Source organism: Hipposideros armiger, unplaced genomic scaffold (assembly GCF_001890085.2).
Source record: "Hipposideros armiger isolate ML-2016 unplaced genomic scaffold, ASM189008v1 scaffold_813, whole genome shotgun sequence".
NCBI lineage: Eukaryota > Metazoa > Chordata > Mammalia > Chiroptera > Hipposideridae > Hipposideros > Hipposideros armiger.
In genome coordinates, this window is record NW_017732163.1 from 85,691 (window position 1) to 157,528 (window position 71,838).

Genomic DNA, 71,838 nt, shown 5'->3' on the forward strand with positions numbered 1-71,838 from the left:
AGCTGGAGTCCAAGCTATATATACATTAATGTCTAATAATTAATGAAGGGACACATTTTCTTGGTAGGACACAATGTGCTCAATATTCCAGAGAATGCCTATTTACAAAACATGAAAAGGTGTGAAGACCAGTTGTCTGTTTTGCCAATATATCCCTGGTTCCTAGTTTCAATAAAATTTCCCCTAATATTCAGGGTATTAATTGTTTTACACCTGCATTTTCTCACACACTGAGTATACTTCATATTACCTAGCACAAAGTAGGTCTATAAAGGATTATTTTCAAGCTGAATAAAAAATAAATGTAACTATAAAGCAATGAAAAGAGTTTCACTTTTATTACTTTGTCACCTCACTCTATGGCAGTGGTCCTCAGTGGGAGTGGGGGACAATTTAAACCTCCGGGGACATTTGGCAATATCTGGAGGCAATTTTGGTGACACAACTAGGGGTGGGTAGTGCTACTGGCATCTAGGGGTGGAGGCCAAGGATGCTGCTTATCATTCTACAACCACAGGACAGCCCCCTACAGCAAAGAGTGATCCAGCCCCAAATGTCAGTAGTACAGAGGTTGAGAAATCCAGCTCTGTGGATACCTAAACACACGCGTGCGCATACACACACACACACACACACACACACACACACACACACAGAACACTATTAATAAACATCATCTGTTTCACAATGAGTTACATTGTATCATAGTTAGAAAAACTGTACAAACATGGCTTCCAAGTTGAATTGCCTCCCTCCCTGTGGTGGAAATTCTGGAGCTCCCACTGCTTCTAACCCTAATGACTTTTAATAAAGGAGCTTAGATTCTTTTTTTCTAATAGCACTGGGGAGGTGCTGGTTGGTTTGAAGTAAGGGAATGGTAAGATCTTATTTGTGTGAGGGACTGATGGTGGGGGGCACCGTGAGTGGGCAGGAATGGGAGCAGGATACCATCAAGAGACCAGTGGAGGAATCTAGGGGAAAGATGAGGGAGGAGAGACCAGGAGTCAATAAAGGACATGAGGAGAACTGGTCTGAAGAAGGAGGTGCCTTTGGGGCATAATCAACAGGACTTGTGGCTTGTTGCATAAGGGGACCATGGGTAAGACAGGGTTGCGTTGATGTCCATGCTTCTGCCTCACATCTGTGATAGGTGTTTCCCTTCCCCAAGAGAAGTGCAGATAGGACTTTGATTCCCAGAGACATTGGAAGTTAACGAGCAGCCAAGGTTTTACTCCCTGAGCACAAGAAATCAATTCCTTAACAGAGGAGGAAGACCAGCTAGCCAGGACAGGTGTGGAAGCAGCTCAAGCCATTTCTACTCCTCTCCTTCTCTTAAGCTCCCCTCCTTAGGAAGGACTGGGGCCCCCAGGAGGCAGATTTGGGGAGAACATTGGAAATGGGCAAGAACAAATCTCTCCTGTGAGACAGGGCTGCCACTCCATTCTCTGGTCACAGAGGAGCCAGGTTCCTGCTGCCACCCTCCTTGGGCTTGAATTACCTGGGGACCCCCCCGGCATGTATTGTTCATCATGGATTGTTTGGTATTCATTGTGATTTCTAAAAACATTGTGTTAAAATATTATTTATCTTGATTGCTGAGTTCTTTGGTGTCCCCTTAAGCTTTGGGAGACTCGCCTCACACCAGCCTAGACCCTGATACTGTGAGAAGTACAGAGCACTGGTTTTTACTTTTCAACTTGGAGGACAGACACATAGGGAGAAATGACCTCAACTCTCTAGGGCTAATTAACATCCTCAGGCAAAGGCTAGAGAGTGATATATCCGAAGGTTCACTCTCTGCACCCTACCTCTGCTCAAGGAACATAAGATTCCCCAGGTAGATATTGTCCCTGGTGGTAGAGGCAGGCAAGCAATGACTGGGAAATACAAAACATAGAGGATTTACATGATACGAATTTGGCTTATATGGAGAACCCATGCCTTGTGTCCAAAAACCAGAGATAATAAGGACTTTGTATCTCCCATTGGAGGAAAGAAAGATGTTCACAGGAATACACAGAGAGCTTAAAAATGCAGAAACGATCTGTAACCACATATGTAGTTGTGAATTTACTTTGTCAAAACACAATGAGACTAATACTTTGTTATGGACTGAATTATATTCCTTCCAAAACTCATATGTTGAAGTCCTAATCCCCAGGACCTCAGAATGTGACTGTATTTGAAGATGGGGCCCTTAAAGAGATAGTTATGGCAACATGAGGTCATTAGGTTGGGTCCTAATCCAATGACTGACTCCTATAAGAGGAAATTTGGACACATACAGGTACAGAGGGATGACCATGTGAGGACACAGGGAGAAGACAGCTGTATAGAAGCCAAGGAGAGAGACATCAGAAGAAACCAACCCTGCTGAAACCTCAGTCTCAGATTTATAGTCCCCAGAATTGTGAGACAATACATTTCTGTTGTTTAAGGTGCCCAGTTGTTGTTACTTAGGTATGGCAGCCCTACCAGGCTAATACAACTCAACATCTGTGACAGAAGGACAGTGCTGGATTTATTTATTCTTTTTTTTTTTAATTTTTTTTTTTAAAGATTTTTATTGGGGAATTGCGGGGATGGGAACAGTGCTGGGGATTTGGGGGAAGGGGAACAGACAAGTTGCTGTCATTTTCGTTCTTCAATCTAGTTGTGGAGGATGTTGCTTCACTGGCCCAAGTTGGCACCGTCATTGCGCTCTTCCCGGGTGAGGCAGATCAGTCGCCGGCTTCTGGACGGCCGCTCACTGCGGCTGCTGGCCGCTCACGCTGGCTGCTGGCTACACACGGTAGCCCATGGCAACCCACTTCAGCAGTGGCTGCAGCCTACGCCGTCGCCAGCGACTCATGGCAACCCAGCTCCAGGTTGAGCTGTTGTTCAGCATCTTAGCTGTGGAGGGCAGTGTCACTGGCCCTCATATGTGGGATCCGAACCGGGGCCCTCTGGCGTCCCAAGCTAGCTCTTAACCATCGCGCCACTCGGCCGGCCCTGGATTTATTTATTCTTTACTGTAATAATGGACAGCTGTGCTAGTCAGGAAGTCTCTCTGTGCAGATGGACTGATTTTATTTGGGGTTTGGAGTTCAGAGGTTGGAGGGCCTTCAGAGACAAAAACAGGTTGGCATTAACTGTAGAACTGTGGTTTCTCGAGTGAGACCCTGATTGATTGATTGGTGCTCAGAGGTGTGTATCAGTGAGTCCATCCTTGATGGGTTCTTTCACTGGCTGACTTTCCAAAGCAAAGCACTGACACTGATTATTTGACTTGCAAAGGTATGTTCACTGTCATTGATCAGTTGAATGGGTTTAAAGCGGATTCTGATAGTTGCAGACCACTCTGTCTTTTCCTAAGCTTGTGGGAACTTTCTTATTCTCTACTCGTTTCACAATCGAGGCCCCACAAGGCTTTCAGCTCCATGAAAATTAGAACATGGTCTTAACTTCTCATCTAAATGCACCCCAGGAACTTGAAATGACTGGCATAGAGTTGGCACTCAATAAATGTTGGCAATTATTATTATTCCTTGCTCAGTCTTATTAGTCCCTGAGAGTAGTTAGTCATCTAGGCTCCTTGAAGGGGAATGGCTGGGTCAAAGGATGTGCATATCTTCAGCTTTGGTACCTAAAAGTAGAATAGGAGAAGCTGGAATGAGAAGGTGGAGATAGAAAACCAGGAGAAGAGAGGGCCAAAGAAGGCACTAGAAAAAAGTGTTTTTAAGAAGGAGGAAGAAGCCAACTGTATTAATGGCTATGGTGAAGCCACGTAACCTGAGGTTAGAGAAGTGACCATTGGATCTGATAACATCGTGGATTTTGAGCAGAGCAATTTCAGGGGCCTGGGGTGGATAGAAGCCTGTTTAGAAGGAACTGGTGAAAGGATACGTCCTAAAATATAGTGTATTAATAGAAAATCTAAGGTATAGCAAAGCCAACAGATCAGAAGATGACTGTCATCAATAAGAAGTTTTGTTACTCACACTTCCTAAGAAGAGGGGGCACACCATGCCCTGGGGCACTGCACAAGGCAGCACCAGTGTCCATCTGGAGGCAAAGGGAGTGAGGGGGGACTGTGGACAGGAGTCTTTATTGTGCTTTCTATGAGAAGGAACAGGTGAGGCAGAGTAGCCAGGCTTACGGTTGGCTAGTTTGAATAATTTCAGTGGATCCTGGGGTATAGGGGATGTCTCTAGGCCTCTGGTACCCGACTCTGGGTGATTAAAGCAGAGTGTGAGAGGCTGCTAAGGGAGTGGTTAGGGGGTGTGTGGACTCTGGATTAATTGGTTTGTGTTTGAAGAGCATGCCCCCAGGAAGAGGATTCCTCCCCAGGAGGAGGGGTGCAATGAGGGAGACAGGAGGTCAAGGCAAGGTGATGCAGGCCTATTATTGGGTTGTCCAGAAAAGTTGTGTCCAGCATATACATGTCGGGCAGATGTTAAGCATCAAGTTTATGGAAGCTAGGAACATGGTTAATACAAAATGGAAAGTGAGAAACAAGGTGTGGGAGCATTGAGTATAGGTATGTCTTTAGAGAGAATGTGGGCTCCACGAAAAACAAAAAGTCATGATGACTGAAGTATGCAGAACTGGGACGTGAATATGAAGATAAAGATGAAGCGAGGGGCAATGTTCTGGAGACACACATTTTAAAGCAGAAAAAGATGTCCCTGTTAATAAATAGTCTGTCTCAGAGATCAATCCCTGGATCCTGGTTTTCATGTTTTTCTCCCACATTCAGGAGCTGATAATGTTCTTCCTTCACATTCTAATAGAACAGTTCAGTGTTCTGAATCCCTTTCACAGTGACCAGCACAGAGAAAGGGCCTCATTATTGCCCACTGAACTAAATTCCAAAATATATCCTGAGTGTAACCATAGAGAATGAGAATATTTTCAGTTATTGTCATCTCACTGCGATCATATCAAGGTATACACAACACACACACACACACACACACACACACACACACACACACACACACACACACACCCCTAAGTACATATTGATGAACATTGTCAATTTTTTGGAATAGTAATATGATGTAGTGGTTCAGAAGGTGATGCAAACGTAGATTTCAGACACATTCAGGCATGCCTCATGGTCGCCCATTTTTTAAGCCAATCACCACTCCCTGGACCTTTCAAAACATAACTTGGAATCTCTGCTCTGTGTATGTAAGCTTTGGTGAGGACCTGGGTCTTCAGCTAAAGAACCACAGGAATCTTTTTTGAGAATTTTTAGGTAGAGGAGTGACACAGATTTTCATTTTTAAAAAGACCATGGAGAATGGATTTGAGAGGGTAAATATGCGAAGGGGATAGGAAGTGATTGCAGGGGTCCAAGCTGAGGTAGTGGTGGCCTTCGCTGTCTTGGAAACAATGAGATCAGATCTGAGGAAAGAGCTATTTCAGGAGGCAGAATCGGTAGGGCTGGTGATTGACGGGATATGTCAGGTGTGGAGAGGAGACCAACAAGGACAACACTCAAGTTTCTGCCCTGGGCCCTTGAGAAGAATCACAGTTAAAAATATGTGGATGGCAAGTCCCCTGCAAGACCAGGATCATGTTTCCATGTCCATGACTGGGCAGAGGAGTTCATGAAAGAAGTAGAGCCAAGTGCGCTCACCTTCCGGGAGAAAAGAGGTGAACTGAAAGCGGGATTGATGGGAACCAGTGCAAAACGAAAACTGTTCAAATAACAGCCAAAAAAAAAAAAGTGCATTGAAGGTACTAAAATATAATGTTTCTTCCTTCCCTCCATGGTCTCTCTCATGACCTGTCCTAGTAATTTTCCTTTGCTAATTAATGTCGTGCTCCCTAGGGTCCAGGGATAGTTGTGGGGTGAATGCAGACCCTCCCAGGCACTTGGGAGTCCTCTTCATGCTTCACTAGTAGCTAGGTTCCTCCTCCCATCAGAGCCAGAGCACAGTATCAGGACCTGGGCAGGTAAGGAAGTGAACCAGGTATTTCCCCTTTCCATCCCAACACTGGAGGGTGAGCAATTTCCAAAGGTCTGAACCCGGGGTGGATAACTCCTACACCCCTCAAATTGCCCACTGAATGCACCTTGCCTCCACCTCCACATTGCCTCCTAGACTGCGTGTCTAATTGCTCTCTGCCTCACTCTCATAAGGACACTTGTCACTGGATTTAGGGTCCAGTTATGTAACCCAGGATGACATCATGCCAAGATCCTTAACTTAATTCTACCAGCAAAAACCCCTTTTCCAAATAAGGTAACATTCACAGTTTCCAGGACTTAAGACACTGTCTCCTAGCTACATGCCTAGCATATTATATACGGTCCACTTAGTTCTTATGTAAATTAATATGCAGATCAGGTTGCCCCTCTTCCTCCAGCCCTATAAATGGAGGCTGTCATAGAAGCTCAGAGGACCTGTACTGTCACTGGTTCTTGACATCTGTGCTGTCCTGGTTGTGTGTGAAGTCCTTAACGGCTGAGATCATGTCTTTGTATCTTCTCTTCTGTAGAATCTTACACAGAGAAGATGACTGCTATAGACTGAATATTTGTATTCCCTCACACCCCAAAATTCATATGCTGAAATCCTAAGCCCCAAGGTGATGGTATTATGAGGTGGGGCCTTTGGGAGGTGGTTAGGTCATGAGGGATGGGACTCTCATAAATGGGATTAGTGCCCTCATAAAAGAGGCCCCAGAGAGCTCCCTGCCCCTTTGCAGGGCAAACTTCTAATTATTGAATATCTGCTTTTCTTATTCTGTGAATGATCTCCTCTCCTCTGAAATCCCAGGGCACCTTGCCTCATTCCTTAGCTCAGGATGCCATATATACCTTTTTGTTTCTGAACCTTTCATGTATGTGGGGTCTCTGACTCTCTCATTTATGTGGGGTTCCCATCTGTGCGTATACAATTAAATTTGGTTATTTTCTCTTGTTAATCTGTCTCAGGTTGATTTAATTATTAGACCAGCTGGAAGAACCTAGAAGGGTAGAGGAAATCTTCTTCCTCCCTCACAAGGCCATGAATGTTTTGATAGCAATTATACCTTCAGGATCTAGCACTGTCTGACACATAGAAAGCCACCTCCTTTCCAATCATTATTGGTTGAATGATAGACTAAATGGATTAGTAAACGAGAAGGATGCATAGTGTTAGTATTATTGGTGCTTGCAGCTTCTGAACTGAAAACCTATGAGTCTGCAGAGATTCACATAGCCAACTTTTTGTTCTTCTGTAGAGACCCCATTCAAGGACATATTTTAACACATATAAAAGTCTTGCATAAATCACTGATGGAGGAGGCTTTAGGGCTTTATGCAGTCCTCCCCATCCCCCAGCCAGTCTAAGTTGATATCAATGTTTCTGGGTTGTTCCTCTTCAAGTGCTCTTAGCTCTTATTAGCTATAGAAGACAGGTTCAGTCTGTTACCATGGAAACTGCAGTTGGAGTGGAGAAGGGGAGGGAAGCTGAGGAATGGGCAAAGACTGGAATTTTCCAGTTCTGGAGGCATACTGTGTGTGGAATCAAAAGACCAGACCAGCACACAATCAGTTCTCAATAAATATTTTTGGGGTGACAATGAAAATGTGGGAACTTGAAAAAGTGACCTATCTCTGTGCCTCTTTCCCCATTTGTAAAATAAAAATAATAATTATCCTATTGCATAGACTTCAATTAAGGTAAATACAATTCTTAGCACAGGGCCAGGTACTTTATACATAAAAATTTCTCAAGCATGGTCTTCAGACCTGCTTCATAATTGTTTGGAGGTAATTATTTATAAATTCCAGATACCATTGTCCTCCTCCAGTTTTCTTTCTAAAAGAAATTAAATAATCTTTCCTCCTCACCTTAACATGCTACCTTCTCACTAGGGTGCTAGATAAAATATATGAAAACTAGTATGCTCAAATGGGACATACTAATGCTTAAAAATTATTTGTTGTTTATCTGAAATTCAAATTTAACTGAGTTATCTATATTTTTACTTGCTAAACCTGGCAACCCTACTCCTCACACTGGACTACTTGTGACAAGTGAAAAGTTGGTTTTATCAGCTAATCTAGCAGATGATTCACTTTAACAGTAATCCTAACTCTGAACAGTAATTCAGCATCCCCTTTTAAAGACTTCAGTCATCTGAGAAATATTCATCCACCATCCATTCAGTGGGTACTTGCACTGACAAGTGCTTGCCTTCGCAGCGCTTGCTTGTCATAGAATCATATCTTTTCCCCAGAACATAATGAAATCTATTCAAAATATGATCTAATAGAATTCTAAAAGTGACACTTTTTTTTTTAAAGATTTTTAATGGGGAATTGGGGGGATGGGAACAGCGCTGGGGAATTGAGGAAGGGGAACAGACAAGTTGCTGTCGTTTTGGTCTTCAGTCTAGTTGTGGAGGACGTTGCTTCACTGTCCCAAGTTGGCACCATCATTGCACTCTTCCCAGGCGAGGCAGATCAGTCGCTGGCTTCTGGACGGCCGCTCATTGCGGCTGCTGGCCTCTCACGCTGGCTGCTGGCTACATACGGTAGCCCATGGCAACCNGTTTTGGTCTTCAGTCTAGTTGTGGAGGACGTTGCTTCACTGTCCCAAGTTGGCACCATCATTGCGCTCTTCCCAGGCGAGGCAGATCAGTCGCTGGCTTCTGGACGGCTGCTCATTGCGGCTGCTGGCCTCTCACGCTGGCTGCTGGCTACATACGGTAGCCCATGGCAACCTACTGAAAGTGACACTTATTTTTAAAGAATTAACTCTTCCGATGTTTACAACTTTACTCCACACTAAAAAAAAAAAAGCTCATTGTCTACATCATAATATACGAGTAACATTCTGGAATACAAATGTTACCAAGCTCTAGCATAGACAGCTGGGGTCTATAGCTAACAGATGTCCTACGTTTGCTCATTGCTTAACGTCCGCTTCAGGTTCTGGTAGTGAGCTCCCTGAGGGCAGTGCTTGTCTTATTTCACTGATTGTTTCCCAGGCGCCCTTGCGCAGGGTCGCCGTGGGGTGGGCGGGTCTAAGTGCTCGCTGACCCTGGAATGCCAGTTCTGGGCCCCACCGCGGTACTTCTCTGTGAGTGGGCACGACTTGGAGATGGGAGACTCTAGCACCGTAGTAAATGGAGGCGATGGTTCTACTAACTATTCTCTACAGAGGGACGCGGTGACTAGTCCACAGCTGTGGGCGAATACCTGGAACTCCAACTTCCGGGCTTGGGCCTAAACTGGAAGGCCGGGCCGGGGCGCATGCCCAGATGGTCGGGGGGGGGGGCGCCATCTTGGGAGATCGTGGGAGGCAGCCACCCGCATTCTCCGCAAGCCTTTGGGCCTGCGAGGTTGGTGTCATGTCGCAGGGCCTTCTTGGGATGTGGGCTTCCTTCCTCTTTCAGGGACTCTTCTGATGACCTCCAGACCGCAGTCCCAGCGTCCCCGTCAGGCCGCAGGCCTTGCGCTGGGCCCAGCCCCTCGGAAGAGAGGTGTTCGTTGATGACCTCGGGTTCCCTTACGCCTCTGTGTTGGCGGGACGCTGCTCGGCCAGGCCCTCCAAAGACCTCCAGTCTTGCCGCCAGGGTCTTTTTAAAAGTGAGAAGAAACAGAAACTTCCAGGAGCAGCTGCTAAAGTCTGTACCCTCACTTGTGTACTTTCCACACTAGTATTTCCCCTGAAGTTGGGATTTCTATCGATTAGCATTGACTTTATGGGAGAAAGCCTGTGCGCACGTGTAGCACCATATCTAAGAAATGGCCAGTGGTTATTGGAATATCTGGCTTCCTTTGAGATGTAAATTTACATACGTTAAAACTTACCCATTGTCAATGTACAACTCGGTTTTTTTTTAGCACATTTGTGCAACCCTCACTGCAATCCCGTTTTGGAACGTTTGCCTCACGCTTCCAAAATTCCTTTAAGCCCATTTGCAGTTGGTGGTGGCTCCAAGCAACCACTAATCTGCCTCATGTCTCTTTAGAGTTCCTTTTTCTGGATAATTTCATGAAAATGGAATCGTAAGATATGTGATATTTTGTGGCTGGATTCCTATGCATATTGCAGCGATTTTATCAGGAGTTGGGACCCGCCTCTTTTGAAGGAAGATAGTTTGGGTTCAGAACTGCTCTGCTGGGAGTTTAGATGGATTGTGAAGATTGTTGACTATGTTCAGGCAACTGGAGGAATGCTGTTGCCTCCTTATCCATCTTAAGTTTGGCTCTGTTTTGCCAATTTCTGTTTTCCTTGGGTCGAGCATGTTTAAGATTTTCAGGTTTATTACTGAAGAATCATAGGGAGTCTGCTAAGGATGGTTTGTTTACTGACTGGCTTGGCTTTGGACCCACGTCCTCTCACTTGCTATTTGTGAGACTTTAGACAGCCCTTCAACCTCTCTATGACTCAGTTTGCAGGGGATAATTGTTACTAGGTAGGTGAGTTACTGCATGGAAAGCCTTAGAATAGTGCCTGGCACGTGGTCTAGCTAAAAGATTGTTAGCTGTCATTGTTTTGCAGGGATTCTTTTTTGGCAGAGAGAGGGTAATGGATCAAGAGATGGGTGCTGTTGCAACCCACTGGGCTAAGGGGTGTCCCAGTGTCCCTGTGGGACTGGTAAAATTTGTTGAGAGCCTGTTTTTTATGACTCAGATCAATTTGTGGCACATAATTATTTGCTTCCTGGGAGTTGGTAGGAAGTTTATACCCACTCCTCCGCCCCCCAAGATTATTTTGATAGTTTATATTTTCTCAGGAAATTACGCATTTCCTTAATATTTGCAGATTCATTAGATTAAAATTAAATGGTGTGTTGAGAGTGTAGTCTCTGAAGGCAGAAACAAAGGTTAGAGGCCTGAGCTCTTACCAACTTTGGTGCTTTGGGCAATGTGCTTAACCTCCTGACACCCAAATTTCATTCACAGAATTGGGAAACAGTGAGACCCTACTTTCCCTAGTTGTCAGGAGGATTAAATGGAAATCTTTTACTTAGCACAGTACCTGGCAGCATAGGGAGAGTTCCATAACTGTCAGCTGTTGTTCTCATTATACAGAGTCCTTGCCAATTAAAACAGCTTAGGGATTGTAAACCTCTGTGAACCAGTTGACTAAAGGAACTGGGAAGCCCTCCACTGTTTTCTAGGCCTTGGAACACATTATGGAACAGAGAAATTATTTGTTCCTTGAAAGTTGGAAGGGAGTTTCCATTTCTATTCCAGCCACCCTTTAAAGCCATGCTTTTTCTTCCTTTTGGGGTGTACTTTTTATACCCCCCTCCATTTCACAAGTAGTTTTAAATTTAATACTAAATAACGGGTCAGTAAACCTTTTCTATAAAAGGCCAAATAGTAAATATTTCAGACTTTGTGGGCTATACGGCGTCTGTCGAAATGACTAAACTCAGCTGTTGCAGAGTGAAAACAGCCATAGATAGTATGTGAACATGGGTGTGGCTCTGTGCAATGAAACTTTATTTATGGACATTGAAATCTGGATTTCATACAATTTTTGTGTGTCATGAAAATATTATTCTTTTGACTTCTTTTTCAACCATTTAGCCACTTTTAATTCAGTCGTTTTGTATGTGGACTGTATAAAGACAGCAGGCTGGATTTGGCCTGCTGCTGTAGTTTGCTGACCTCTACCATAGAATTTCATGACATAGTGACCTAGTGGTGTGATCTGGAGTCATAAAGACTGTGTTGTGATCCGTATTAATGGGATGTATCTGGGCAAGTTACCCAGCACTCTGAGCCTCAGATCCTTCGTCTTGCAAACAGGCATTATACTAACATACCTACCGGTTATAACTCATAACCTAACTCAGCCTGTTAGGTTGCAATAATACTTGTGAAAGGTCTTGCACACTGTTGGGAGGCTAGTGGAGTACGTATTAGCTATCTCACATTCCTTTTTGAGAGTTAGTGCTAGAGGGTGTAACTAGATGAACTGGATTTAAATCCTGGCCACTTCTTAGCCATGTGACTTTGGGCTGGTCACACAACCTCTCTATGACTCCCTTTCCTTGTCCCTAAAATAGGGATTATAATAGTACCTACTTCAGACAGTTGTCTTAAAGATTAAATAAGCTAACACTTTATAAAGTGCTTAGAAAAATTCCTGGCACATATAGATTTTTAAGATTAGCTGTTATTATTTCACAGTAAGATCTATTTGGGGTTGAAAACCCTTGTGCCGTGTTGTTAAAATGAAAGACTTTTGTCTCTTTGCTGAAGTGGTACAATTTATAAGGCATAGGGATTATTTATTCCTTGGAAGTGTGAAGAAAATTGCCTGTGAATTGCAGAGGCTTAGAGCACTTTTTGAAGAAAGCACTCCCTTGACATTTGCCAAGTTTTTATTATCTGCCTTCTTTTCAAGAATGATCCATTTCATTATGGCTTTCAAATTTAATAGCTTAGAAATGTACCCTGTGGTGGTTGAGAGCTCAGGCGTCTGACAGGTTTGGGTTTGATTCCTGACGTAACCACCTACTAGCGTGTAACCTGAGACAAGATACTAACCTCTCAAGGCTCGCTTCTAATCTATAAAACTTGGATAATAATAGTATCTACCTCATAGAGTTATTATGAGGATTAAACATAATGCACATAAAGTGCTTGGTGCCAGGCCTGGCTGGTTGTAAAAGTTTAATAAATGATAGCTATTTTATTATCCTCCAAGGTACTCTTAAAGTAAGACTCATTTGAAATTGAATCTTTAGGTTTTGACATGGGCAGCCTACCCTCTTATTCTAGGTTTGGAATGCTTAATAGTCACATAGGAATTATTCATAGTAGACTGTCTTCATGAGCCCGTTGTCAGTTTCTATTTTCTCAAAAGGGGGGATCATTTCTTAAAGGTTTTCACTATATTTGCATAGGATTGTGTTGGGATGTATTATACATTGTAAGCAGTGTAGACAAAAACCTAGCTTTGAATCTTGGATTTCTCAACCAATTAGATTATCACCTTCAGTACATGACATCCTCTCTGAGCTGCAGATTCCTCATCTATAAAACAAGTAGTATGTTAGGGGCTGGCCGAGTGGCTCAGTTGGTTAAGAGCTCAAACTCTGAGCAACAGGGTCGCCGGTTCATTTCTAACATGGGGGCAGTGAGCTGTGCCCGAGCTGAGCTGCTGCTGAGCTGCCAACAGATGGCTCAGCTGGTGAGAACACGTGCTCCTAACAACAAGGTTGCCTGTTCGACTCCCTCATGGGATGGTGGGCTATGCCCACCCACAACTAAGATTGAACACAGCACCTTCAGCTGAGCAGCCACGAGCTGCCGACAGGCGGCCCGGATGGGGACTGGACTTGGAGCTGAGCTAGCTGCGCCTCCACAACTAAGATTGAAGATTGAAGGACAACAACTTGGCCATTCCCCAGTTCCCCAACACTGTTCCCCTTCTCCAATTCCCCACTAAAATCTTAAACAAAACAAAAAAAGTATGTTATAGTTTCATTAAGATTATTGGGAAAACTCAGCCAGATATATATATATATGTATGTATATATATGTATATATATATATATACATATATATACATACATATATATGTATATATATATATATTTTTTTTTTAGCAACAATTTTTATCCAGATAAAATTCACGTACCATAGAATTCTCCCATTTGCAGTGTACAATTCAGTGGTGTTTAGTATATTTACAGAGTTGTGCAACCCTCAGCACTGTCAATTTTGAACATTTTCGTTACCCTAAAAACAAACCCTCATCTCCACTTCACTCTCCCCCCAGCCCAAGGCAACTATTAATCTACTTTCTGTCTCTACAAGTTTTGCCTATTCTGGACTTTTCATGTAAATGGAATCATACAATTTGTGGGCTTTTATGACCAGCTCCTTTTACTTAGTACCATGTTTTCAAAGTTCATCCATGCTGTAGCATGTATCAATACTTCATTCCCTTTCATTGCCAAATAATTATATGGATACAACACATTTTATTTATGCATTTATCAGCTGATAGACATTTGGGTTTCCACTTTTTGGCTATTATGATAATGCTGCTGTGAGCATTCATATACAAGTTTTGATGTGGACATGTTTCATTTCACCTAGAAATGGAATTGCTGGGTCCTGTGGTCATTCTTCAACCATTTATGGAACTGCCAGATTTTCCAGATTGTTTTTAAAGCACTTAACCCAGTGCCTGACACAGAGCTAGTCCCTCATTCATACAATATAGCTAATCTGGTAGTACATTTTGCTTGTAAGAAATATGTTCTCAAAAACCATTTTTCTAATTTAGTTAAATGAATTGGCAAGCCTTCTGTGTTTTGGGTTTTTTAAAAGATTTTATTGGGGAATTGGGGGAGGGTAACAGACAAGTTGCTGTCCTTTTGTTCTTCAGTCTAGTTGTGGAGGATGTCACTTCACTGGCCCATGTTAGTATTATCATTGCGCTCTTCCCCAGGTGAGGCAGATCAGTCGTCGGCGGCTCTTGGCAGCTCACGCCGGCTGCCAGCCGCTCACGCTGGCTGCTGGCCACTCATTGCAGCCTATTGCAGCTCCACTGCAGCCTACACTGTCGCCGGTGACTCACGGCAGCCCAGCTCCAGGTCAAGCCGTTGTTCACCATCTTAGCTGTAGAGGGCACAGCATCACTGGCCCTCATATGGGATCCGAACTGGGGCCCTGCTGCTCAGAGCTGGCGTCCCAAGCCAACTCGTAACCAATGCACCACTCGGCCGACCCCCTTCTGTCTTTTTTAATGCCCTGGAACAATTTGTGCAAACTAAGAATAATTTTTTCCTTGGGCATTTGAAGGACACTTCCAGTCAAATTGAGATTTGAAGTAATTTCTGCTTCCCTAGAAAATGATGCATTTCTTTAAGGTTTTCTAATTTGTTAGCCTAGAATTATACAGCATAGTGGTTGAAGTTATTTACTAGGTAGGCAAGTTTGAGTGAGATCCCATAAGCTTCAGTTTCTATATATGCAAAATAGGTGATGAGGACACCTATCTCAGAGATATTATAAGGAGGAGCTGCAAATACTAGTTTTTAATCTCATAGAGCTTGTGCAGTTGAAAATCCCTGTGCTACATTATTAAAACATACTGGAGAGTCTTAACACAGGAATTCTTGGTAAGAAGGTTCTTCCTAATGATTTTTTCCTGGTCCTTTGGTAGTCAGTTTTCATAATTTTTATTTTTCTTGAAAATGTTCCTTGTCATTAAAATTTTCTTGTGTGTTAGTCTAAAATCTTATTTAGTATTAACACATTTGCTTTAACTTTTAATAGGTAATACCATATTTTACTGTGTATAATGTGCACTTTTTTGCCCAAATTTGTGACGAAAAATAAGGATGTGCATTATACATGGGTAATACTAATTCCATATCTATATACATGTTTTTAATTCTTTTATTTATCCTTATGAGTTAAAAGTGTAACTCTAGAAATCAATAATGATATCTGTATGCAAAATAATACCTAGAATACGATAATTGGTTTTGTTGAATTTACGATGAACTTGAAATGACAAAGGGTTCTTGGCCTTCTATGATGCATAAATATTGTAAATTTATTACCAATACATAAAATTTCTTGCACCTTGTAACTGTTCTTGTGTTTTGTAATTATTTGTCACATAAAATTTCTTGTGCCATAATATGTTAAAAAATAAATGCTAAAATTCCTTTATAATACAAAAAAACAAGTACCTAAATGTAAAAAAATAAAAATTTGAAATAAAAAATAAAAGATTTTTTCCCTGAAAGTTTGGGTAAAAAATGTGGGTGTGTATTATAGATGGGAGCTCATTATACATGGCAAAATACAGTATATTTGTGTGGTTCAAAATTCAAAACAGAGAAAAGGGTATACAAGTGAACACTTTCCACATTTTATCTTGAAGCCACCAGTTTCCCTCCCTCTAGTGTCACTAGTTTTGTGAATAATCTTTCCAAAGTTATTCCATGTATATAGAAGCAAATATGTATATATGCATGTTTCTCTTTTTATTTAACAAATGAATATGCAGTGTTTAGTGTTCAACACTGTGGCTTTTCATTTAATAGGGTCTCTTGGAGATTATTTCATAAGATATTTTTTTATGGCAGTGGAATTTTCTATTATATGGAATTTGTAAAATCTCTAGCTCTTATCTCCACCTGTTTTTCTGCTTTTTGATTCATGATTTACTTTTATCTCAATGGTTGCCTTTTTCCTGTTCTCTTTAGATTTATCTTGTGGTGGGCCTTTTACAAAACCAACCCGATAAGAATGCATGTTCTCTCCTGCCCTGATGAGCTGCACTGTGGAAGCCAAATAACTTTACCTTTCTAGTCATGTCCTGAGCTGTTGATATGTGAGTATATGTGGAAATCATACCATTTTGGTAGGGGAGATTTTGGTGAGGTTTGAATGTTGGTCGCCCCAGGAGGAATTCTGTAAGCTAGAGGTTGTGATAGTCAGGGATCGCCAGTCCTTTGGTGGCCTCCAAGGCCCTGCAAGTTCTGATGTCTTTCTAGCCTTTGTCACATGCCAGTCTGCACCCTAGCTCCCCATTCTCCATACTTCTCTTGTACACCCTGTGAAGTAGCATGACCATGTCCTTGTCTAGTACCCAGTCCAGGTCACACTCATCTTTGTGCTACGGCTCTATGTATTGTCACATTTACTGCTACTTATTCATATCGTAAGTGTGATTATTTGGTTGATTGGTCTCATCCATGGACTCTGCTGCCCATAAAGGCAAAAATGCGTCTCTTTTCTTTATCAGTGTGTCCCTAGTATCTGGATGTAGTTGATACTCAGTACCTATTTATTGAATGGTTCTGCCAGTTCAGGATTAGAGCTTTGTGGCTGGTAAACCAATCTGAGGAAAAAGGATGTGAATAACCCTGCATTTTCTACATAAGGTATTATGGTTAGCATGTGAAACTTGACTTCTTACTGTTCCTGCCTCCCATAGAGAAGCGCCCTCTTGGACAGGCACATGCGAGCAGAACACAGGAGCCTTCCTGCCATAGGAACACTCGTAGTTCTGAACCTCAGCACTGGCTGCCAGATATCTGACACACTGTCCTTTTATAGCATCTGATTTGTGACAGGGTTGTCCTTTGCTTATCTTTAGTCTTATATGTAATCAATTGCTTTTCGGAACTCTTTTTTTTTTTTTAAACTTTATTGGGGAACAATGTGTTTTTTCCAGGACCCATCAGCTCCAAGTCAAGTTGTTGTCCTTCAGTCTTAGTTGTGGAGGGCACAGCTCAGCTCCAAGTCCAGTCACTGTTTTCAGTCTAGTTGCGGGGGGCACAGCCCATCATCCCATGTGGGAATTTAACCGGAAACCCTTTTGCTCAGAGCATGCACCCTAACCAACTGAGCCACCTGGCTGCCCCCCAGGAATTCTTCTTTTAGGAGGCCAATGCCTTATCCATTAGGCAACTGGAGCTTCTCAGGAACTCTTCTTTTAATATTTGACTTTAGGAGCAGTTTTGGTGAAAGAGTTGGTTGCCTTTAATATGAATGTTTGGTTTTCTGTTGTCTTAAAATTCCTCAGGAACATTAACAAATAAGTTTACCCTTAAGGAAAATTGGTTAGATTTGCATTACTGAGGAATTGTATACAAATTTGCATACTAAGATATTTACCTACCATACATACACAAGAGCCCTAACTACTGAAGAACTGATTTCTTTATTTTGTAAAGTAGTGTTTATTTTAACCCAACTATTCATGCAACAAACCAGCTCTGTGCGGAAGACTACCAGAGTTAGAGCTCTAGCAGAGACCTTTCCAGAACCCCTCTCAACATCTCCACTTGCTTGAGTATAAGCATTTCAAATGTAACATATCCAAAAGAGAGATCTTGGTTCTGTGCTCTTCCCCTGTCCAGATCTGTGACTCTGAAGACTCACTACATAACACTTCCATCTATCCCGTCTAATTCTTCTTTCTTTTGCTACACATACACAAATTATCAGCAAGATTTGTCTATTTTGTCCCCAAAATATATCTTGTATTTGTTCACTTCTCCCTATCTCCACTGCCACCATGCCAGTTCAGAGCAGTGTCATCCTCTGCCTAGACAGCTGCCTCCTAACTGGTCTTCCTGCTTCCTGTCTTACCTATCTCTAGCCCCCCAGTTCTCCACACAACAACATGAATCCTCTTACCTTATTTAAAAGTCTTTAATGGCTCCTCATCACATTTAGGGTTAAATTCAAGATCATTACCTTGGCCTACAGTTCCTAAAGGGCTGACTCTCACATACCTGTCCAATCGCATTTTATGCCCCTCAACCCTATTCTTGCCATCCTCTGGCATCTTTGCTATTTTTTTTCCTTTATGGTCTTTGTACATTGTTATTTTATCTGTCTAGAATGTTTTTCTCCTTGTTCTTCCCAGGGCTGACTCTCACAATTTAGTTTTAGCTTCTCTTCCTCTGAGAAGCCTTCCCTGACTACTCTATGTGACCACCATACAAGCACAACCCTCTGTGTTTCAGCATCTTTTCTTCTTCAAAGTCCTCACCACAATTTTTAAAGGTATATTTTGTCAACTTACTCACTGTATCTATCTTTCCAGCTAGATCAAAGCTTGAAGACATATTTATCAAATAAATTGATTAGGGCAAGGGCCATTTCAATTTCATTCACAATGAACTATGCCTAGTATTGGGCCTTATCTGTAGTCAACACTCAAGTATTTGTTGAAAGAATGGATGAATAAGCATTTATTGAGAGACTTCTATGTATTAGTCTCTAAGCTAATCTATGGGATTACAGTACCCAGATAGCCCAATCTATTACAAGGAAAGTTTTAACAAATATCAAATAATAATACATGGGCCACATCATTTGGCTACAATGCAGTTAAATTAGAAATCTATAATCAAAAAATTTTTAAAGAACTTAGAAACCTAAACACATTCCTTAATGTTACTAAGAGGAAATCTAATGGAAACAACATAATATAGTACTGAACAACAATGAAATAAATACATGGAATGCTGTTCAAGTGGTACTTGAAGGGAAAGTCATCATAGCCTTAAATGTATTTGTTAAAAATTAAGAAAGATTAAAAGTAAATGAGTTAAGGGGCCAGCAGAGTGGCTCAGTTGGTTAAGAGCTTGCTCAAGAGTGCCAGCTCTGAGCAACAGGGTCGCCAGTTCGATTCCAGGCCTGAGCTGAGCTGCCGCTGAGCTGCCAACAAGTGGCAGAATGGCTCAGCTAAAAAAAGATAAAAATATAAATAAATAAATAAATAAATAAAAGTGAATTAAATATACAACTCAAGACACTAGGAAAAGAAACCCAAATAAGTAGAAGGAAGCAAATAATAAAAAACAAACTAATTAAATGGAAAAGAAGAAAGTATGGTAAAAAAACCAGAAGTCACTTAAGAGACATAAAATTGTCAACTCTTTATCAAAACTAGTGAAGAAAACAAGAATAGATTAAATGATATTAATAGATAAGGGGATATAGATATCAATTAAGAGATTAAAAACAAAAGAATACTATGAATAATTACATGCTCATAAATTTAAGTGAAATGGACAGTTTTCTTAGAAAATATAAATGACCAACATTGACTCAAAGCAGAAATGTAAGTCCAAAATTAAGGAAACTGAGTCCAACATATTCCATACAAAAATACATCAGCTTTAGATAATTTTACAGTGAGTTGTACTATTTTTAAAGGTATATTTTGCAGAGAATGTTGATTTTCTGTAAACTGTTGTGGAAAATATAAGCAGCAAGATAACAATCCAAATCATTTTATAAATCTAGTATAACCTTGATACTGAAGCCAGACAAGGATAGTATAATAAGTAAGAACTCAGATGTAAAGAATGAAAGTAAAATATAACCCAGTAGTATCAGACCCTCATAATCAAGGAAGGTTTGAGAATGCAAACATATTTCAACAGGAGAAAATTTGCTTTAATTCTCCACATTGAGATTATATAAAATAATAAAGTATAATTTTCCCAATAGATGTAGAAAAGACATTATATAAAATAAACTTATGATAAACATTTTAGAAAACTGTAACTTAAAGGAATTGCCTTAACCCCTAATAAAGAGGCTTTACAAAAAAGCTTGTTGTGAACATTTTTACTTGAGAGTTAAAAATAAGAAATACCTCCTTTCAAGTCTAGAATGAGACTTATTCCACATCACCCTAGAGATCCTAGCCAATGCATTATGATAATGAAAGGTATGATTGTCAATCCAAGTAAAAAATTGTCATTCATAAAGATGTTAACATTTTTTAAAATCCAGGAAACTCTATAGACAAACTATTAGAATTAACATGAGAGGTCAGCAAGTTCATTGGATACAAAATCAACAAACAAAAAGCAATAGCAGATAACTCTTTTCAAAAACTCATAACCCAACATATATCATGAGAAAATATTAGACAAACTCAAATTGAGAGACATTCTACAAAACACCGGACTAGTAATCTTTAAAACTGCTTAAGTCATGAAAAGCAAAGAAATTGTTTTGAAATAATTTTACAAATAAGCTGTGACAGCTGGGAGTTGCCTAAGGAGATGTGACAACCAAATGTGTCCTGGATGGGGTCTGTGACAGAGGGAAGGCATTTATGGAAAAATGGGTGAAATCCAAATAAAATCTGTAATTTAATTGTTTTATACTGATATTAACTTCTTTATTTTGACAATGTACCAAGGTTATGTAAGATATTAACATCAGGAAACTGGGGAAGGAATCTTTATACTATCTTTTCAACTTTTCTATAAATCTGAATTAAAAAAAAAATTTCCCACAAAAAACAAAAAAAATACCACTGTTGTAACCCCAAAATAACCAGTTAGATAAATAATAGGTGAAAAAACCTCCTCAAGTCAAATAGGACCTTTATAGGCAAAAACTTACAACATACTGTTGATGGCCATAGAAGACATGAATAAATGGGTGGCATAGACTATAGCCAAAGAGAGGAAGCCGTGAAAAAAAAAACCAACTGAAAACATTTTCAGTTTTCTCTAAATTGCTCTATGGATTTAATAAAACATCAGTCGAGATCCCAGTAGGACAGTTCATCAAGTTTGACAAGCTAATCCTAAAAACCATTTGAAGATAGAGGGCTAACAGTAGCCAAAGACACTTGTGAAAAACAAGGTAGGGCAGTTGCCCTTTCAGATATCAAGATAATGTAAAGCTGTAATAATGGGCCAGTGGGACAGACTAGAGTGTTTAGGAACAGGCCCACTCATACAGAAACATGTCAGGAGAAAAATTAGATCCCTACCAGAGAATATTACAAAAGTAAACATTAAATAAAAAAGCAAGGCTATTAAAATATCTTGATGACTTCAGCGTGGAGAGGGATTTCTTAAGGTATGAAAAGCAAAAATCCAAAGGAAAAGATTGTTAAATTTTGCAGCACCAATATTTAACACCCTTTCATGACAAAAGATATTGATGGCGTTTCTTTTAACCTTGCTTATAGTACGGATTTAATACTTAAACATTTAAGTGTGGCTGGGGGAGGAGGCAGGAGGTAAATCCAGTTGGAATGACATCTTATTTGCCTTTAAAGATCACCCTGGATGCTGTGTAGAGAATATTGGAGGGGACTCTTTGCAGTGGAAGCAGGTGGTCAAGTGAGTAGGCTAATATCCAGGGGAAATCTTGGTGATTAGGACGGTAATGCAGAGGGAAAACATGGGACAGATTTGGGATGTGACTTCAATGTACAGTCAGCAGGACTTGCTGATGAATTGGATGTTGGTGGTAAGAAAAAGAGAAATCTAGAACAATGGTGAGATTTTTGGCCACCGCAGCTGGTGCTATTTATAGAAATGGGGAAAAGGGAAATTAATATTTGTTTTAAATACTTTGAGTTACCGATTAGACATCTAGGTGGAGCAGCCAGCAGTTAAGTGGACAGTTTGGATATATGAGATCGGGCTTCTGTGGTAGAGAATTTAAATTTGGGGGCTGTTGGAGTGTAGTTGGTATTTGAACCATGCACTAGGTGAGACTGCTGCCTAGGGAGTGGATGTTGCTGTGATAGTCCAGTGACTGAGTTACCAGCATTTAGAGGTTGAACAGAACAGAAACCAGCTGAGACGCAGGGAAGAGGCCATTGACCAGAGAGGGTGGGGGGGAGAGGGGATCAGGGCAGTGTAGTATCACTGAAAATAAGATGCCCTGGGTTTTTGTTTGTTATCATTGTTTGTTTTAATGAGGCTGTTGAATGTTACTGACAGTGGAATAAGAGGAAGAACACATTTCCTAGCCGCATAGTGAATTGACGAGCAATTGCCGGGCTATGGCATAATAGGTAGAGAGTGTGCTCTAAGGCTTTTGAGTCAGTGGCAGAAGATCACGCTGTCAAGAGGGTACTGGGGATCGCCGCGGGGGAGGTAGTAACTGGAGGAGCTCTGAAAGCATTCGGTATCTGATGGGCATGAATGATCCGGGATCCAAGGAGAAGATTGTATTGCAGATAGAGAGGCCTTTGAGAAGGAGAGGAAATGGGATCTATAGAATGTGTTAAAATTACTTCCAAAACTGTAACCAGACATTAGTTAGCATCACCTGGGGAGCTCCAAATACCTCTGTGGGACGCTGAGTGTCTACAGTGTTTAACAACTCCCCAAGTTGTCCTGATGTGTAGCCAGATTTGAAAACTTCTGAACTAAGGATAGTACCACATTCACTTTCAGTGGTGCCCTTAGAATTTCAGTAGAGGCTGCTGAGGAATGTTTCATACATACATAGCAAACACAATGTTTTCACTTGGATTTTATGTTTATGTGGCACTACTGGGTAAGAAGAGACTGTTGAAGACGAGTTTAAAACATCCCTCACCCCAAGCCAGGAGCTTCTTAAGGTAGCAAGCAACTACTGATTTATATTTATGCTTGCTAGGTATAAATATAAATTTGGGGTATCATATTCTATATGCTCTTAGGTAACTTGATTTTTGTAACTATCTTATGATTTTTTTCCCTTTAAAATTAAAATCATATACTTTTATTGGCCACATAAAATTGCAATGTGTGATTTACAAGAAGAATACAACTTAATTCTTCTGTGGAGTACATTTTTCTAATAAAAATCATGCTCCATGAATATGCCTGCATATAATCTTTTGTACATCTCTGCTTATTTCCTTTGCTTTAGTTCCTTAAGAGTAGAATAGTTGGGGGGGGGGGGAAAGAGTAGAATATCTGGATCAAAGGGTACATTGAGCTTTTCATAATTCATTGATTTTACTACTAGGAAAGAAATAACATACTTCTGGCAGGGACATTCAAACAGTGTGGACATTTTCCCTAGAGGTAGCCAGTTAACAATTTCTTGTATAGTTTTCCAGAAGTTTCACCTGCATAGGTGTTCTTCCTTAACAAACATCAGTTCATTTCTACGAACTTCATCTACTTGTGTGTTTCACTAACTCGATTGAGTCATCGCTCCTTATTAGTCCCCGACAGCTCTACTTCATCATTGTCCCAAGTGTACAGGATTTCCTCGAGTCATCTGTCACTCTTGCTCTGTCCTACAAGGCACTGCCGTGAGAGACTGCTTGTGTAGAACGTCCCATGAACCGCACTTGTCCGGGTTTCAGTTTAGTATTTGAGTCGGGTTGGAATTTTTCTTCCCTAAGACTGTCAGCCATTTGTATTTTCCTGTGAATTGCCAGTTTTCTCCCCTTTTGCCCATTTTTCTGGCTTGGGTTTGTCTTTATATTACTGGTTTCCAAGAACTCTTCATTTATTAACAAGTGAGCCCCGTGTCTTTAGTTTGTCCCAGGAAGAAAAGTGTCGTCTCTCACTTATTTGTCTCTAGACTTCAGCATATATGTTTTTTGCCCGTCGGATTTTCATTTTTAGACAAATGTATATATTTTTTCTTTTTCTTCTGCAGTTTTGCTTTTGGGAGTCGCTTGAGGGTGGGCCTTTCGCCGTGTCACTCCTCTTTCTTTGTTTGGGGGTCACCNATATATTTTTTCTTTTTCTTCTGCAGTTTTGCTTTTGGGAGTCGCTTGAGGGTGGGCCTTTCGCCGTGTCACTCCTCTTTCTTTGTTTGGGGGTCCCCCCCCCCCCCGTCGCCTCCCCCTCCCTCGCCTTCCCAGACCCCTCTTTGGGGCCCCTCGCGTAGGCTCAGTTGACGTCAATCTCCAGCCCTGGCGCCAAGCCGTCGCCACGACAACTGCAGCCTGATTGGCAGAGCTCAGGGGCATGGCGAGGTGGGCCCAGGGTGGGCAGTGCGGCTGCTGATTGGCCTGCGCCAGAGCCCCGCCTCTGCGGAAAGCCTCACAAGGAGTCGCGGGGCTGAGGCTCGATGCAGTAGCTCGGGAGCCGTGGAGGAGGTCGTAGGATTGGAAGAACGGACATGTCCACCCTGGGCTGGTGGCGCCGCTAGGCGCCGGGAGCCGTGTTGGCATACTAGACAGTGTGCGGTCTGCACCTTGGCTGAGCTGCGGAGTGAGGGGCGGTGAAGTGCGGTGAGTCTGGCCGCATGCCTATGCCTTGGTGTTAAGTGGGGTGCGCTGGTCACAAGCTACAGGTGAGGGGCCCTCAGCAGGCGGGCGGCTGCCCAACGTCTCCTGGTGGGGGTCTTCAGCTGGTCAGACGTGGGCTGCCGCGCGCTTGCCGCAGTGGCGCCATCTTACTCAGTCGGCCACCCTTTTGAGGAGGCCGCGGAGTCGGGGGGCTGCCGCGCCATCTTGCTGGCGTGGAGGTGGGGGACAGGGATGGGATAGTCACAGCGGCCATGGACTCATGTCACAGCTAGCCCGCCTGGGTGAGCGTCGAAGCAGCGGCCCGTCCCTAACGAGCGGAGTTGGTGCAGTCTATGTCTTGGAGCGCCCCACTCTCATCGGCTGCATCTGGGGGCTGCAGAACATTCTCCCCATCTCACAGGGTCCCTGATTGGCCAGGTATCCATGGGCCGCCCTGCATCCTTGTCGTCTTTGGGGGTGGGGCTTGTTTTGCCGCAGTGGCGGTGGGAGGGGTTATGGGCTGCGAGGGGCGGGGCCGGCGGTCTGTCGCACCTATAGAGTTCAATCTGGGCGGTGATGGGCTGGGGCCCCGCCTGCCGTGGCGCCATCCTCGGTGTGGGTGGCTGAGGTTTGCTGCGCAGGCGCTGTCACTGATGAGTTGACTGCAGAGGCAGGGCCAAGGGCTGTGTCATTGCGAATCACTTGACTATGACGAGTTCGTTAAGCCCCGCCTACCTTAGCACCATCTTTGATGGAGGCGGCTGAGGTTTGCCGCGCAGGCATGGTCTTGGCTGGCTGACCGTAGAGGGCGGCGCCAAAGTCTGGTATCTGCGGTGGCCTGGTGTTCTTTGCAGTGATGGAAGGCTGTGGGTCCTGCCCACCTGACACCTTCTTTGTTTGGTGTGTATGTCTGGCCGCAGAGGCTTGCAGTGTCAGTGCCACCCTGACTAGCATGGGGTTTGAACTCGTGATTTCTGAAATCGGGCCGCGACTAGTGACCAGATTTAGCAGCCAGGTCCATGTGGCATCTATTGAAGCCAGGCACTATGCCTGGAGTTTGCTGTAGCTGTTGCCGCTGTGGAACTGTTTGTCCTGAGGGACAGGGCTACAGGATGTCAGCGTGCCTGCTTTTTCTCCTTGGCTAGGTCTGGGGGCTACAGAGGCTCACCCCTTCCCCTGTTGTGTTTCCGGGACTGTTTTCACCCTGAGATGTGTCTGGCTCCATCTTTTGGCTGGGGGGTGCTAGGAGACGAGGAAAAGCCAAGGTGTATTGTGCAGGCACCATGTCAGCGGGGTTGAGGGGTGGGGCCACGGGCGGTCTTCGAGGACTGACAGCCCTACAGATCCCTGCCCACTCGGCTGTATATGTTTGTCAATAGTTGGCTGCCGCGGCTTACTGCGCAGGTGCCATTGTGAATGACGGTGGAGCTGCAGGGGCGGGCCTGAGGGAGGGCTGCTGAACCCTGCTCATCCTAGCACTATGTTGGCTAATAGGTAGCAGCCGAGACTTACTGCGCAGGTGCCATCATGAATGACAGCTGGGCTGGATGCAGGGGGCGGTCCTGAGGGAGGGGCTGCTGAGCACCGCCCACTCTAGCACTATGTTGGCCTACAGGTAGCAGCTGAGATTGCGCAGGTGCCATCTTGAATGACAGCACTGCTGGCTGCAAGGGGTGGGCCCGCTCTAGCTCTGTGTTGGCCAACTGGTAGCTGCAGATTTACTGCACATGCGCCATTTTAAATAACGGCAGGGCTGGCTGCAGGGAGTGCGCTCAAGGGAGGGCTGTGTGTCCCAAATGACTGATGGAGTGTGCAGTCCCATGCCCACTATAGCACTGTGTTGGCCGATGGGTGGCCACCGAGGTTTAATATGCAGGTGCCATTATGAATGATGGTGGAGCTTTAGGGGGGCAGGCCTGAGGGAAAGGCTGACATATTTTGAGTGCCATGAGGGCAAGGGGGTGTGCAGACCCCAGCCCATCTAGTGCTGTTTGTTGGCCAGCAGGTGGCAGATGAGGCTTATTGTGCAGACGCCATCTTGAATGACAGTGTTGCTGTAGGGGGTGGGCCCAAGGGAGGGGCTGTGTTGTCTTGAGTAGCTATCGTCGTGCTACAGATCCCTGCCCATCTAAGCACTATATTGGCGGACAGGTGGCTGGTGAAACTTACTGCGAGGGCACCATGATGAATGACAGTGCAGCGGCAGGGGTGGGCCCGAAGGAGGGGCTGTGGAGCTCCGCCCACTCCAGCACAATGTTGGCCAACAGGTGGCAGCCGAGGCATACTGCGTAGGCCCCATCTTCAGGGGGGCCAGCTGCAGAGGGCGGGCCCAAAGGAGGGGCTACCTTGTTCTGAGTGACTGATAGGGCTGAAGATCCCTGCTCATCTAGCGCTGTTTGTTGGTTGGTAGGTGCCCGCCGAGGCTTACTGCATAGGCACCAATCTTGAATGATGGCAGAGCTGCAGGGGGCAGCTCAGTAGGCCAAGACTTACTGAGCTGGCGCCATTTTAAGTCACAGCAGGGCTGTGGGGGGCGGGCTGAGGGGCTTTGGTGTCTTGAGGGGCTATGGGCACACAGCCCGCCTCAGCAGTCTCTGCTGGCTACTGCGCAGTCGCCTATCTGACAGGCCTGGGGTGCTTGCTGCAGTGGCGCCATCTTGGGCCGCCACGCAACGTGGCAGCCGGCGCTTTGTTTGCTGTGAGGGGCGCCAAAACCAGTGTTGGGAAATGTGGGAACAAGGTTCAACTGTGCAGTTCTGGGTAAATTAGGAGAAAACCAGGGACTCATAATTTAGGAACTTTAATAGATTGGGGAAGGTCAGGATCTTAAGTGAGAAAACGGAAGAGGCGGGCTGTGGGTATAAAATGGGATTTGGGGGCTCTGAGGGCTGTAGGGGGTTTACGCAAAGGGGAAGGCTTGAAGTCTGTGGGATAGGGAATTCAGAGCTGTAGATGGTTATGAGGGGGCGTGGCGTGGGATATGATGAGAGGAGGCCTTTCTCTAGGCAAGTAGGGGCGTGGTTTGGAGTTGGGCTCCCTAAACCCAGACATGGGGCGGGCCGTGGGAGAACTGATGGGGGAGGGCGGGCCATGTTTGTGCGCTCTTCTTATAGCTGTCGTTTGTAACACTGAATTCGCTTTCGCTATGTGTATGTTTGTGGGGAAGAGGGTGGCGGTGCGGGTGGGGAGGCGGGGGAGAGTGTTTCTAGTCCTAGTTTCATGCAAGAAGCTTTAAGTCCCTAGCATTCTCTTTTTTTCTTTTGAAGTAGGTAAAGTGACACTGGATTCCTCCTTCCCAACTAGGTGATGGGAGAGACCTAATTTAAGTATACATCGCCCAGTGACAGCATTAACGTAAACCAGAGCTATAATCATGAAGGTACTTCCTCCAGGAGCCTCTGATTGAATGCATGCTCTGAGGCACAGTGGGACTTGAAATATGTAGTGTTAATCCATTGGGAGTGTGTTGATAATCTGTAAAGTATTACATAAGATTAATGATACCATTACCTAACATTGGTTGAAATAGCATTAAGGTCCTAATGTAAGCTAGTTCCTTTATATTATTTAAATGTACAGCAGAGAGTTAAATTTCTGGTCCGGCATCACTGGCTATGAAATGTCAGAACTGGAGTTTCAACTCACCTTTCTACCACATGGTCTTTATGGAAAACATCAGTAGATATACTGTTTTTTCCAAATGACTTTAGGTTGATCTATAATAGTTTGTCATGAGCCCTGAGATTAAGTTCTCTGAGCCATTCCTTTTCTGTGATATGAGGGCTAGAAAATCAGTAGTGCTATGGTGAGGATTAACAGGATAAAAGTAAAGTGCTAAGCACTGTACATGGTATGTAATTAGCAGAAAAGAATCGTACCTAGCAGTTTTTAACCTGCAACACGTGTCCCTTACCTTTAGATGGATTGCTAATAAGTGGGAATTGGGTTGAATTGATTTAATCCAAAGACCTGTGTCTTTACTGTTTTGCTTTGTTTGTTATAGAAGGTTCTAAGACACCCAGAGATTGACTTGCACACCCGTTGACATAACTTCATTGGGAAAAGGCCGTGATTACAGCCCAGGGTACATGTGCCTCAGGAAGCAATGCTCATGGCCCTTCTATCCTGGGGGGAAAGCTGTTTTCCAGGTCTCACTTGACCCTTGCCACTGTAGAAAATAAAGATACAGCTGTGGGGTTATTTCCAGGTTGAGGAATATAGTAATTGCAAAATAAATTTGGCGTTTCATATTTTCCTTTCCTTCCCCAGCTCTGCCATCTTGACCTTCTCTCCTTTTCTGAGACAACTGGCAAGAAGAAGAGGGACTGGATCTAAATGCTAGGTGGCTGAGTCCAGGTGAGCTGCATTCCTTTCTCACAGTGCGACACACCCATCCTTGAAGTGAGCACATCCTTCCTCATCCTGGCACTTGTACTGTACACGTATTCCATATAGCCACACAAGCACCGTTTGTGCTCTCTGAGAATGCGCAGAATCTTCTGGTGGATCATGTGTTTGCCAGAAATACTCCTTGGCTCCATGCTGTCCTTTTCGGTATCCTAACTCTTTTCCCAAAACTCAGCTACTCCTTCAGGCCTACTCTTTCTCTCTTACTGGGTGATTAAAGAAGCATGAGAGCCATCGTTCGTCTATCAAACATGGCTCCAAGTGAGAAAAGAATTGTTTCCCTCAAGCTTATTGTCTATTGGGTAACAAAAGACATTCAAAAAAATAACTGTGAGCCAGCTGAGTGGCTCAGTTGGTTAAGAACTTGCTCAAGAGCTTGAGCTCTGAGCAACAGCGGTTCGATGCCTGGCCTGAGCTGAGCTGCCAACAGGTGGCAGGGTGGCTCAGCTAAAAAAAAAAATAATAATAATTGTGTTAAGCACGCCTTTGAAAGAGACCATTCATTGCAGGCATTTAACTTAATCTGGGAGAGGCTCTATAGGGCCTTCCTGAGAAAGTTAGGGACATTAAAGTTGAGCCCTGAAGGATGGTGGGTGGTAATGTGTGTGGGAAGAGTAGTTTTAAGGAGAAGGGGACAGGGTTCCTAAGGGATCCAGAGAGAGGAGCCAAAAGTTCAGCATGCCTAGAGCAAAGGAAAGAATAGGGTGGCATTTGTTTGAGGTGGGAAAAAGGTAAATGGGGGCTGCATTGTGAAAGGCCTTGCAATCAATGGTAAGTATTTGGGCTTGATCTGAAGCACAGTGGGGAACCATTGAGGAATTTTAACCATGGAAGTAACATTATGATCAGATTTGTGTTTTTATAATATATGACAAATTGGTAGTCACAAAATGGTCATGGGATGTGAAATACAGTATGGGGAGTATAATCAGTAATGTTGTAAAGACTGTAGGCTGTCAGATGGGGATTGGACTTATCGGGGGGATCACTTCATAGATTATATAAATGCCTAACCACTGTGCTGTACACCTGAAACTAATATAAAATAATATTGAATGTCAAGTATAAGTAAATATGTATATCTACGGGATGTAAAGTATTGCATAGAGAATATAGTCAATGTATTGTAATAGCTATGTATGATGTCAGAGGGGTAGTAGACTTGGGGTTATCACTTTGTGAAGGGTGTAAATGTCTAATTATGTTTAATAATAAAATTAAATTTAAAAAAATCATTTGGTTACAGGGTTCAGAAGGGGAAGTTAGAAAAAGGGGGTGCAGGGAGACCTACCTCTCAGGTCTGGGTGAGAGTGGCTCAGATTAGGGTCATGGCAGGGGGATAAGTGAAGTGGATGGATTTGAGAGCGGTACTGAGGACAGAGACTCAGGGCTTGCACTCTTTGTTCATGGCTGGTTGACTGATTCAGACCAGACTGAGTGAATCCTGTTACCCAGGTGAGTGAGCAAAATAGCCAAAGGTTGTTTATTCCATCAGCAAGCATTGAACCTGTGCCTGATCTGGGACAGGAACATGCTAGACTTTGGGTCTCTGAAAGCAAGTGACATAATCCCTGGCCTCAGTAGCTACTGACTGAGAATCCCAGTTAAATGGAGAATGAGAAATCATGCTTACTAAGATAGGTGGCTGTGCTGATGGTGCATTACCATCTGGGGAAAGGCTAATGTGCTGTCCCAGATGGGCCCCTGGCCTCAGCAAATGCTCCAAGCAAGTAGCCAGTGTCTGGTGCTCAAGCCTGTGGAGACTCAGAAACCTTACTTCGCCTAAGGACTCATCTTATGTTGGTAGGTTCACGTTAATGAAGCTCAGGAGACTTAACGTAAGCCATACTAACAGTTTATGTTGAAAATGATGTGACTGAAATATGATACTCCTGTTCTCTTAAGTTTGGTTTATTGATCTATGGTGGGAGATCACTACAGCAGGGACCCAAGTACTCAAAAGTGTGTATGATCAGCACATTCTCTCCCTGTAGGCAGACCTAGACCTACATGGGAAACGAAACCATAATGAGAAGGTTCCTTGGTGAGTATGGAATCAGAACAAGAGGACAAACAAATAGCACTGGTCTGTAAGGTAGCCACCATCTGGTTGCAGTGAAACTCTTGCTAGGGTTACTATGATACCAGAAGCCCCCTATTTACAGCCTCCACCCTCCCCAGTCTCCATTCAAATTGGTCTGACGTTCACTCTCCTATAGATGTTTTGATAAACCATGTGGCCTACTTTTTATGCCTGCCTTCTAAATAAAACAAAAGTAATCAGCCAATTTTTGATAAAAAGGTTGGATAAGTCATACTGGCTCAGAGGATAGTCTGTCACTTTAAAGTAGCTTTATTCGCCTATTTGGAGGCTGATCATAAAACTGAACTCTTAGATACTAACTCCTGTCTTTGGAAATATTTAAGAACAGATCTTTGGAGCTGGAAGAACAGCTGGAAACCCATAAGCCCTTGCCTGTGTGGAAAATGAGGCTTTACTACTGATGCCCATCATTTGTCTCCTTCCCTCCCCTTAGAATTGGTGGCCTTTTTCAGCCCTTTAAGACCACAGTAAGGCCTGGTCCCTGTGTGTCCCCACACTTGTTCCCCAAATGTGGTCAGACTTTTTAAAATCCTGCCCTTGGCTACTACTTGATTCAGACTAGGATTTCTGCTCCAAAGAGAGTAGTGGAAGCTTTAGTAACCTGGGGTGTGTGAGAGCCCACCTCCAAGCCAGGAAATGAAGGTGATGGGTTTGCCATGTGGCCAGAATTCAGTTGGAGCTATGACACAGAGAGGACAGCTGTCAGTGAGGTCAGGATTTGGGTGTGGAGCCCCATCAGGGGTGCACTCGCCCAAGCCGGGTTTACAGATAGTGAGTGGAGGACTCCTGGGAGCTCTATGGGATGGCTGAAGGGACACATGAAGTGGTTAGAGTGAGCAGCAGGCCTTGTCCTGGGGACCACTGCAGGGGACAGGGTGCTGACGAGCAGTAATAAACAACAGAAAAGGAAAGACAAATGCAATTGAACTTTCAAATTTTATACAAAATTTTTTTCTGATTGTGAAGTTAACACTAAATTGAAATGCAAAAAGAAATGGAAGTATCTTATTAATCATGGATTCTGATTTTTCTTATTTTATGAGAGTCTATACAAGTTTATATGGAAGTTTTCTTCTAGTTTAATTTGTATGTACTGCCATACGTTTAAGTACCTATGTAGTTGTTTTTTTTTTTAACAAAAAGGAGACCATGTCCCCAATTCATTAACATTTCAAACTCGAGCTACGTGAGTAAATTATGTGGGGTGTTAGACAATGGTTGGGGGGAGGGTGTGATGTACCATCCAGAGCTCATAAAATGTGTCCATTATGTTTTCAGTCTCCATTTATATGGGTGTGTGTGTTTCTACATACTACTTTGCAGCTACTTAACAATACAAGAATTTCCATGTAAATCTCCATCTATAGCTTTGCTTTCTAAAAACTGCATTATATTCCATTGTGTGGACATTCTTATTCTGTGTACATGTAAATAGGTATATTTGCAGTAAGAATGCCACATGTGCTGTACAGTTTCATACCCTAATATTTTCATTTAATGCTTTAAACATTTTTTTCCATTTTCATAACTATGTATTTAAATAAACTGGTGTATCCATAACATGGAATACTGTATGGCCTTTAGAAAGAATGTAAATATAGAAAGATAGCCATCATAAATTACTGGGCTGAAAAATACCTTTACACATGTGCAGAACTTCTGGTGTGGTCTCATTTTGGTAAAAACAAAAATGTTAGTATATATATAAATTTTAAAAGCCTTAGTATAAGAACAAATTTGATCAATGGGTGTGGCTTGAGAGTTTCTACATTAAATGTTCTGTAATGTTTGAATGTTGTACTATCTTCTATGTTTGTAAACAGAAAATAAAGCTACAAAGTTTCTTGGAAACATGACAATGATACATAACATTCTATTAAAGATTTTATGTTTTTATTCCTTCTTGTTGAATGAAATTTTTGAGTGCAGTGATTTATTTTAGTGAGAACAAAGTGTGTTTGTCATTGGCTTTTAGAGGCCTTAGCCTTCTAGCAATGTGCAGTTGAAATACAGAATTCCTTAGGGGGAGGCCAGACTCCAGCAAGGTTTTATTGGTCTTTCCTAATGTCAAAAGCAAAACTCCAGACAACTCCTTTTTTGCTTCTTGGAAATATGTACTTGAATTGGCTGTCCGCTCTTGTCACTTTTGATAAAATTACCCATTATCATTTAGTCCTAAGAAAGTTCCCTAGTTTGTACTTAAATAGTTAATGCTTTCCTTGGTTTAAAAACTTTCCTTTATTATCAACTAAATTCCATGTGTATACGAGTATATACTTTTCACACAAGTCAGCTTCTGGACTGTATTGTGTTTCATTAGTATATTTGTCTTTGTATACCCGTATGATTGTGTTGGAAAGGACACTTTTTCACATTTGGGTCATTTTACAGACACCCCCTCACCTCTGCTATACACTCACCTTATTCAGACTTGTCTTGGCGTTCCTACACATTTATTTTATAATACTACAGGACCTGGGTTCTGATTGTCAGAGGTCCCACCTTTTTATTGGATTTTCGTTTATGTTTAAGGGAGGGTTGACAACAACTTCCATGTCCCCGTCCAAAAACATGTCTTCATTTATTTAGGACTTGTTTTATGTCCTATACATTTAAAAAATATTGTTTGGGGTTGCAGATACTTTGTTGAACTTATTTATAGGAACTTACTTTGCTATTAATGGGATTTTTTTTCTTGCTGTACTTACTGACAAAGTTTTTCAGTTGAAAATGCTTTTTCCACATCCTTGCCTCTCATTTCTTTTTCTTCAGTTACGTTAGCTCGGAGTTCCAGAGCAGTGTTGAATGTTAGTTTTGGTGGAGGGCCTCCCTTCTTTGTTCCCACCTATCAGTGGAATTTAGTGTCTAATACCCTTGCTTGCATTTATTTGAGATAAATCTTTATTGTGTTTATAGACGGTTTCCTAGCCTCTTTGCTAAGAATTTATAAGAAAAGGCTGTGAAGTTTGCAAATGCTTTTTAACATGTAAGAGTGCTCATGGGATCCCCTTCCCCTGCTTAAACCATTATATATATATAACAGTCTACCTAATGGGCTATTATTATCTTTGTACTCCTGGACTAGCCTTTCATGGGCGTGGGCTGTTTTTAACTGTTTTACATCTCAGTGCAAAAAATAGGTTTCTCCTATGTGCCAGTCCTATGAAGACAGAAACACAATGATGAAGAAAAAGGTGACAGAGTCCTTGCACTCAGGGATTCTGTGGTGGGGTAGAAGTACAGACACTCTAATTTTCGATTGGGTTCATACATCTTCAAGCACATCTCTGATTATGTGGGTGAATTGTTGTTGATGGACTTTCTGGGCTGTCCTTGGACAGACTTATCCCCTCAGTCTCCACATTTCCTTTGATCAGATCAGGCAAACCTTTAGAAGACTCCTTTTTGCTGCTTTTCTCCTCTCAGCCACCTTCAAACATATCTTCTGTTTTCTTCAATGGTAGGTGGGGCTGTTGCCATGGAGTCAGACACTGGACTGGGGAAGTGGGGGCCAAGTAGGTAGAGCAGTTATGCTTTTGACTGGCCAGAGACCTGTCACAGGAGGAGTTCATCTGGGATCTGGGTCTTCCCCAGAGTGAGGTGAGTATGGGTCCCTGGCTCAGTATCTGGCCCCACTCGTATTTGTCCTTAGGGCTGCAAATAGAAGATAGGGTGAGTTGGGGTGAGGATTGTGTCCTTTAGCAGAGGGTCACACTTCTGTCCAAGAGGTGCAGATGTAGGGCCCACCTGGCATCAGGTAAGCCTGTAGGAGAAAGTTGATCAATGTTGCCCTTTTCCTGAGTTTGACCCTTGGTTGCTCCAACAGGATCTGAGCGCCCTGTTAGGATCTCAGTCATGTAACAACACATGAACAGGACATGCGCTTCTTAGACATGTGCTTGTCTCTTCCCCGGGCTCCACATGTAAAATGGTGTCACCTGACATCTATTGCACAAGCTTTTTAGTGCTGAAGGTTTTACATTTTACAAACTGGAAGTTAGATATACATACAAGGACTTAATCATAGTGGGCAGCTGACTTTTTAGTCTTTAGTTTTTTACTAATATTTTATCTTGACTGTCTTTGTCCTTAAATGGAGACTTGGCTGGTTTTTGGAGAAAAACATTTTGAATGTTTTTTAAAACAGGCTGAAATGACATCCAGAAATATGGTTCACACCTGCATCAGCCATCAATTTTCTCACCTTCAATTTTTATTTTTTCAAATACTTGCTCATTTGATAGGCAAAAAAGTATTCATTGTAATATTCTACATTTTTTTTTTGGATTTCTGATGTAAGTTATTTTACAAACCTTTGATTTCTGATGTAAATACTGGCTCTTATCACTAATTTATGAACTGTGTATTTATGTTCTTAATTTTTACATTGAGCCATTTATCTTACTGCTTTCTAAGGGCTTTTTACATTTAAAATATTAACTGTCATCTGTTACAAAATACACTGCCCCCTCTTCTGGTATGTTTTTATTTTGGTTAGTTTTTATAGGGCAGAAAATTTGTACCCATCTTTATTTTCACATCTGCTGCGTAGTGGTCTTTCAGTGGTCTCTGATGTTGGGATTCTGCTCAAGCATTCTCTTACCCATCCATGTTCTTCACTGTTGTAAACAGTGTGTGTGTGAACACACTTGTGAACTGTCTTCGTTCAAGTGGGCAGATAGGCCCATCAGTTAGATTTCAGAAGTGGAATTGCTAGGATAGGGGATGGTATTGAATTTATGTACTAATAGTTGCTGGAGATCTGAGGGATACATTCAACTTGCAGATGAAATTTCCATAAATATTTCTTGGGTCTGAGAGATTTCACAGTTGACTGCGGTTTTCTAAATTACCTGTTATGTCATCTGCAAATGGCCAGTTTATTTTAGCTGGACTCGAGCAGAGAGGTGCAGTGGGCAGGGGAGGGAAGAGACCCCTCAATGTAAGGTGTCAGTGCTGTCTGCACCCACTCAGAGGGTAGTGCCCTCTCTGAAGGCCTCTGCCAGTGCTTTCATTCATTGTTTTGTTTTAACTTTGAATTTATTTTTTTGACTAGGTAATACATGCTCATGGTAAAAAATTACAAAAACAAAAAAGGAGAATATACAATGAAAATGTAAGTTGCCCTTCTTTCTCTGGCCGCCAGTCCCCTCCCCAGAGGCAGTCACTGTTAATCGCTGTTGATAGTCTCTTATATATCTTCCCAGAAATTGTCTTAAGTAAATGCATCTGTTTTTATAGTGTCTTAGAATGCTGTACACATTGTTATGTCTCATTTTGCACTTAAACTCTCTTAGAGATCATCTCATACCCATTTATTTACAATTACCTCATGATTTTAAAAGGTTTCATAATCATTAGATGAATATACCATATTTTGTCCATAATCAACGACTTCAATGAATATACTTTTGCACATACTCATATATCATGACATATCTCTGGGATAAATTCATACAAGTAGAACTTACAGGACAGGATATGTACATTTTTTATTTTGATATGTAGCCAAATTGCCCCGCATAAAATTTACATTGCCACAAGCAGTACATGAGTATTCCAGTTTTTTCACACAGACATGTATATTGTCTGCCTTCATGATTCTGTTCCTGTGGCCCCTTTGTATACTCGCAAAGGAATTTTCTCAGCCATTGTGGGGAAGGAGCACTTACGGTCTGATTTTTCTAAGGTATTTCTGTTAAAAACTTTCGTTTTCCAGTGCTCTTGCTGACCATGTTTTGTTGGCCTGGTCATAAAATCTTCAGCACATTTAACAAAGTTCATATTTGTTTAGTCCTGAATTTCTTGAGAAAAGGAATGAGTGAAATTTTGGGATAGAAGTTGGTAACTTCCTTTGAACAGGATACTGATGGGCCTTCAGGTTGTCATTCATGAGTGAGGACTTCTCCCTCTCTTTTCTGTGATCTGGAAGGTTTCTATAGCATGGTAAAATACTTGGCTCATGGACATTTTTTTTCCAGCCTCAATTTTGCTCTGCTTCCCAAGTCAGGTGTGACTATTTGTATTGTCTTAGGAAAGCTGTTGATTCCCTGTCAAGTTTTTTAAGCCTTCCGTTCTTATACATAATTTTCACCTATGCGTCCTTTATGCTTCAAATACATGCCTATTGGAAAGAAAAATTAACGTAATAGAAAAGTATATGTATAAGATTAAAGTTGTCCTTAATATCTCCTGATTTTATTATCAGGTTGAAGAGCCCTTCCATGCTCCTGGATTATAAAAAGTAGTCTTTATTTTATTTTTATTTTAGTTTTACCATTTTATATATAGTATGATCCAAGTTAATGATTGGCCAGTTTTACTATTACTACTTATTGAAATAATACATACATACCTTACAATTATTTTTTTTAATTTTTATTTATTAATTTATTTTTAAGAAGGGAGCAGCTCACAGTGGCCCATATGGGGATCGAACCGGTAACCTTGGTGTTATCAGCACCACACTCTATAACCAACTGAGCTAACCAGCCACCCCCTTACTATTTTCAAATGCCACTTTCATAACTACTGAATAGTCAACTACATATGGTAAACTCATATTACAATTCTTTTTTTTTTTTTTTCAAGTCGCAGAGGACAGTTTATTAGAAGCATAAATACATTTCAAAGAAGCATATGCGGGCCCAAGCAGTAGAGAGTGGCTCAAGGGCCATTATTAGAAGAGAAAGTACACTCCAAAGAGTTTGGAGTGGGCCGAGCAAAAGAAGCTCAAAAGGCCGCATATTATAATCCTTTTTTTTTTTTAACTTAAAAAAAAAAAGATTTTATTGGGGAATCAGGGAAGGGGAACAGACAAGTTGCTGTCCTTTTGTTCAGTCTAGTTGTGTAGGACATGGCTTCACTGGCCCATGTTGGTATTATCATTGCGCTCTTCCCGGATGAGGCAGTTACTCGCTGGCCATTAGACGGCTGCTCACGCTGGCTGTCGGCCGTTCTCGCTGGTTGCCAAACCAAACTCACGGTAGCTTATGGCAGCCCACTGCAGCCTAGGCCATTGTCAGCAACTCACGGCAGCCCAGCTCCAAGTGGAGCTGTTGTTCACCATCTTAGCTGTAGAGGGCACAGCGTCACTGGCCCTCATATGGGATCCGAACCAGGGCCCTGCTCAGAGCTGGCATCCCAAGCCAACTCTTAACCAACGCGCTACTCGGCCAGCCCCTCATATTACAATTCTTAAATGAATCAGTCTGTCATAAGTTACAAGTGGTTTTTTATTTTATTTGTTTGGCTTTGACGGTATAGAGAAGAACATCATGTTATTTTTATGTCTTTCTGCCTTTAGGCATCATATTGTAAAATAACTTTCTTATTGCCAACATTATATTAAAATATTTCTTAAATTTTCTGTATGGCTTGTGGCCTTTTCATGTTTGAATTTTCAAAATATTGATCCGAATGGAATTCTTCCAGGCCAGCTTTAGAACCATTGTCAAGTTTCTCAATGTTAATATTCTTTGAAATTCCATTAGCTAGTATAGATGAACTTGGGAGGATTTAGAGCTTCAGTATAGCAGATCCATATATCTTCCGTGCTTATCCTGTGTCTCTCCAGTTACTGCCATTTATATTGCAATATAATTGATTCAAATTTTATCTATATAGGTGGTACTTTTTTCATTAAATCTTTTATAATAGACTTCTTCACATTTAAAAGATTGTGTTAATTGTTGATATTTACAGAATCTACGAAAAGTGATTTCCTTGTTGAATTATCATTAGGCCTGTCTCCATTGATTTGCAGTATCTGAGTGGACAGTCTTCCAAAAGACAATGATAGTTTTATTATGCCTCAGTTGTTTTTCTTGTCTTGTTGAAATTGGGTAGAACTCTAGAGTAATGATCACTAGTGATAGTGTTAAGGCTTTTATGTCTGCTTTCATAAGTGTTTTGGTGTGCAGTTTGTTAGTGCTAATTTCTGTCTTGGGTTTTTTAATTATTCTGACTTCAGTAAGAAAATTTGAAAGCTTTCTATTTCTCTTCTTTGGCTGGTTTATGTGACATGGGCATTGATCTTTTCTTGAAGATGATATAAAAAGCCTCACTCCATTGATATCCAAGTCCACAGCCATTTGGACAATTAATTCTCTGACGCTCGTGTTACATTACTTACATGTTTATTTGTCCATGTGTTTCTTTCTTTAAAATGTTCTGCAGGTTTCTGGCATTTTGACTCTTCCTGTGGATAGCGGCTTGTTCTGAAGTTCCAGAAAGGATCCTTCCCAAACAGGTGATTTACATACCTGAGGGTCTCATGTTGCCTCTGAGAGGTTGGGCTGGTGGCCTCTAGGGGACCAGAGTTTCTCTTGAATCTGGGTGCCACAGGGCAGGGCAGGCTTGGGCTCTCTGCCCTCCCCTTTCTCTGATCTTCTCCAGGGCATTCCCTCTTAGCAGGACCTGGGTATAATTGTGCTCTTGTCCAAATGTTACACCAGGGCTCCAGAGCCTGGGCACATGCCCTTTCCCCTGCTTTGGAATTCTTCAGCCCAGCAGGGTATTATCAAATGCCCTTGTCTCTTATCACCTCTTCTCCTAAAAGAGGGCAGGCAGGGAGGGAGCAGTTCAGTCCCCAAAGTCTTCACGGTGGAGGTGTGTTTGCTTTGTCAGTGCTGAAGCTCCAGAGGATGATAGTGGGGGGGCAGTTTGCCGGGGAGCGGAGTGGCCGCCCGTCACAGCAAGGAGAGCGTGGGACTGAGTGTACTACATTTGTTCCTAAATCATGAAGTCTAGTTTGAGACTGAATAATTGAAACACCTTTTCCTCTTTAAATGTTAAAAAAACAAACAACAACACTTAATTTTAAACTTCTGCTTTTCCTTTTAAAACAAAAGTAGAGAATTTTTGCTACATACAGCCCGAAGTACAAAACTGTCAGGTAAGTTAATTCAGCCACCCAAACCTAGATCCCCCCCCCCCCCCCCCGCCCCCGCATGCTGCCTACTTTCTTAACACCAGTTGTGGCTGAGCAATAATAAAAAGGCTACATAGTAAAACTCATATGCAGCTAAAATGGTTTAAGTGAAGGGAAATGGATAGCCTTAATGGTTACATGAGGGAAAAAAAAGATTGAAAATCAGGTTATATACTCAGTCTAAAAATATTTTTTAAAAAGGGAGAAAGCAGATAATAAAAAATAAAGACAGCTAAGCAAATAAATAGTAACGGGGTTACTGAAGTAGAAAGCTGGTTCTTACAAGACAGATAAAATAGGTCTTTAGCAAGATTGGCAAGTCAAAGGCACATGCAGTAGCATGAAGATGCCTAATGTCACTTCATCACATTCCCACTGTTAGGTAAATAGTGGCGGTCTGTCACCCGTGTGGGGTTTCTATGGAGTCACTACTATTTCTTTTAATTTCCCCTAGTGTACAAGGCTCCGTTGTAAGAGAGCTTCCTGTATGTACTCTTTCCCCTACATACTTATGGGGGAAGAGGCTGGTAGGAAAATGGGCCAGTGAGGGTGGGTGACACACCAGAATACTCTTGGAAACAGTGGCATGGGGGTTACCCCAGGATGTTCCCTCTCCCCGGAAACTATGCTATGCTTCTGCAGGCCAGTGTCTAAAACCAGTTTTAAAGGTCTGCATGTGTTATTTTTAACATGTTTTGTTAGTGTTGATAGATGGCTTTGTGTCAGGCACTAGATGATACAGTGATGGGAAGTTTATCTCTGATCCCTTCAGTAGGGCTTACAGTTTACTGTGGGGAGGGAAGCAAGATAACTCAGATTTCAAAAGAAATGCAATCAGGGCTTGAAACACCCAATAGAGAGAGTATTAGGAAAGGTACCCAGGTCACACGAGCCTGAGGCTGGGTTTGGGGACAGACACTTAGAACGGGGTGCACTGCTGAGAGCGGGGTTCTGAGCACACTCGGACACTACAAGCCACTGTGGCCAGCAGGACTGCCCGTGAGCAGGGAGGTTCTGTGCTGTTCAGGGTGGTCACCACTGACGCTTGAGATGGGGCTAGTGTGACTGAGGAGCTGATTTTAATTTTATTGAATTTTAATTGAAATAGCCACATTTTATGCAGCAGCACATGTGCAGAGAGATTGCTGGTGAGGAGAAAATCCAAGCACCTGCGATCATATTCTTGGAGCTAGCTGAGCACTCCTGACATTTTCACGTGGTCCTCTGTCTTATATGTTGAATACCTTCTTACCAATGACATTAAGGGAAGAACTGCCCAGAAATGGCACAACTGACCCCTACCCCTAATTCCCTCTGTCCAATTTTGCTAAGAGAAAAGTTGACATCCAGTTTTGGTAATGGCTAGCATCTTGCACATTTCCCGTGCCAGGCATTGGGTAGTTAGGCCTTTTAGGTCCATTCATTTATTTAAGCTTCACAGTTCTAAAAGGGAGGGGGGTCTATTTATTTGCAGATTTGGGGACAGACTCCAGGACACTGAATAAGCCCAGGGTCACAAAACCAATTAGTGGCAAAGCTAATTCTTCAAATAGGTATGTGTGGTGCTCAGAGGTCATGCATGTGACTCCTGTGCTGAGGCACTTTTGGTGTCCTGTGTGTGCGTCTGTGGATGGGGGACTTACACATCTCCCCGGGGCCCTTGGCCTGTTCACAAAGCATTGTTGATGCCCCTTGTAGGGCAGCCCCCATCTGCTGCCTGGTCCTCAACTTCTGGGACATGTGTATATCTCCTTACGATCTACAGGTCCCTGAGTACTGACTGTCACAGGCTGCTGCGTCTTTCCTGTTGACTCATGTTTGGTTCCTCCACTGAAAATTTTACTTAGAGAGATGCTGCCTCCAAAGTACTTGTCCACCAACAAACCCAAGAGGTCTTGGGCCCCAGATCTGTATGAGCTAGACAGTGACTTGACTAAGGAGCCGGATGCCATCATAGGAGAAGGCGCGACTGACTCTGAATTCTTTCATCAGAGGTTTCGGAATTTCCTCTACGTGGAATTTGTTGGGCCTCGGAAGACCCTGATCAAACTCCGAAACCTCTGCCTCGATTGGTTGCAGCCGGAGACACACACCAAGGAGGAGATTGTCGAGCTCTTGGTCCTTGAGCAGTACCTGACCATCCTCCCAGAAAGGATCAAGCCTTGGGTGCAAGCAAAAAAGCCACAGAGCTGCGAAAAGCTAGTTACACTGCTGGAAAGTTACAAGGAGATGTATGAGCCAGAAGGTGAGACAGGATGACGGAGGCCGCTGGCGTCCGCCACCTCCCTGGTCTTCTCAGTCTCAGCACTGCTCATGTTCTGGGCCAGATCATTCTCTTCGTGGGAGGGCTATCCTGTCATGGAGTGTTCAGTGGCACCATGGCCTCTGCCCACAAGATACCAGTTGCACCCCCTTCCCCGGCTATGACAACCAAACGTGCTGTTTCCAGTGTCCCTTGGGGAGCAGAATCACCCCAGTTAAGAACCACCGCTCTGATGAGTGAGGGAAAGGTGACATTTCAGTGAAGGGGGTTCCATGAGGAACCAGAGAACCTCCATTTGCCTCATGCCCTGGACCAGGTTCCCTCTTGTGAAACCTGGGGGTGTGGTGCCCCAGAAAGGTGTACATGGCTGCAGTTGGAGTTGAGGTAGCAGTCACAGCTACATCCCCACCTAGAAATGGTAGGAAGCTGAGCTATGAAGCACCGATCCCTCCAGCTTCTCCTGGAGGTGGGATTGTGTGTGGCAGGGATAGATTCCACTTGTCCACTTGGGGAAACTTGTGAGTATGTGGGCAAGAGATGACAAAGCATTAAGTTGGTGTCTGATGTTCTCCCAGACAACAACAGTGACGTCCACAGTGAAGACAGCATGAGCCGAAAGGGAACAGAGTCCCCACCGCCACGCCCTGGCTATTTCTACAGTGAGTAGTCAGGTCTTGCCACCTATTGGGGTGCACTCCCAACCTCTTGCTCAGTTTTCCCTAAGAGTTTGCCGCATTGCATAGGGGTGCACGACAGGCATCAAGACCTCTCAGCTGGCACCACCTTTCCCAGGGCAGCCGCTGCTTCTACTCAGATCTGGGGGCAAAGTGCATTGTGATGACATATGAGACGTTTTTATTTGAAAGCAGATACCATTGTATGAAGTGAAATACAATACTGTTTTTAAATGGCAAGAGAAAGTATTTAAAGCTATTGGAAATTTGCAGCAGGCTGTCTCAAGCTGTGCCCACAGCCTCCCCAGGAGGGGCAGAGTTCATCGTTACCCCTTTGCCTCTAAAGTTATTTGTTAAATGTTCTTCAATGAACTTTTCAGAGGAGCATTGCCTTTGGGGATGCTCTTGTAAGTAGAGTAATGTACACACTAAGATTGGCTGGAGTAAACCAGACAGCACAGGGTCTGGAGTCCATTCTCCTGAATGTCACTTGACCGTGTAGGAATTGGGAAACCAGCAGAAGTGTTTGTTCCAAGGGGGACCGAGCTTCTAAACAAAGCATTGTAACTTGGAAGAAGCCCCACTTAGGTGAAACCTCTAGAAACTGTTCCAGGTCCAGGGTAATGGGAAGAGTCCAGGTGGCACTTGGATGACTAGAGACCTGGATTTGGGACCTGTCTCAAGGCAGAAGCAAGGATGCTGTCTGTCCCCAAAGTGGGCATGTGCATGGAGGGTGAACGCGCACGTATCCAAGCTCTAACTCCTTAAACGTCTGCCTTTCTCAGGGGACCGGGACCGGGACCGGGACCAGGACTGGGACCAGCATTGGGATCGTGACCGGCACCAGGACTGGGACCGGGAGCGGGAGTGGGACCGCAGGGGCAGAAGCAGGGACCTGGAGTTTAGAGACCGCTGGCCGTACACTCGGGGCCCCAGAAGCAGTAAGTCCTGTGCTCTGGCCTCTCCAGTGCGGATGGAAGGTTGGGTGGACCTTGTTCCTTCAGGGCACCTTTTCTCTCCCCAGGATTTCCACAACGGGATCGTTCCCTTCCTGTGATGGAGAAAACATTTGCAATGGAAAGAGGGCACAGACGTAGGGACTTCATGATGGATTATGAGTTGCGATCCCAGGTATGCTCAGTTGTCCTCTCTGGAAAGGCCATTGTCATTTCATGCCAGAGATGTCTTTCTTTCAGAGGGTTGTTCACCCGTCCTCTCAAATCCTACCTGGGTAGGGGTAGAGCCCCAGTTGTTCCCTGCAAGGAGCTGAGGCCTGTCCCCCAGGGGTGACAAGTGGCAAGGTGACTGCTGCTCATTTCCTGATTCATCCACTTAGTCAGAGAAACTCTTTTCCACACAGCATTTGTGTCACTTGGTAGAAAGGTCACATTGACTGTTTCCTAGTGGGCCAGGGAAGCAGAGCGATTCTGGCCGTCAGTAAGGAGCCCGGAGGGTTGCAAATCCACAAAGCAAGACTGGCAAGAGAGCAGAGGCTCTAGAACTGACAAGGTCTGGGTTTGAAGCCCAGCTCTGTGCAGCCTTGGACCATTTACATAACTAAATTGAACCTCAGTTCCCTCATCTGTAAAATGTGTGTAGTGATTACCGCATCAGGGCAGATTTATACACATATGTTAAATGCTTAATACAATGCCTGGTACATGGTAGGCACACCCTGAATGCCAGCACTTAATGGCAGTCATTTTAAGAGGCAGTGTGTTCTCCTGCAGGCAGGCAGGGACCATGGGTGCCTATCAGAAGGAGTGGTGGGTGGAGCTTCTGCTGCAGCAATAACTGATGGGGGAGGGGATGTAGAAGGTGGGCGGTGTCACAGGTGACTCAAGTCCTCCACCCTAAATAAGGGTTATGTCCCTGTTGTCCCAGGGATAACCTCAGTTTGCAGCACACTTAGTTTGCTACTAATTTTGATTTCTTATTTGGAGAAACCAAGTTGACTAAACTTTTAGGAATCCACATAAACATATTAATCGTAGAAACTTTCTGAAACTTGATTTAGAAGAAGAAGCCTCTTTGGTAGCATGGCCACCTGTAAGGGTGATTCACTGGTTTCTGCACACTGCTCTGTGAGGCAATGATGTTTTCAGTGATCTGTGGGGAAATGAAAAATGCAAGTGTCCTTTTTGGGGGATATTAAAATAGTCTTAGGAAATGAAGATGATAGGAAATTGGTAGCTGGACTTTGTCTTGTTGTGCTTTTAAAATGATCTATCACACTGAAGAGTTGGCCCATGTTTGTGTAGTCCAAAGGTCTGGAAGCCACTGATTCATACTAATTCATAATGATAGAAACAGCAGCAGCAAAAAACATAAATTTGGGGGTGTGCAAAACAAAATTTCCATCCACTTTGAGTGTGATGTGTAAGTGTCTTGATCTGTGCATGCAGGTCACGTGAAGCCGAGTTGTGCTGGCACTGCACCCGGACAGTGCCTGTCCAGGTGAGACTGGCCTTCAGCCTGTGCACATTTACTACATTCAATTACAGATGTCAAGTGGATAAGCTTTAGAGTGAGTGACCCACTTGAAGTAGATTAACAATTTTAAATCAGAGTATCAGTTTTCTTTCAAAGGAACAGCATAGTTCAAAATTTAATGTACATTTATTTTACTCAGATTAGGCAAATGGAGACAAAGATAGGAAAAATATTCCTCACCTTTTGCCATTGACCTTGGAGTTTGTCAGCACCAGAGATGGTGACCCTTCTGACTCCTCATCCCCCCAAGTTCGTGACCTCATGTGTTCCCTGCCTGCCTCCAAGTGAGGAGCTCTGGTTTCTGCCCTTGCAGACGCATCTGTCCCTCCTGCGTCACAGCAAACCAGTGCTGAGACCCTAGGAAATGCTGTTGAAAACCCGGGCACAGTGGCACCCCTTGGGAGGTTCTTGCTATTTGACCAGCCAAAATGACACAGCTCAGCTGTACAAGTGGTAGTCGTACTACCTCTGCAAGGCCGCTTGAGCTTTCCAAGCTCGTTGGTTATCCTAGAAATCTCAGCCCTGACCTGGAGTTCCACTTTGGAAGCTCTGCTTAGTTTTGGTGGGGTTTGCTGTTTACTTACTGGACATTGGCAGTTGCATAAACGAGGCTTTCGTCCTGAGTCCCAGTGCCTGTGCCTATTTATCTTTCTCAGTAGGATAAGCACCCAGTTGTGCAAACACTGTCTTTTGCTACATTTCCACATGGCTGCAATGTCCCAGCCATGGACATTTTAATATAGTAAATTTAATATCAAAGTATCTTCATATATAGACTAATAATACGCATTGTTTTACATAATTTAAAAAAAATATTTAAACAACAGCACATTGCAGAAATTCCTCACCCATAAGGGAATGATGCCCTTCTCTCCGTTTTACAGATGAACCTGAGGCTCAGAACGATTTCTGTTCCCAAGGCTGCATGGCCCATAAATGCACTTGTCCTTTAGCCCTCGAACAAGCAATTTAAAAATGCTTTTAAGGAAAATATCCATTAGAACAAAAGAGGAAGCTATAAAAATGAAGGCACTCGGGGCTTAAAGTTATTCCTGGGTTATTTGGAACTTCTGCACACCTAGAAGAGTCCATGGTGTAGCCATGTTGTACTGTACTGTGGGGGGGTGTGTGACATGGAAGAGGGGGGACTGGGGAGGGAGGCTTAAGTCACTTCCTGACCAGATGTCTGCTAAACCACGTTTTCTTTCTGTTGCCCACATATACCATGCAGAGTTAATATTTAGCTTTCCCACCAGTCTCCTTCTCTCTGTCAAAATCTTACCCACCACTTAATGCCCCACCTAAGACCCTCTACAAGCCTTTTGCTCACTGTTCAGCCCACCCTGAACTGTCCCTCCACCAAACCCATTTAGCACTGATTATCTGTACCCCACTTTATTGTTTATTGTTCTCTAATTGTTTCATGAGTCTTTTCTCTCCAACCAAATTATAAGCTGCATGAGGGCAAGGAATATGTGTCATACGTCTTTTGGATCTTCCTCAAAGTATAGCGCCAAGGTAGGTATAAAGTAGGTCCCTAGTAAAACTTGACTTGGATCACTCAGAACCCCAAACGCTGTGAGCACTTTCTACACACCTTTGTATGTGTAGCTCCCATGTCACCAGCATTCTTGCTTTGGATGCCCATGGGAACAGGCTCCATTCAGAGATGTGTGTTTCGTCTTTTAGGATGCAGTATCATACCAGGATGTCGTGGACCTGACTGAGGACAGGGAGCCTCAGAACCCGATTCAGGACAACATGGAGAACTATAGGAAGCTGCTCTCACTGGGTAAGCAGCGGCTTCTCCAGTCTTTCGAGCAGTTTGTCATTTTGTCATCTTATTCTTTTCAAGCTGCAAGATATTAGAGTCCATATTAACATATTTGAATGCTAAGGGTAATAAGAAGTCTTTGAAAGGTTTCAAGCAGAGGAGTAAGTGATGAGATTTGTGGGGTTTTTTTGGTTTTGTTCTTGTTTTTTTTAATATTATTGGGGAACAGCCATGGTCATTTGGTTACACATTGCTTTCATGCTACAGTGGCATAGTTGATTCTTTTAGGGAGGGCACAGCTCCCCATGTGGGAATTGAACCGGCAACCTTGGTGTTATCAGCACCATGCTCTAACCAGCTGAGCTAACTGGTCACTGAGATTTGCGTTCTTAAGAAGTCACGCTGGCTCTGGGTGAAGAACATATTGTACAGGGTGCGGGGAGCAGGGAGATGGCTCTTGCCACAAGAGTTGGTACTTTCTCTAGCGTGGTGACAGCAGAGGTTTTTAAATACACATTTAGAATGGGATCCTGAGTTCCAGTTTGGACTTTCCTAGAAGATAAGTAACTCAAGTCAGAGTAGGCAGTTGACTCTGCTGGTCTGGCGCTGGGAAGAGAGCCACACCGAGAGTGTTGTGTAAGGTGCCTGAGAAGCTTATGTTTGGAGAACATTTGGAGAAGGAAGAGTCAAGAAGAGGAGGAAAACCATGGAGGCCAGTGAAAGAGAGGATATGAAGATTCAAGGGGTGACTGTGAGGAGGTGAAGACTAAAAGGGAAGCACTCAATTTAGGGGCATGTGGAGGTCTTTGTACAAATTTGTGGGTGGAGTCAGTGTAATTAATTAAAATTTGGATTAGAATGGGCTAAGAAGTGATAGTGAGGAAATGAGACTGCAAATAGAAGGCATCCAAAGGATTGGATATTTAGTGGCTCAGAGAAAGACAAACATCAATTTACGGTGATGAGTCCTGGTCCCCAACTTAAGTATGCGCTGTTGTATTCTTGTGAATAGGAGTTCAGCTTGCTGAAGACGATGGCCACTCCCATATGACACAAGGCCATTCATCAAGGTCAAAGAGAAGTGCCTACCCAAGCACCAGTCGAGGTAAGCACTAGGCAGATTGTACACATGGGTCACTTTAATCAATGAGATGGGCAATATATATACATACAGTAAGTCCTCACTTAATGTTGTCCATAGGTTCTGCGACTTTACGTGAAACAACGTCTAACGAAACCAATTTTACCATAGGCTAATTGATATAAACAGAGTTAACTTCCTACGGGATCTCATCAGTGTTGAAACAACGTTGAACGAAATGACGTTATTCGAGGACCTGCTGTACTGATAAAACTTTTACAGTTTATATTCGCACCACCATCACAGAAGTCCTGTTAATTTGCACAAGTACAGGGACGAGGGAGTATTTACATTTGGGGTTTCTTTCCAGGTCTGAAAACTATGCCTGAAACCAAAAAGTCAACCCATCGACGGGGAATTTGTGAAGATGAATCTTCCCACGGGGTGATAATGGAAAAATTCATCAAGGATGTTTCACGCAACTCCAAATCGGGGAGGGCAAGGGAATCTAATGATCGGTCACCAAGGTTCCCCAGAAGGCCAGGCCGTGATTGGAATGATGTTTCATTCAACAACAGGGAGTCAGTGATTCAGGAGAGGAGCTATGAAGGGAGTGCCTTCAGGAGAGGCTTTAATTATAATTCAAACCTTGTTTCCAAAAAGAGAGTTCTTGAAAGAAAAAGGCGCTATCAATTTGACACCGATGGGAAGGGCTCAATTCATGATCAGAGAGGCTGTCCAAGGAAGAGGCCCTTTGAATGTAACGAAATGAGAAAAACCATGAGCATGAGTAGCCTTGGCTCCCCCTCCTTCACCGCGTCGCAGTCACTTGATTTTGGGGCAATGCCCTATGTGTGTGATGAATGTGGGAGGGCTTTCAGTGTGATTTCAGAATTTGTCGAACATCAGATTATGCATACTAGAGAGAATCTGTATGAGTATGGTGAATCCTTTATTCATAGTGTGGCCGTCAGTGAGGTTCAGAAAAGGCAGGCTAGAGGGAAACGCTTTGAATGTAAGGAATGTGGGGAAACCTTCTATAAGAGTGCCGCTCTTGCCGAACATCGGGAAATTCACATTAGAGACTATCTCACAGAATGTAATGATGAGGAGTATGAGGAGCCCTTCATGCCTAGCCCGACCTTTAGTGAGCTTCAGAAAATATATGGAAAAGATAAGTTCTATGAATGTAAAGTGTGTAAGGAAACCTTCCTTCATAGTTCTGCCCTGATCGACCACCAGAAAACCCATGGTAGAGACAACAAATTTAATGAGCGTGGAGAAGCCTTTAAACCCAGCCCAACCTTTAGTGAGCTTCAGAAAATATATGCTAAAGAGAAAATGTACGAATGTAAGGTGTGTGGGGAGACCTTCCATCACAGCTCATCTCTAAAAGAACATCAGAAGATCCATACTAGATCAAACCTATTTGAAAATAAGGGTAAAGTGTGTGAGGAAACGTTTATTCCTGGTCAGTCCCTTAAAAGGCGGCAGAAAAGTTACCCAAAAGAGAAGCGCTATGACTTTAAAGATGGTGGGGATGCCTTTTGGCAAAGGTCAGACTTCAGTGAGCATCAGAAAATTCATTCTCGAAAGAACCTCTATGAAAGGAGGGGGTATGAGAAGTCTGTCATTCATAGTGTGCCCTTCTCTGAATCTCAGAAGAGCCATACTATAACAAGACCACCTGAAAACGAGGATGAGAAGGCATTCACCATTAGCTCTAACCCTGATAACAACCAGAAATTTCCCACTAAAGAAATTGTCTATGAGAGGAAACCATATGAAAGGTCTGTAATTCACAGCTTAGCCTCTGCTGAAGCTCAGAAAAGTCACAGTACAGTGGGACCCAGTAAGCCAAAAGTGATTGTAGAGTCGACCATTCAGAGCTCAAATGTTGCTGAACATCAGCAAGTCCGTGCTGGGGAGAATGCCTCTGAAGGAAAGAAGTATGAGAGGTCCGTTATCCACAGCTTAGTCACTTTCAAACATCCCAAAAGTAGAGATGGAAATGAAGTCATTGAATGTAATGAGAAGAGAGAGTTGTCCATTGGTATCTCAGATCTTCATGATAAGCAACAGAAAAACCCTGCCAAAGAGAGCCCTTACGAAGGGGGTAAGAATAAAAACTACAAGGACTCTGTTATACGCACTGTACCCCATACTGAACCCCAAAAAAGTCTTACTGTAGAGGGAGTCAACGAGTTTAAGAAGGATGGCCATTCGTCTGTTCCCAACTCAAATGTCCGTGAACATCAGAAGGCCCGTGCTAAGAAGAAAAACATTGAGCACAGGAACCCCGAGACCTCTGTAATTCACTCCCTACATCTTGGTGAATCGCAAACATTTCGTCCTAGAGAGAAATTCTATGAATGCCCAGAGTGTGGCGAGTCCTTCGTTCGTAGCTCCGACCTCACTGAGCATCAGAAGATTCATGATAAAAAGAAGCCCTCTGAAAGTAAAAACTATGAACGATCTGTTATTCGCAGCTTAGCCTCCACTGACCCTCAGACAAGTTACACTGAGATGAGTTACGTTCAACAGCCAGTGCAAACAAGTTATGCTCAACAGCCAGCACAGACAAGTTACAGCCAACAGCCGGCACAGGCAAGTTACAGCCAACTTCCAGTGCAGGCAAGTTATAGCCAACAGCCAGCACAGGCAATTTACAGCCAACAGCCGGTGCAGGCAAGTTACAGCCAGCAGCCAGCGCAGGCAAGCTACAGCCAACAGCTGGCGCAAGCAAGCTATAGCCAACAGGCAGTGCACCAAGAATGTAAGGACTGTGGGCGGTGCTTTGCTACCATTGAAGACCTTGGTACACATCAAAAAATCTATGCCCAAGAGGAGTTCCATGGGGCGAAGCTGTTTGGAGCCTCTGTTATTCAGGGTGTAGGCTTTGGTGGGCCTCAGCAGGACGAGGAAGATGAGCAGGACGAGTCGGACGAGCAGGACGAACAGGAAGACCCCGAGGACGCCATCTATGGATGTAAGGACTGTGGGCTGGGCTTTGCGGATCGTGCAGACCTCAAGGACCACCAGAAAGTTCATGGCAGAGAGTATGTCATCAACACTCGTGAGTACACCCAGTCTGTAATTCACACTCATTCTGTCAGCGAGTATCAGAGAGATTACACTGGGGAGCAGCTCTATGAGTGCCCGGCGTGTGGGGAATCCTTTGTTCATAGCTCCTTTCTTTTTGAGCATCAGAAAATACATGAGCAAGATCAGTTTTATGGCCAGAGGAGGTACGATGAGCCTTTCATGCAACCCTTGGTCATTAACCCACCGAGGCCTTGTGCCCCACAGAAGAATGCTCCATCAGGGCTGTTCCTTCAGTGCCATGTGTGTGGCCTGGAGTTCATCCATGGCTCTGTCCTTGATCGGCACATGATAGTTCACATTGGAGAGGACCCCCCGACACAGGGCCAGGGCAGTAGCGAGGCTGTCAGTCCAGGCTTAGCCCTCACTGAGCTGCAGAGAAGTGAAGCTGAAGAGAAGCACTATGAATGTGAAACCTGTGGGGAGTCTTTCCTCAGCCAGTCAGACCTGAGGGAGCACATGAGAGTTCACGAGAAAGAGGAGCCCTACGATTATGGGGCTTCTTTTGTTCATACCTCATTTCTTACTGAGCCCCCCAGAAGAGATTCACCGTTCTATGAGTGCAAGGACTGTGGGAAGTCATTTATTCACAACACAGTTCTCACTAAACATCAGAAGCTTCACGTTGAAGAAGAAGAAGCTGCAGCCCAGGAAGCTGAAGCCAATGTCCTTGTCCCAAGAGAGGTTCTGAGGATCCAGGGTTCAAACATGGAGGCCGCTGAGCCGGAGGTGGAGGCTGCCGAGCCCAACATGGAGGCCGCTGAGCCCAGTGTGGAGGCCGCGGAGCCCAATGGAGGGGCCGCAGGGCCAGACGGGGAGGCTGCGGAGCCCAATGGGGAGGCTGAACAGCCCAATGGGGAGGCTGAACAGCCCAATGAAGATGCGGATGAGCCAGATGGTGCAGGCATCGAAGACCCTGAAGAAAGGGCCCAAGAGCCAGAGGGAGACGCCGATGAGCCAGACGGTGCAGGGATTGAAGACCCGGAGGAAGAAGGTGAAGATCAAGAGATTCAGGTTGAAGAACCATACTATGATTGCCAGGAATGTGCAGAAACCTTCACTTCCAATTCGGCCTATGGCGAGCACCTGAAAACCCATGCCAGGGTGATAATATTCGAGCCTGGAAATGTCTATGGGGAAAGTTCACACTACACTGAACATGCCAGCACCAGCACTGATGACAACGATAGGGTTGACGACAAGTACTTCAAGTGTGATGTCTGTGGGCAGCTCTTCAGCGATCGCCTGTCCCTTGCTAGACACCAGAATACCCATACTGGCTGAGAACACAAGTGTAAAGATTGGAAAACACTTTTACTTAGAACTTGACCCTTACCAAACCACAGAGAATTTGAACCAACCCATAATAATGTCAGATGTAAACTTACCTTGGCCTGGACATACCTGACTTAGCATCAGACAACTAAGACTGGAAAGAAACTGCAGGTGGAGATTCCTTTGGTCTTTACTCTCCCCCATCAAATATTGGTGTGTGCACGTGGGAAAGCACTAGCACATAGCTTACCTTTCATCCAAGTAATCAAATTAGGGATCACTCTGAAATTGCCCCAGCCAACTGTAAATGACACCTCTAACCTATATGTAATGCTCCCTGAATGTATATAGAATAGCAAATCAGCAAAATAGTAATCACCAATACTTGGACTTTATATGACACCCAGTTACAGTTTACTGTGCAGAGGTACCCCTTACTGGCACACTTTGATTTTTCTTCCTTTTTTTTTTTTTTTTGGGAGGAGGAATAGAGCAACAAATTAGAATATATTTGTAGGCATTTTAGGTCCTGAGAAAGATTTATTCTGTGTTATTTTAACCCCCATCCTTTTGAGTAATTGACTGTATTTTTCCTTACTCTTAAATATTCTTGTAAAGGTGTAAGCGTGAAACTCTTGGCTGTTTGAAAAGAGAAGTGCTTTGAGCTTCCTTTTCAACCATTTTGTCTACACCAAAACTTTGTAACCTAATGCTGTGTAATCCTTTACAATATGTGGATTGACCTTTAGTGATCCAAATTGATCAGTTGCCACATTGTACCTTGCAGTGATTCTCATGCAAAAATATTACAAGTTTTGTTATTTTTTTTAATGAATTTAATGTGTTTGATAGTGAATTCACAAGAGCCGAAGCTTTCCCCTGTAAATCTTACTTCTTTGCCTTTAGACTGGGTTGCAACCATCACTAGATCACGATAGTGCCTAATGAAGGTTGAGAACCATAGGGAGAGGCTCTCGTGTTGTAAATAAGGATGCCAGCTAATGACTTTCATCCCTTGCTTTGTGCGCTTCCTGCCTTAAGTGACAAGTAGCAACGTGGCTTCGTTAGTATGTACTGCCACAAGTCAGTTTGCACCCTGGGTGCCCAGGAGCCAGTTACCTTAGAGCTTTCTATCGCTGAACTAAATTCTCATCTTCACCTGTCTGACCTTCAACCCATGTTTAACTTGCATTTTAAAAAATTAAAAAACAAAATAAAAACTTTCTTTACAGTCAACCCAAGCTTAACATGGACTCAGGTTCCCCAGCAGCCTTAATTTGTTTCATTACCACGTGCTCCTTCATTCAGCCCTTCTATTTCTGAGCTCTCTATTCGAGTGTTGTGTTTGTCTGATCTCAGTTTTCCAGTTTAATCACAAATGACCTCATAGCTTGAGGTTTCCTGCGTCTTATTCTGTGACCACCTGTGCTCCTTTTGCTTCCCCTCCCCTTGCATAATAACTATTAAGATATTTTTTGGCTTTGAGTTGGCTGGAAAAAAATTTAAAAATTAAAAAAAATTTTAAAAACTGAATCTGTGGAAGAAGTGAGCAAAGGATAAAAGCAGAAAATTTGAGCAAGTGAAATTAAAATACCTGCTGGGGGAATGTGTCTAAATCTCACTCTCCTAGACCTGCACCGTTAGAGCTTGAGGAGAGTGTGTCAGAGCTGCTCTGGGAATGCCAAAGTTGAGGAAGATTGCAGGGTGAGAGCATGAAGCAGACATGAATAAGCCAAAGAAGGGCAGCCTAATACATCACCAGACCTAGGAGTGTGAGGAAGCTGACAGAAGGAAACAGAAACGGGGATCAGAAGGCCAGGTTGGTGAGAATGAATTGAGCAGGACGTCCTGGGCAGTTTAGAAGAAGGGGGCCATTTCGATGGCATGGTGTGAGGGCCAGCTGTATAGATGGAGGTTGGAACAGACATCCAGGAAAACAGGAGCAGTCAGCCACTGCATCAGAGAAGGACCCTTGAGATGGTAGCGATTGCTGCCATTGTTGGGGTAAACTTGAGTTCATCACTTTTGGCAGGTTTAATTGGTGGAAACTTGTCAGAAAGCAACTTGCTCAGTGTCAGGGTGTCCGTTCCGACCTTTTGTTAGTGAAAAATTAGGAACAAATTGAATGCCAAACAAAGTGATTAAGTGAACATGTATCTTTGGACTCTTACGCAGCTGTTTAAAAATGATAATCATGAAGAGTTATTTAGCAACATGGAAATATATTTACAGAATATTAAGTCGAAAAAGCAGGACACAGAATTATATTTGTACTACAATTACAACTGTTTAAAAATGTACGCTTATAGTCAAAAGCTGTTGTGTTGTAGGCTTCTAGTTGAGCATTATTTTCTTAAATTCCTTGATGTTCTTTATGGTAGTGTTAATAAAAAGTTTATAATCATGTTTCCATTGTGAAAATAATTTGAACTCATTATCAGACACTTGGAAAATACAGAAAAGTGGAGGAAAAGAAAATCCCATATTACCACCATTCAAAGGCTGATATTCTTCAGTATGTTGTTTATTCTTGTTGCTGTGCACAGGTTTATGATTATAACTGTGTTAAAATGTGTATCCAAAATAGCTGTTACATTATCTTTGTGGAATTATTGTTAAATATTTTCATGTTAAAGTTTTCAAATGTTCCTTATAATAGTGTTTTTATAACAAAGTTGATTATGTTTGTTTCTGTTACAATCGTAATACATACCAAGAGAAAAAATTGGAAAACACAGTAAATTAGAAAAGGAAAAATAATCACCCATATTCCCAGCATCCAACAACTACTGTTAACATCTTGATTTGTTTCCTCCATCTTGTTTAGTGTACAAGCTTGTGATTATGGCAGTGTTGAATATGTATGCATAAAGTCTAAGGTGAAAAAATTATGGAAAGTAATTAAAATAGTGTTGTCATTGTGGGATTATGCTAAATATTTTGTCTCTAATTTCTTGAATGATCTTGGTGTTTTGGTATTAAATCTTATGTATTTTTCCATTACAAATATACATACTCATGGCAAACTTGGGGAAATTCAGTAAAGTAGAAGAAAAATTCACCCATATTCCCAACACCTAACAACAACTCCTGTTAACATCTCTATCTGTACACCAGTCTGTGATTATTAGGGTGTTAATGATAAGTATGCACAGAGTCAAAGATGGGAAGAAATATGGAAAACAAGAAATAGTTGTATGGTTGTTGTGGGATTAATGGTGAAATATTTTGTCTTGGTTTCCTTGAATGATCTTTATCATAGTGTTTTGGTAATTCACATTTATTACATTTATTTCCATTGTAAACACAGAACGTGTTCATTATAGAAACTTTGAAGTTGCAAAAATGTAGAAGAGAAACTCACTGATATTTTCACCATCCAAAGGCTGATTAACATCTTGATACATTTTTTCATCTTGTTTCTGTGCACAGGTTTTTGGTTTGTTAGTAATATGCTTGTGGTTGTTCTATCTATCTGTAATAGTGTCAACAATAAAAATAAAGTTAAAAATAAGATATTTCTCAGTCTCTTTTGTCCATTTTAAGTATTTGAGATTATTAAATATTTTGTTGTTGTTGTTGTCATTAAAATTATAAATCCAAAAACTTTGTGCCTTCTTAGGTCTTTAAGTTTGGCTTTCAAATTTTATTTCATTTTTAAGTATCGCATATTGCAACAATTACTTCTAAGGAATCTTTTTTTTTAAAGATTTTTATTGGGGAATTGGGGGGATGGGAACAGTGCTGGGGAATTGGGGAAAGGGGAACAGACAAGTTGCTGTCGTTTTTTGTTCTTCAATCTAGTTGTGGAGGATGTTGCTTCACTGGCCCAAGTTGGCACCATCATTGCGCTCTTCTCTGGCGAGGCAGATCAGTCGCCGGCTTCTGGACGGCCGCTCACTGCGGCTGCTGGCCGCTCACGCTGGCTGCTGGCTACACACGGTAGCCTATGGCAATCCACTGCCACAGGGGCTGCAGCCTAGGCCGTCGCCGGCGACTCATGGCAGCCCAGCTCCAGGCTGAGCTGTTGTTCAGCATCTTAGCTGTAGAGGGCAGTGTCACTGGCCCTCATATGTGGGATCCGAACTGGGGCCCTCTGGCATCCCAAGCGAGTTCTTAACCATCGCGCCACTCGGCCGGCCCTCTAAGGAATCTTAATACTACATGATTCCACATTATTAACTGCACTTATAAAATTGAAACGAGATGTAATAAAAAATTTTGGTGAATGTTTAAATAAAAATTTTATTACAGTAAAAGACACATTGCCGTTAATTCCCCTCAAAATACACCACCCCCCACTTATCCCATCGTTCTTGCCGTTTTCTGAAGCAATTCTGGAAAGTCCTCTTTCGTGAGTGTCTTTAGTTGCGCTGTTGTGGCTGCCTGAATGTCCTGAATCGATTCAAAACGTTTCTCTTTCATGGTCATTTTGACTTTGGGGAAGAGCCAGAAGTCACATGGTGCCAGATCCAGTGAATGTTTTTATTTGACAGAAATTGCCATACCAGAAGTGATATGTGACACAGAGCCTTTCCATTGTAATCACAAAAGACTGAATGCTGCTACTGAGTGCCATCCAACAGAAAGGCAAAGATCGTCAATATGAGAAGTGGTGTGTCAAACCTTAGTAATGGTGTATGACAAGTTTCAACTTGTCAGTGCAGTCGTGTGATCTATGGTTGAGAGAGGTGTGTTTAAAAGTGTGCCTTAAATCATCATTATGACAACACTCCATGACACACATCGCTTCTGATATAGCAATTTCTGTCCAATAAAACATCGCAGTGTGTCCTCATCCACCTTATTCACTGGTTCTGGCACTGTGCAACTTCTGGCTCTTCCCCAAAGTCAGAATGATTCAGGACATCAAGGCAGCCATGACAGTGCAGCCAGACACTCATGAAAGAGGACTTCCAGAACTGTTTCAGAAAGTGGCAAGAACAATGGGATAAGTGTGTTCGAAGTGAGGGGCAGTATATTGAGGGGAGTTAATGGCAATGTGTCTTTTACTGTAATCATTTTTATTTAAACATTCACCGTATTGTTTGATCACACTATATATTCTGATAGTGTTTTTATACTTAATAATCACGCATATATTTTAACTACTTGAACTGACATTTTTCATTTTAATCTGAAGAGATTCTCAAACACAAATAAGAAGGATCCCTTAACATAAAGCCATACGTGTTATGGTTTAAGATTTCTTTAAAGTTTGTATCCCTAAATCTTTCCTGAGGTTAAAAGGTGTTTATCCTCAGGAGTCGTTGCCCTTTTTTTAACCTGACCTCATGACCAGAAACATCCCAGAAAAATTGGCAGTTTTTCCCACGTAAATTGGGAGGTAATTTTCGAACATGCTTATAATTCGATCGTGATCAGAGATTTTCAGCCACGTTGCTAAATGGATCACTCACTGTTGGCTCACTGTTGATGGGTTGCACCAATATCTAATTTGGGATTGTTGTGTCTGTGACTCATGATGCAAAAGGAGATGGTCACATACTTGGCATCCTTCTAACCCCTGCATGTCATGTGATTGAATTCTACTCTTAAGATAGGAAAGTGTACTTCTCATTTAATTACTGTGTTCTTTTCATATTCTCAGAACTTTTGTTTATATTAAATTGAAAGTCCATTGAGTTTTGGTTATCTCTTGTAGCATCTGACTCTTTGGTCACAACTTTGATGGTCCTTCTATGATAAGGGGCATCAGTGTAGGTCACAGTGAGAGGGTCAGTTCTCATTTAAGATTGATTTCCTGACGAGAGTATTGTGAAAGGAAGTAGAGGAAGGGAATGAAGTGTAAGGGTCATTTGAAGGTGCCTGACCAGCACTTAACACTCTTGGGGATTCTGTCCACCACCCATACCTCATATAGGGGAAGGCCACCATTACTCCATGAGATTTGACCCCCCTCCCTGGCCTCAGCTGATTGGTGCTCATGGGTTCCCATTGTCCAGTCAGACACAGACTAAGGGCTAGGAGGGTGGTCATATAGGTTGGTGCCGGGCATGCTGATGAACAAACAGACCTGGAATAAAGCCACATGGCCAGAGGGAAGCTTGGTTCCTGGTGCCTCACCCACCGCGGTGCCTTGTGAATCCTGGCTGAACTGCCTACCCTCGGGTTCCCTAAGAAATGCTTCTCTAAAATTACCCCCTTCTCTCATGAGCTGGCTTGGTTATTGGTGATTTTTGCTGTTTTCACCAGCCCCAGCCCATCCCTGAGATGATGCAGATGGTTCAACTGCAACATAATAAAGGCCAAATAATACAAACCCACAGCTAACATCATACTCAACGGTGAAAAGCTGAAAGCTCCTCTAAAGTCAGGAACAAGACAAGGATGCTTTCACATACATCTATTCAACATACTACTCATGGTCCTAGACAGCGATCAGGCAAGAAAAAGAAAAGGAATCCAAATTGTAAAGGGAGACGTAAAAGTTTTGGGTGTTTTTCCCACCATGGAAGGTAACATAGATTCTGGGGATTAGGATGTGGACATCTTTGGGGAGCTATTTTACCTAACCCTCCCTTAATCTGGAAAAGAAGGGACAGAATGTTGCCTACGTATTTTCTGAAGTGAGAAGGGGAGGACCTGTCCTGGATGGGTCTCCTAAGGTCATGTGTTGCCTAGACCAGTGGTTAAGAGCACTCATCCTAGAACCAAGCCGAGGCTGGGTTTGAATCCCAGCTTCCCGTTTCCTAGGTGCTCCCAATAGCTCTATGTTTTGATTTACTGCAAAACAGAAATAATAATATATCCAGGACTGGCTGCATGATTTAGGGGACCCAGTACAAAATTAAAATGTGGGATCCCATGTTCAGACATTGTTAAGAGTTCCAGACATGCACAGAGCATTAAACCTACCTAGGGACACATCTCCAATCCCATCCCTCACACTCATGAAGGGGTGTTCTGGGGCTTGGATGTTGTAGGGAATGGGGCTGGTGACACAGTGAGCCCAGAGCTCAGGTTCTCCATTTTCTCAAACCTCTCCACCAGGGAATGGGGTCCCAATGGTCTGAAACTACCATCCAATCAACCTGTGAGAGAGGGAATAGGAGTTCCTCCCCACTCCTACTCTGGGCAGAGTCCTGGGTGAGAGGCATAGACCTCTCCAGACAGTGACTCTGGCCTGGACCTGAAGGAGTGCTCACCTCCACCTAGCCCTCTGGATCCAGGAGAGGCATGGAGGGGCCCTCCCAGACCCGAAAAGGCCGTTTAGGGTTAATTGTTTTCTGCACGGGGCTCCAGCCACTGTGCTTTCTACAAATACATCACATCTGTCCCCATCTTTGGTCCTTTTTGCACTGGCTATTTCTTCTTCCCAGAACACATCTGCAGATATAAATTGTCTTGCTTTTTGGGACTCCTTCAGAGCTTTGGCCCAATGTCTTCTTTCTAGGGATACTCCTTGGCCATCCTGAAATTGCAACACTTTCCCTAAACCCCTCCTAACTGTTTACTGCATCCAACACACTTGGATTCCCATCCCCACCAACCTCTGCTATCTGATACCAGCTCTGTGCTTGTGGGCAAATCAGTTAACCTTTTAGAGCCTCCATTTACTTGGTTACTTAACCCTTTTATACCTCATTTTGCCATCTGTAAAATGGTAGTGATACTACTACCTACCTAATAGGGCTTTGGGTAGTGGTCATTACACTTGTAATGTAATGACTTAGAACAGGGAATGGCTTAAAATAGGAACAGGCATAGGGCAAGTGTCCAAAAAATACTATTATGTCCTCATCATCATGCATAAAAAAATTATTGCGTGTTTCAGTACACTGTCCCCACTACGAGGCCTGACAATTAAGTTCACGAACTCATCCTAGAAGAAAAGCTACATACCTCATTGCTGAATATCGCTACAGTCACCTTCGAAACACTCCCCTTGGGAAGCTTTGCACCAAGGCCAGCACCTAGTCCACACTTCAAAGCAATTTTGGAACTCTTTCTGGAATGGAAATCAGAGCAGTCGTCGTATTACCCTTAATGTCCTGAATGTCATCAAAATGTCTTCATTTCAATATTTCCTTTATCTTCAGGAAAAGACAGAAGTCATTGGGGGGCCAGATCAGGTGAGTAGGGAGGGTGTTCCAATACAGTTATTTGTTTACTGGCTAAAAACTCCCTCACAAACAATGCCATGTGAGCTGGTGCATTGTTGTGATGCAAGAGCCATGAATTTTGGGGGAAAAGTTCAGGTTTAACTTTCTCATGCAGCCTTTTCAGCACTTCCAAATAGTAAACTTGGTTAACTGTTTGTCCAGTTGGTACAAATTCATAATGAATAATCCTTCTGATACTAAAGAAGGTTAGCAACATCATTGCAACAAGTTTGCGAACTTAATTGTCCAACCTTGTATGTCGAGCCCTTAATAAATATGCTTTGGTTAAATAACAGTGGTTCATAAACATGGGAAAACATGCTCTACCTTGCTCATGAAAGGGAAATGTAAACTAGAACTATGCTGAATAGCATTTCTCAATGCTCATTTTGGAAAATTTGAAAAAGTGTATGTTATAGATGCAGCAGTGTCTATGGAAGGCAGCTTGAAAATCTCTAGTTGAATGACACATGCATGTGCCCTTTGCCTCAGCAGTTCCCCTTCAGGGGATTTATCTTACTAGTAAATGTACACATCAGCAGAATTGCTGACAATCAAGGTTGTGCACTCAGCACTGGTTGCAGTAGCAAAGGACTGAAAAAACTCAACCGTCTAGCAGTCAGGAACCAGTTAAATAAATTAGGTCACAACCATACAACAGAATCCAAACAACTGTTCAAAAATGGTGAGCAAACTATTGTACTGATAAGAAAACTCTCCGAGATATACTGATAAGTAAAAAGAAATTAAGGCACATAACAGTGTGTAAAGTGTGCCACCTTTTGTATAAAAAAGGGAAGAAATGAGAGTATGAGTATTTATGCAAATGTAAAATACATGTATTACATTTATACAAACATAATTATATGTAACAGTGAATATGTATTGTAAAAATTCCAAATATTTTATAATTATATTTTATGTTACATTATATATCATAGTGTATTCTTAAGTATAGCATTATAAATTATATTTTTAAATTTTTATAAATTTATAAAAAGATGTAACATAATTTTTATATTTTAAAATATATTCCTTTATATTACAGATATACATATGTATGGAGTATGTATTATAGTGTAGATATATATACATAATATGTATCAATGATAACCACACATGTGTATATGCATGTAGGTATAGTATGCATACACATACCTATATATTCCTGTGTGTGCATAAAGAAACAGAAAGGACACAAAATAATTACCGTGGTTAGTTGTGTGCATGTGGTTTATGGCATAAAAATTTGGTTGGTGGCATATGTGCACACATGCTGGTGAGAGAAAGATTTTTCACTGAAAACTTCTTTTATTGTTGTTAGTTTCAGGTGTACAAAACAATGTAAATAGACATTTCTCCCCTCAGAAAATGATTACCCCCCTTCCCCAATCTATTACCGCTCTGACATCATATATAGCTGAAAACATTTTTTACTTAAAAAAATTTAACTAGGGCCAACCAAGTGGCCCATTAGTTAAGAGTTGGCTTGGGACGCCAGCTCTGAGCAGCAGGACCCCGGTTCAGATCCCACATACAGGGCCAGTGACGCTGCACCCTCTACAGCTAAGATGGTGAACAACAGCTTGATCTGGAGCTGGGCTGCTGTGAGTCGCTGGGGATGGCATAGGCTGCAGTGGGGCTGGCTGGCAGTGGGCGTGCACTTTTGTGAGCTGCTGTGAGCCGCTGTGAGCGGCTGTCCAATGGCCAGCGGATGACTGCCTCACCAGGGAAGAGCGCAATGATAATACCAACATGGGCCAGTGAAGCAACGTCCTCCACAACTAGACTGAAGAACAAAAGGACAACAACTTATCTGTTCCCCTTATGGATTCCCCAACGCTGTTCCCCTCCCCCAATTTCCCAATAAAATCTTTAAAAAAATTAACTAGAGTTATGGGGTGATCATTTGTAAGGTATATAAATGTCTAATCAGATGTTGTACATCTGAAACTAAAATACTATATGTCAGCTATAATTAGAAAATACATTTTAAAAGTTATAAACTGTGTATTAACTACTCAAAATCTTAACTAAAGCATCTTAAGGAGAAAGGCCCCAGCGGCCAGTTCTTCAGGCCCCTCCCACTGTCGGTTTGACCAGTCCTGGGAGAGGCCTGGATTTCGAAGCCGGCGCTCCAGCTGCCCCTCAGAGCGCACGCGCAGACCCAACACGGCGCATGCGCTGATTTTTGGCGCGGAGTGCGAGGCAAAGTGCTTCAGTCAGGCGAGGACGCCAGTCGGGCGAGTAGGCCAGGCAGACTAGGTGAGGAGCACATGGGTGGCCGGGTGGGCATAGATGTACCGCGCGCGGGCAGCGCGGGACCGGGACAAGACGGTAGGAAACCCAAGGGTGAGGGGCTCGCTCGCGCGCGCTCGCAGGCCACAGGCCGGACGGGCCTCAGGGCGCGAGAAGCCCAGGATAGCAAGAGACGGGACTTCCTGAGAGGGAAGCCGGCCTCCGTAAGGGGGATGCCATGGTGGGCTGGGCCGCTACAGGAGGTCACCTCCGTGGTGAAGAAAGACAGGGAGGGAGTGTGGCGCGCGGGGTGAGGGGCATCCGCAGGTCGGATGCCTGGGCTGAGAAAACCCAGGAACTGAGGGGACAGGGTGCGCAATGGCGGCGTCCCCTCCCCTCCCCTCTTGACTCCTTTCTGGGCCTCAGGCCCCTGTTTTTCTTCCCAAAGGCCTCCCGCAAACACCCTCGACCTTCTGGATAGGACAGGGCCTCCCGCTCCACCCCTTGTTCAAGACCCGTCCTTGGCCCTGACCCTAATCCTCTCTCTGATCCCAGCCCTGACCTTCCTCTCCTAGCCTGATCTTTTGGCCTTGCTTTTGTCCCCTCCGCCCTGTACCCTTTTCAGCTTTCCCAGCTCTGTCCCCTCATCGCTCTCCATCTTCTCATCCTGCTCCTCCCCCTCATCCTGCTCCTCCCCCTTCTCCTGCTACTCCTCCCCCTTCTCCTGCTGCTCCCCCTCATCCTGCTCCTCCCCCTCATTCTGCTGTTCTTCCTTCTCCTACTCCCTTCTCATTCTGCTCCTCCCTTTCCTGTTCCCACTTCATCCTGCTCTGCCCCTTCACCTGCTCTTCCCTCTCATCCTCTCCTCCCCCTCATGCTGTTCTGTCTTTTCAGTCTGCTGCTTCTCCTCTGTCTCAGTCCCACCCCTCCTCTTTCTGGTCCTCCTCCTGGCCCTACCTCCTTGTCCCTTAGCCCTGTGCCTCCTTCTCCTCTACCTGTCCCACTCCTTCTCTTTGTGTCCTTCCCCCTCTGTCCTGGCCACGGACCTCTTCATCTCCCTCAGCCCCACCACTCCTTTCAGTCCTCCTCTCTACTTCAGTCCTGCTCCTCTCTGTGTATCTCCTTCCTACCCTGGATACACCCCTCCTTTCTCAGGCCTACCCCTCTTTTCTGCCCCTCCTCTTTATCACTCCCCACTCTGCCCCTGCACTCTGCCCTGCCTTGCTTTCTTGCTTTGCTCCTTTTCTCTTGCCTTGGCACCCCTCTTCCTTTTGCTCCCTTCAGTCCATGTTTCCTCCTCCCACTGTAGCCTCTGCCCACCTGGAGTCTCTTGGTCTCCATTCCATTCTCCGGACACTCTCAGTCCTACATCTCTGGAAGCTTTTCTCTACTCTGACATCAATGAACTCATACATTTTTAAGGAACTCTTGGTTTTTTTTGTTTTGTTTTAAGTATTTAACATGTTAGAGGCTTTTGTCACTATTTGCTAACAAGACTTCCTCCCTGTTTCCAAGAACCTCTTGTGGGGGGATAGAAGGGACTGTTTGGGTAGAAAGTGTAAATACTACCTTTCTTCTTTTAGGAAATTTACTTACTGCCCTGTTTTGTTTCAAAATTCATAAGATTTTGTATTAAATTATGTAATATACATTTTTACCTTACTATAAAGAATTTTTCTTAATAATAGATTTAAAAATTGATTCTTCAGGATGGTATCTTGTGGTTTTAAGCTCCTGCCTTACTTAAACCTTAACAGCAGATGCAAAAGATCTTTTTCTTTTTTGTCATTTTAACAGATGAGAAAAGCTAAATTCAGAGACATGCTACAAATTGTCCAGGTTTTCACATCATTTAGTGGAGATGGTCAATGTTCCAGAATACAGAAGCTGTTTACTTCCCATACGTCAAATAAATATTTCATAATTAATGCCCATAGATAACTGCTCATAGATAACCCCCTGGTGTAGTATTTCAGTTTACTTTCTAGTGTTTTTCTGTACTATGCTTATGCTTAAGCATATAGTCTATGTACAAGTTTGTTTCTTGCGTTTTTCACTTGATACTATAACCTAGATGTTTCCCTACAACTACAACAGCTAAAAATTTTTAGTGAAATATACATTTGGAAAAAGTCACAAATCTTAAATGTAGAGCTCAGTTTTCACAAAGTGAACATACTGTGGCCATGCCATGAGCTCCTAAATTAAGAAATAGAACATTACCAGCTTTCCACAAGCACCTTTTGCTGTCCCCTCCCAGGTATTACCACTGCTGCCCCCAGTGCCAATGGTAACCACTATTTTGACTTAGATTTGTTTTGCATTTTTTTTGACCTGTATATAAATGGAATCATATAATGTGGACTTTTTTTTTTGAGCTTACTTTTTTTCACTCAACATCAAGAAACATCCATGTTCTCAATTCTGTTTAGAGATCCAGTGCATGTATATATTATTCTACCAGGGCTCTGTCTCCTCTCAAACACTATTGTCTGATTTTTTCATTTTGAGCATTCTGGAGGGTATGTGATACCTCATTGTGCTTTTAATTCATATTACTCTGATAATTAATTAAATTGAGCCCTGTTACATGTTTATTGGCCATTAGCTATCTTCTTTTGTGCAATACTGCTCAAATCTTTGAACCTTGTTGCTCTTACTTTGCTTTTTTCTTACTGTTTTGTATGGGTACTTTATATATTTTTAATATGAATCCAGTCCTTTATAGGATATATGTATAGTAAAGATCTTTCCTCATTTCTGTATAATATATAGTCATTTTAACTCATTGATATTTTGAAATGAAATCCTTTCTCCTGTGGTTCATCAGTTCATTGTGGTTTGGGGTTCAAGTCTCTTTTCCCTTCAATGCCATTTCTGAAATATTCCTAGCCTATGCCTGTGGATTTTCCAGACTTAGGAATGGGCTTAGGCAGCATCATGTCTATAGGTGTGCAAATCTCTGTGAATGTGTATTTAGGTATTTGTGTGAAATGAGCTAAATACCGCCCTTCAAATCACCTCCACCTCACTGTCCAGTCCTAACTATGCATGCCACTGGTAAGTCTGTATGTAATTTCTGCAGGTCCTGAGGTCTGTATCTTTTATTCATCTGGTACAGCTCTTCCCACCATCTTCCACAGCACTGTGTTCTTGAGCAGCCTGCCTTTTCGAGTATCTCCACCCTGTGAAGACCAAACTGTAACAATGCTGCACATGACACAGGTTTTGGATAGCTTGAGCAGTCCCCAGCTCTTTTGTGCATGTGATCAAGAAGAGAATCCAGAAACCATTCTTACAAGAAACCCAGGGGCTCTGAAAATTTCTCATGAAAATCTTAGGCATTTTCAGTACCTGTCAGTGACCGGGCCTCACCAAGCTGTGAGCGAAATCCGGGAGCTCTGTTGTCAATGGCTGCAGCCGGAGACAAACACCAAGGAGCAAATGATGGAGCTACTGGTGCTGGAGCAGTTTCTGAACACCCTGCCAGAGGAGATTCAGACATGGGTGAGGTTGAATCAGCCCAAGAACAGCACAGAGGCAGGAACCCTAGTGGCAAACTTGATCCAAGCATGTGAGGAGACAGGTGAGAGATGAAAGGAGCAACTGGCCATTTGCATTTATTGAACATCCGCTGTGTGCCTGCATGTAATGGGAGCTGAATAAAAATTTAGTAACTGGCAGAGTTAGGATTCTAGCTAGCTCTGGCATCTGTACATTTAACCACAGTGTTACACTGCCTCTGGTGGACATAGGGAATATTGTCCCAGAGTTAAAAACTTGGTCAAAGGCACATAACTATTGGTGGAACTAGGACTGGAGGGGGGGGGGGGGGGGGGGCTGAGGAGAGAGCTTTCTAGGATATGAGAAAGAAACAACAGATTAATGAAAGGTGCACTTGGAAAGAGCCTGCAAGCAAAGAAGGCCTTCAAAGTTAAGGTTTCTGTAGGGGAAAGTGGTGGCTGTCTTCTAGATCAGTGAATGAAAAAGATGCAGGAAAACCTTAATAAGAGCTGTCATTGCTTTCAGTGCCTACTGTGTGCTTTACATAGGTAATGCTTAATTCTTACAAGAGCCCTTAGAAGTGTAAGTATTATTATTTACATTTTGCAGTTGAGAAACAGATTCCCTGGTGATTGAGTGAACAGTGAGACTGGGAACCATTGATATCGAGGGAACTTCCACTTTATTTGCAAAGCAGTGGGGAGCCATTGAAGAGTTTAGATCTGGGAGATGACCAAAGAGCTTTTTCAGAACTTGCTATATTGAGCTGAGAAATGATACATGATCTTTCTCTTATCATAGGAAGATAGTACGGCTACTACCTCCCATGGCAGGACAGGGCGGTGTGGGGGTGGCAGGCCCCTCTGTGTCTGTGGGTGCTGCCAGAGTGGGCTCAATTCCATGGTCATTCCTTTCTCCCTTCCAGATTTCCCTGCTCAGGACTCTGTCCTTGCAGATGAGAGGAACACCAGAGAAGACCAAAAGGAGGACACAGAGATGTTTGACAATTTGCCATCTGCTGGATCCCAGGTGAGTCAGGCTTTCTTCTGACTTGGTTCTCCAATATGGGGATCTTACCTTCCTGATTTCTGGACTTTCCCTGTCTAATTGAACCACACCCTCATTTTATTTAAGTCTTCATGTAAGCATCATGTAACTGCCTTCCCCTGGCTACCTTATTTAAAATTTTCTTCTGACGCCCTTTCCAGCTTTATTTTTCTCTGTTGTCTTTATCACTATCCCATGTACTGTACCTTTAACATTTTTTCTCTTTTCCTATCTCTTGAATTAATTTTTTTGTTTGTTTAGTATTTCATTTTATCTTTACTATTGGCTTATTCAAAACAACCTTCATGTGGTTTGCACTATTAATATGCTCGTTTTTTTTTTAGCCAAGCCATCCTGCCACCTGTTGGCAGCTCAGCGGCTGCTCAGCTCGGGCTGGGACTCGAACCGCTGTTGCTCAGAGCTCGCACTCTTGCGCGAGCTCTTAACCAACTGAGGCACTCGGCCAGCCCTTATTATGCTCCTTTTAATGTATGAAACAAATGACAGTTATTGCAAGGACATGATACAGTTATGGGGTTTTCTTTTTTTCAAAAATGCACTTGTTAAATCACGTTTTGAAACCTAAAAGACAATGAAATCAATACATCGAGCTCCCTTTAGAACCAGAAAATAATTTATGGGGGATGGCAATTAGGAAAAAATTGTCTAAGAAGGCTCCTTGATGGGGAGATAGGAAAAAAAGGTTGAGAAACACCTCTGTCCCTAGTGGCCGTGGCAAGGATCCCAAGTGAAGATGCACACAGGGATTACTGAGGTAATATGAATGAGGAATTTATAAATGGGTGGATTATGCTAAACTGGGGAGCGCCTGCCCCATGTAAGGGCAGCTACGACTCAGCTTCAGCTGTGGTGCCATGTGAGAATGTGGGCCCAGGTCTTCTGCTTTTTTAAAAGAGAAGTCAAAATTCTAGTTAGTAATATGAAATCTATAAACTTTTTGGTGATGTTAGCTAATATGAATTTTAAAAAATTTTAAAAGCCCATGTGAGCCAAATTAACCCCTCTGTAGGAGCTGGGCAGCCAGTGCATGACCTGAAGTTTAAATCAGGTGGTCACTGATCTGCATAATGTCATAGAAACACAAAAGATGAATATAAATAAAATGGGCATCACAGTCTTATGTAGTCTTCTAATGTCTGCTTTTTAAATTCAACCTTAGGTTACCAAGATTGTTGTGTGTGACTGTAGTTAGATAGTTTGTATTGCTGGAATATTATTCCATTATATGTCAATACCAAAATGTATTCACCTCTTTTACTGGATATAGATGATTGTGCCATTTCCAGGTTTTGAATGTTACAAACAACACTGTTATGAACATTTCTAAGTACACAAGAGCAAATATACATAGGAATAGAATTTCTGGGTCCAAAGTGGTTTACCAATTTACGTATTCCTTAGAATCTTATAAGAGGTCCCTTGGGTCTATGGCCATACCACCCTGAACGCGCCCGATCTCATAAGCGGTCCCGTGGGCTCACGTTCTAAGTAACATTTGGTATTGACAGACTTCTTAACTTTTGTCAGTTGAATGGATATAAAATGGTACTTTTTCATTTTGATTTGCATTTCCCTATTTATTAATAAGACTTACTATTTCTTTGTATTTATGAGCTTTTTGTGTTTTACAGATGAGTCACTGAGGCTTACCTACCCACACTTGCAAAGCTTATAAGAAAAAACAGAGCCAGGACTTGAACCCAACTCTCTCTGATTCCTAAGGCTAAGGTGTTCCTCCAACCCAAATTTGTAGTAATTAGCAGCAGGAACTATCTTAGAAATGTTCCCCCTTCTCTTAGACTACAAGATGAGAAAGGTACATGGCTAGGTCCCTGTAATCTCCAGATTAGAACACTTGGACTAGAAGCTTTCTGCTGGTCTGAATGTCGGCTTCTTGTTCAGTCCTCTCTTGTCAGGCTCCCTGGGATAATTTCTGGATTTTGATGATTTGTGATTGTTTTTGGTGTTTTAGGAATTGGTGACATTCCAGGATGTGTTTGTGGACTTCAGCCCAGAGGAATTAGCCTCCCTTAGTACTGCTCAGAGGACCCTCTACCGGGAGGTGATGCTGGAAAATTACAGAAACCTGGTCTCCTTAGGTAAAGCCTGCCTTCTCCATGGAACTTGGCTTGTGCCCCTTGGGGCAGTTGTTCTCAACTCTCTTCTGCCCTTTCATCAGTGTCAGTAGTTCACCATGTTGATGAGTCTCAATGCAGATCAGAGGCAATATTGTAATATCAAATTCACTGTTACTCATAATATAGCTAACATTTGCTGAGCAGTTAATGTGGTTCAGGTATCAGTCTGAGAACTTTATATGTCTTAATTCCTTTAATCCTCATATTGGTCCTATGAGGGGGTATACTTCTTGTTATTATTACTGCCATTTTTCAGATGAGGAAACTGAGTCATGGACAAGTTAAATTACTTGCCTAACACCACACAGCTACAGTTGGGATGGCACTCCAGAATCTGCTCCTTTAAACTCTGCTGTGCTGCTTGACAGGTTTGCTTCATTAGGTTTCTGCACAATAGGAGGCTCACAGTGATGTTTTTTCAATGAGTGAAGGAATAGCTGAAAATTCCAGGAACTCCAAAGGCTTCTATTGGCCTTGAAGTTTAAGAGTCAGAGATTGCCAGTCTCATTTCACATCCAAAGACAGGGTTGTTTACCTCTCCCCACAAGCTAAATGTTTTTGTTGCCAGTGCTGGGATCCTCTTTTCAGTGGCTTTTTGGGAACCAAAGGGCTCTTGGAAAACACAAAACCAAACACTATTCCACTAGCAGTAGGCTGGTGCTCTTATCCTTGTGAAGTCAGAGACCTACGTTGGGAGATAGAAGAACCTTACCTCAAACCCAGGTGTGTAAGTTGAACCACGACTTTTATCGGTCACAAAGAAGGTAAAATGGAGTGCCTTTTGCAATATAATTCTTCTCTCAGTTACCACATTTTTGACTTACAATAGAGAGAATAAATCAGTTTTTGTTTCCAGCCGTCATGCAGTGACCTGGAGGCATTTCTGGCTTCTTGTGAGCCCTGGGCTTCTTGTATCACTGAAGGTCTTGAGTTCATAGAGATCTTACATATTACTTAGGACATTTTCTTCCCAAGTGTAGAATGAGTACAGTGGGTTATACAGATTATTTTAGGTGGTACATGGACAGCGTAAAATAATCCTTTAGTCAGTTGGTGTGAAAGACACTCCTCTTCTAATTGTCTTTCAAACCTCTGGTTATATCAGGTAGAGAGTGTCATTTTGGTGCTAGCAAGTCTCTGCATCTTGTTGATCTTTTGTTTTGACAAAGAGAGAGCAGACATCAGTCCTGAGCCTTAAATAGGTAGCAGGAGCTAGTGAGAACTCAATAAGTTTAGTTTCTGCTGTATCTATATTATGTTACCTTCAGTTTTGTTTGTTTTTTTTTGCAAATGACAGTAGTTTCTGTTTCTAAGGTTAATATAAAGTTTCCATTTAAATTAAGTGTATTCAAGTTAAAAAGAGAGGCCATCTAAAGAAAAATATTAAATAAATACTAAATACTACTATAAATGATACACTGATGGGGCCAAAATGTGAGGATCATTCATTCATTTGTCAGTGAACTCACAGTGTGCCAGGTACTGGTATAGCCAGTGGGGTTATGAAATAGATGAGAATTCCTGTTCTCGTGGGTGTTACATTCTAGTGGGGTGAGACAGATAATAAACAAGTAAATCATAAGGTGCTATCTTAGTCTGTTTGATCTGTTATAACAGAATAACACAGACTGGCTGGCTTCTAAACAACAGAATTTTATTTCTCACAGTTCTGGAGGCTGGAAGTCCAGGATCAGGGTGCCAGCACAGTTGAGTAAGGGCTGTCTTCCAGGTCTCAGCCCTCTCATTGTGTCCTCTCATGGTGGAAGGGACGAGGGAGCTCTCTGAAGCCTCTTCTATAAGAGCACTGATCCCATTCACGAGGGCTCCATCCTTATAACCTCAGCCTCTACCAAAAGCCCCACCTCCTGATACCATCCCATTGGGGTTTTCAACATATGAATTTGGGGGATGATACCAACATTCGGACCATAGCAGGTAGTATGCAAATGATTGAAGTTTGGGAAACACACAACTAGCAGAGAGGGAGAAGGAGCATTTTAAGACGAGGGAATGAAGGTTGTCACAGGAAGAGAAGAATCCTGTGTTGCCCACTTTTTGCACATCCCCATCATCAGATCCCCATGCTGAAGCAGAGAGCCCAGCACACTGCCCTCAACCCCAATTTCAGTTTTGACTCTAGAGCAGAGTTTCTTAGCCTCGGCACTGTTGACCTTTGGGCTACATCACTCTTTGCCAGGGTGTCCTGTGCACTGCAG

General features: G+C 43.0%; 2 protein-coding genes across 15 annotated transcripts in view; both read left to right on the forward strand.

Moving 5' to 3' along the window:
* Positions 1 to 24,267: 24,267 nt before the first annotated feature.
* Positions 24,268 to 56,066, forward strand: PEG3 (paternally expressed 3). 14 transcript variants are annotated; one of them, XM_019628888.1, is made up of 14 exons: positions 24,268 to 24,446; positions 28,713 to 28,799; positions 30,845 to 30,894; positions 34,419 to 34,554; positions 39,133 to 39,205; positions 39,807 to 39,850; positions 41,361 to 41,439; positions 41,652 to 42,131; positions 42,725 to 42,808; positions 43,609 to 43,764; positions 43,848 to 43,954; positions 47,006 to 47,108; positions 48,103 to 48,195; positions 48,542 to 56,066. In XM_019628888.1, the coding sequence occupies exons 8-14, from the start codon at positions 41,738 to 41,740 to the stop codon at positions 52,555 to 52,557; spliced, it is 4,953 nt and encodes a 1,650-aa protein (XP_019484433.1). In that variant the 5' UTR covers positions 24,268 to 24,446; positions 28,713 to 28,799; positions 30,845 to 30,894; positions 34,419 to 34,554; positions 39,133 to 39,205; positions 39,807 to 39,850; positions 41,361 to 41,439; positions 41,652 to 41,737; the 3' UTR covers positions 52,558 to 56,066. The 14 variants fall into 14 exon arrangements, with proteins under 14 accessions (XP_019484433.1, XP_019484431.1, XP_019484435.1 ...); XM_019628886.1 differs by lacking the exons at positions 30,845 to 30,894; positions 34,419 to 34,554 and adding an exon at positions 27,710 to 27,822; XM_019628890.1 differs by lacking the exon at positions 34,419 to 34,554.
* A 10,053-nt stretch (positions 56,067 to 66,119) lies between these two features.
* Positions 66,120 to 71,838, forward strand: part of ZIM2 (zinc finger imprinted 2) — a 9,666-nt gene continuing 3,947 nt past the window's right edge. Inside the window, exons 1-4 of the mRNA XM_019628841.1 lie at positions 66,120 to 66,498; positions 67,342 to 67,445; positions 68,191 to 68,238; positions 69,457 to 69,583. Of these exons, the coding sequence (XP_019484386.1) occupies positions 66,120 to 66,498; positions 67,342 to 67,445; positions 68,191 to 68,238; positions 69,457 to 69,583 (658 nt within the window). The remainder of the gene's footprint in view (positions 66,499 to 67,341; positions 67,446 to 68,190; positions 68,239 to 69,456; positions 69,584 to 71,838) is intronic.

Bases quoted from the DNA above. Each gene is read 5' to 3' on its own strand.
- PEG3 (XM_019628886.1), top strand. From the start codon at position 41,738: ATGCTGCCTCCAAAGTACTTGTCCACCAACAAACCCAAGAGGTCTTGG. The intron at 42,132-42,724 runs GTGAGACAGGAT...ATGTTCTCCCAG, and splicing joins GGAGATGTATGAGCCAGAAG to ACAACAACAGTGACGTCCAC. The intron at 48,196-48,541 runs GTAAGCACTAGG...GTTTCTTTCCAG, and splicing joins CTACCCAAGCACCAGTCGAG to GTCTGAAAACTATGCCTGAA.